Genomic DNA, 60,948 nt, shown 5'->3' with positions numbered 1-60,948 from the left:
CTCCGCCATTGTGGCCTCCCTCCTCCTGATCTATTTGAGATGCTGCAGTTGAGATAAAGAAGTTGAATAAAGCAGTATAGTTAGCAACACGTCGTGTGTGAAATTGGCTGACCTTAGCAACACAAAACAAGACAGTGCCCAGCTCTGCTAACTACTACTTCATGCGCACAAACTACTTATTCGTGCACACCAATAACTACTTTGTGCGCACGATCTTAATTTGATTACTTTTGTTAACTTCGTGCGCACGAAATAGTTACAGCGTGCGTATGAAGTTAACAACATTAATTAATTAAATTAACAGTTCGTGTGCGCAAAGTAGTTATTGGTGTGCACATGGAGTACTCTGACTCCTTATTGGACAAGAAGGTAAACAAATTTTGTCCAATTTACAGACTCGTTTCGCATCGAACTACAGCCCAAACAAGACACCTGGCATAGCATCAGGACAAGTTTATTTCCTAATCATGTTCTTGTCAATAAATTTTTAACCTGCATTCAGGCTGTAGTTCGAGGCTAGTCTGTAAAAGTGCGCTTGATTTTCCTGTCCAGTGAAAGATTTTGTGCGCACAAAGTAGTTATCAGTGTGCACAATTAAGTAGTTCGTGCGCACTAAGTAGTAATTAGCATGGACAAATAAGTAGTTTGTGCACAGGAATTAGTAGTTCGTGAGCACAAATTAGCAGTTTGTGCGCACAAAGTATTTTTTCTTCAAATATCATGTCTGGGGCTCCCTAAAACGAGATATGTTTAGAGAGGGAAAAATTATACTAACAGTGCGATCAAATCGTGTTTCCTAATAAAATGCACCATCGCGTGGTTCAATTCTCTCTCTCAATTTGCAGCACAAATCTATCCTAGACTTATCCACCTCCGCTTCGCCGCCTCCGCCCAATTTCCAGCAACCAATCATATCACAAAGGGGCGTGTCCTGCCCGCCTGCGGCTGCAGGTCACCTCTGTGTGTGCACGGTTTTTCATTATGTAAGAAAACACCCTACGCTTAGTCATTCTTTCGGATTTTGAGCTGAACGGATCACAGCCTCCACACAGGACGAACATCACTACTTTAAAGGACCACAACATCATTTATTAAGTCATTGTGTCCGGATTAACTCGTCTTGGCTCGCGTTGATGCTTCTCGGCCTAGTTAGCTTATTTTGGCTTATCTTGGTTTAGCTCGCTAGCCGCGAACAAAGAGAAGCACACAACTAATCGTCGAACAGCGATCAAGTAGTGCGAATTTGTTGGGATTGCTTTGTGAAAATGTGTTCAATGACGATAACAAAGTACGAGGAGGAACATTGTGGAATAAAAGAAGAGAGCGAGCAACATCTGGGCGAAGTTTGCAAGCAGCCTCGTGTTGTGCTACACGGAGCAGGTTTGTACACTTCCTACTCTCATTTGCTTTGTGAACGACTTTCTATCGTAAAATATGCATGTCACACTTGTTTGTATTTCAATGTAATCTTCTTTACTAGCGTATGACAATGATGGCCAGGTGAAGTTGTTCGAAGTTAGGGGAAAATGGGTTGAAGGATTTTGAGTCTTTATTTTCATTCATTGCCTTTTACATGCAGGTCTGCTGAACATTTGTTCATGCCAAATGAAACCAGTCCAGAAAATGTGTGCCAAAGAATAACTGTTAGTGGGGAGAATAGTAAATGGGCTGACACTTGTATAGCGCTTCTCTACTCAAAGCACTTAACCCTGTGACCTCATTTACCAACTGATGACAGAGCATCAGGAGCAACTGGGGGTTCTGTATCTTAAGGCATAGATAGACCAAACCGACGTCGGAGGTCGTGAAGCATCGTGAATGTGCCGTCTAATTGGTGTAGTGACCACCGTCGTAGTGTCGTAACCCGTCAGGAAGCGTCTGGTGGGCATTTACACATGTTGGAACGGCGTTGCCAGTTGTGACATTTGGTCTATTTGATTGGCTGTTAAGGCCCTGATACACCAAAACGACGTTCACCAACAGTGACAGATGCTTACCCCCTGTGGCGTCCGGCCGGCTGTCGACACGTCACGCTGGGAAAACACACCGCAACGACAGACAGCGACGCTGACCATTAAAGTACCTTCTGTGCATGCATAAGATGTAATACCCTTTCATACCATCGGCGGCTGTAGTCACCATTTCTCATGGTTTGAAAATTCCAACCGGAAAGATGTTGGCCGGGGGCTGATTATAACAACGTAAACAATGCATTCGGCTCTATTCTTCGCTCACGATGAACTCCCATGCGAAGTAAACCATCACGTTCTTGACACGGTATTGTGAAATACTTACATTGTCAACCCTCGCTCTTGTACTTCTAAGAAGATTAAGGCAGCGGAGGCGTGCTCACTGTTTTTCTGCCTTTGTCACTTCACGTTGGTGCTCCGCACGCTGATTTGGTAGCTAACAGACAATCAGAGTGACCAAATGTCACGACGCCGATTCAACATGCGTAAACGCCCCCAAGACGCTTAAAGACGGGTTGCGACTCTAAGACGGTGGCCACTACACCAATCAGACGGCGCTTAAAGACGCAACGACGCTTAACAACCTACGACATCGGTTTGGTGTATCAGGGATTTTAGCTAGCAAATCAGCGCTCAGAGCACCAATGGGAAGTGACAAAAGCGGATAAACAGTGAGCACCCCTTCGCTGCCTTAATCTTCTTACAAGCACAAGAGCGAGGGTTGACAATTTAATTATTTCACAATACTGTGTCAAGAACGTGAGGGTTTACTTCGTGTGGTAGTTCTTCGTGAGCGAAGAATATAGCTGAATGTAGGTGTGGGCGATATGGCAAAAATATTATATCACGATTTTTAAAAAAATAAAATCACGATCATGATTTTATCGTTTTTTTCAGACTAATTTGCACATTTCTGACCATTTACCTCATGTTGAATATATAAAGCATTTAAAATGTGTATAAAACTCTAAATGAAAAAAAAATACTTTAAGTCTGTTAAACATGTTTTAACATAGCTTCAACATGTTTTAATTTGAATAGTGACAATTTTTATCAAAATGTGTAGTGAATGTAAACATAAAAGGTAACATAATGTCAACATAAAAACATAGCTCGTAACACAGGTCTAGTACTTGGAAGAGTATTTTAAAGCCCTCGTTTTCCACTGTTTTAATGGGAATCATGTCTTCAGCAAGGTAATAAGTCACTGCCTCAGTTACTTCTTTACACTGCTTGCTTGTTTTTTCATATGCAGTGCTCTTGTTAAATGACTGTGTTACCGTGGGTTGCGTTAGCTTGGAGCTAGCGGCTCCCTCTGGCTGCCATGTGTCTGATCTCCGTTTGCTTTGGCTGTCGGCGCTGACGTCCGAACTTAGTCTCTGGAAACTTTGCAAATAACTGATTTGCGCTCTCTCCTCCGAGGAAAAGCAAATCGACACTGTGGATGTGGAGTTTCTTTGCGGGACCAACTCTGCTTCGTGGTGACTTTCCGCTATAGCTTCCCGCTATACAAACGAACAGGGAGGCGGGGAGTGTCACGTACCGTGCACTGTGCGCGCTGTGATTGGTTGGTCGGGTATACGCGTCAGCGGCTTTGCGGTGCCATAGAGCCAAACTGGTTGGAATGTGCCATGTAGACGATCAAACGATCTTTCGCCTTTGTGAGATCGTGAACACGTTAAACCGCTTAACGATCTAATATCGTCATATCGCCCACCCCTAGCTGAATGCATTGTTTACGTTTCTATAATCCGCCCCTGCCAATAGCTTTCCGGTTGGATTTTTCTAACAATGAGAAACAGTGTCTACCGCCGCCGATGGTGTGGAAGGATATAACATCTCTCACATGCACAGAAGGTACTTTAAAGGCGTAAATAGTAGGGGTGTAACGGTACACGTGGGTGTATTAATACGTTTCGAGGTTAGGGTTAGTGTAGGACCTGGTTCAAGAAAGAACCAGGGCACACTTGCGTTATGACAATCAATAGGCTAGTCAACAGAGGATTGATTACTAGGTTTTGCTCAAGGAGAGAGTGGACAGGAGACTGAGATTTTGTTTCAGATATGTATTACCAAAAACCACATAAGTGACAATTCACCAATTATTGGACATAAATACTAGCTGTTATGAAATGCGCTATATAAATAATATTGTATTGTATTGTATATACATTGTATAGAATATACACTAGATAATATAAATATCATCATCGCAAAATCCTGGCTCGTCGACGATAGTTCAATCTACTCAAGGAAAAAAGTGGACGAGAAGTCCAACTTGCATTCCCCGCTGACCCCACAAATCCTTCTGTGGCTTCCTCACAGTTCTATGACCCACGTCTGGGTCTGCGATGAGTCCAGGCAGAAAATGCAGAGGAAAATGGGTGGGCAGTGGCCAGGGTGTATGATTCAGGAGTGAGGTCGTGGGCTACAAGGAGCCCCCTACCAGTTTGGCAGGAGGAGTGCGTCCCTTGAGAAGGCTTCTGTAGGTTTACGGTCCTACTCCGTCTAGCTCGCCATCAATTCCGGGAACTTGGCCGCATAAATAATGCCATAGTTCACAAATTCATCTCATAATACAATCAAATTGTATATTTGTAGTGTACACAAGTCATCCAATAAAATACATTAACTGTATTTAAATGCAAGCCAACAAATATATTCTAAATATGACATCTATAACTATAATAAATTGAATCCACAAATGCCTATAATATATACAGTGATCCCTCATTCATCGCGGTTAATGGGGGAGCAGAACCCACCGCGATAAGTAAAAATCGCGAAGTAGAGTCGGACTTATGATTATGATTATTTTATATGATATTTATTGTACAGTTTTATTTTGGGGGGATTTGCGCCTCTGTTACGCTGTTGCGAACCCCCGACATCGTTCCCACACTTCTAAATACTTGTTACACAATCAATTTAGCTTTAAAAATGCAAAATGAAGAATAAATACTAAGCTGCAGGCTGTGAGAAGAATTTTAGCTTCAATCGCAGCAGCGGGCGATTACGACGGAACGTTTGCTAAAAACTACATTAAAGTTTTAATTTTTATCAGAAAATTGACTTACCTTAACTAGAATGCTGTAGTGTATTTTTTCCAAAGGTATAATCCTGCACTTTAAAACGCTTGTCGTCGTTGTAAAAGTGAAAGTAAAAACGGCTTCTTCTTTGCCTGCTTTTTCTTCTTCTTCCTTTTGTTACCTCCTACTTCATTTAAAAACGAAGAAGAAGCAGAAGAGTGAATTATGCCTTAACTTTCACTCAATAGTATCAAACATCCTTTGGATAAAATGCAACGTGGGATTGTAGTCAAGGTAAACTGTTTTAAGACAACCTAAGACAAAACTAACAAAAACTTTCACACTTTATTCGGCGATGTCTAAGTCGTCAGTGCCGCTGGCCGACTATAAACACAGCTGTTGTACTGTACTATCCGATTTTAGCAAAACTTTAAACGCATCATTACAAATACGGATGAGAAAGTATCCAACTTGACTCTGACTAAATCAACGGCACATTTGAATAGTGGGCGAGACTAGCGAGAGGCTGCGATGATGCGCACCCTGTCAGCTCACGTGCAGTACAGTGTGTGGAAAAAGTAAATCCAGTTGTGCTCTTGTTGGTCGAGCTTGCGCTGGGAACCTGTCACCGCCTTTTATGAGTGCCCAGCGGGTATGTACAAAGCCTTCGAGTCAACTCATATCTTTGAAACAATGCGCCTTTCTGCAATAAAGCTGCCGATATGGCTGTGTTGTTTGATTATTAATTTGTTGTGAATGCTTCTGAAAAATCCGCGATGCACAGAGGGTGCGAAAGTTGAAAGTTGAAGCGCGAAGTAACTAGGGACCACTGTATAGCAAATGTTTTAATATTTGAAGAACAGGCAGAATTTCAATCGTTGTTCACTGTCACTAATACTGAGTGAATCCAGCTGGCTCGGTAAAGAACAAACAATTCACTCACCCGTTGACACGTGGCACTTCACACACACACACACACACACACACACACACACACAACACGTTGTGGTTTAAACGTGGCTCGAGTTGGCAATAAAAAAGGTCGCGGTTATGGTAAAAATGTTATTTCATTTCCTGTAGCTCGATCCCGTGGCGACACCCTCCCACTCCTACTAGCAAAATGAAATTACTTCCGCATTAAATACGCGATGACCGGCCGCGTCGCATCATGACGTCACACGACGCATCGCCGTAATTGGACAATCGAACCAGGAATCAACCAACCACAAATTAATTTACTGCATGCGTCGCCGAATGACTTTATTGCTTGCGGTGCCTGGGTTACACCCTCCCCCCTTAGACCCATGCAACTCCGGTGCATGCTAAACTACCTGGACACGCAAACTTGTGTCGCGGGCTGCAGGAAGAGCAAAAGCATTACCAAAAGCATCGGCCAAAGTATGAACAAGTGTTTGCACAACAGAAAGCAATGGATTACCCAACTGCCGGCAAGTTCCTTAGATGCGATGCCACTGGACCCACCACTGCTGTCTCAGAAACTAGAAATGGCACAGGTAAAGATTTATCCTCACTGAATTTGACAGGGGCCGAGATTGGAACAGGGACTTCCCAATCCTCCTCTTGGTCACTCGAAGGTCCCTCCGTGCGCACAGATTCAACAATTTGGACATCAGGTATTTTACTTTCTGGTAGAAAACCACGGGGAAGTAGAAGGTCCCAGTGCAACGTTCGCGTCTTCTCAGATGAGTCTGTTTCGGATCGTACAACGTAAACAGGGAGTTCGCCAACACACTTGACAACAACGAAGATGTCTCTTTCCCATTTGTCTGCCAGCTTGTGCTTACCCCAAAGTCTTACATTGCGGACAAGCACTCGATCACCTTCTACAAGGACAGATGGCTTATTCCTCTGATCAAAAAGAGTCTTGTTTTTTTCTGCTGATTTAGCTGCAGTTTTGACAGCAAGTTGGTAGCTCTCTTCCAACCGAGCACGAAGTTTCTGCACATAATCTGAGTGAGACGTCAAAGGCGTTTCCTTGACCGGCAAACCAAAGGCAAGATCTATGGGCAACCTTGGAGAATGACCAAACATGAGTTCATAAGGATTAAAGCCTGTGACTTCATTTCTGGTACAGTTGTAAGCATGCATGAGCGGCTTCACATACTTTTTCCATATTTGCTTCTGTTCCGGCTTCAGGGTTCCCAGCATACTCTGCAGAGTTCGGTTGAATCTTTCGACTGAATTTCCCAGAGGATGATTGAGTGTAGTTCGGGTCTTTTCAATGCCGGAAATTTCACAAAGTTCTTTGATTAGGTGGGATTCAAAATCAGGACCCTGATCTGTGTGTAGACGCTCTGGGATGCCGTAATGCACAATGAAATTGTCCCACAGACATTTAGCAACAGTCTTGGCCTTTTGGTTGGCTGTTGGAATTGCCACTGCATACTTTGTGAAGTGATCTGTGAGGACCAGGATGTCTTTAGTGTTGCTTTTGTCAGGTTACAATGTCAAATAATCCATACATAACAGCTCCAGCGGCCTACTGGTTCTGATGTTTATCAGTGGTGCAGCTCGTTCGAGAGGGGTTTTCCATCGTACACAACGATTACAGGTCTTTATCTTTGTGTCTATATCCGCAGCCATACGTGGCCAGAGGAAGCGTGATCTTACAAGGTCAAGGGTCCTCTCAATCCCCATATGGCCCATGTCGTCATGGAGACTGGTCAGAACCACTTGTCGTAACTCTTCTGGTAACACGAGCTGTAATACTAGTTGTCCTCAGTCCTGCGTTCTCCTGTACAAGATGCCATCTCTGAGTTCCAGGCGGTTCTGCTTCCTCAACAGGAGATTCAAAGCGGGAAGTTCTGCACGCAGCATCTGAGGAACAATCTCACCAGTTTCAAGTTGATGAATTACCTCTCTGAGACAGGGATCAGTTCTTTGTTTCTCCCGAAGATCTTGGAGAGACAACGAGGGTACAACGGGCAATCCCTGGTGAGACTTATTAGCATAGGGGTCAGGAATGACAGAAACAGACAAGCTTAGGGTCTCAACCAATGTAATACAGTTCTTAGAGGGATCGTCAACATTTGAAGTTCTTACCAGACAGCTGTGACATATGGCAGCCACCACGTCCGGGTTCAGTTCCATGACACTGCCAGGGGTATGTACTTGGGTAAAGTGTTCGACCACATCTTCTAAATCCTCTACCCTATGACAGTTTACATCTCAGGGTTGGTGATGAGGCCTTCGGGAAAGCGCATCTGCATCTTTATTTTGGCTGCAAGCACGTTATTGAAGTTTAAAATCGTAAGTGGAAAGGGCAGCAAGCCATCTGTGGCTGGCAGCATCCAGCTTGGCAGTTGTCAAGATGTATGTCAAAGGGTTGTTATCTGTCACAACAACAAACTTTGCTCCATACATGAAATCATGGAATTTCTCTGTCACACTCCACTTCAGGGCCATAAATTCTAGTTCGTGTGCTGGATACCGGGACTCACTAGAGGACAATCCTCGACTGACGTAGGCTATGACACGTAATTGCCCCTCTTGTTCTTGGTAAAGCGCTGCTCCAGTGGTGCTTGCATCTGTGTGCAAGATGTAAGGCTTGTTTGGATTTGCAAATCCAAGCACTGGAGCGGTCGTCAGTTTGTCAATGAGAGTATTGAAGGCAAGTTGACAATTTGGGATCCATCTCTCATTGAAAGGTTGTTTAACATCATGCGTCGCAGCAGACGTTCTTCTGGGACTTTTACGATGGGCAGGAGGGTGATAACCCTTAGTCAGATCATTTAAGGGCTTTGCAATTGTGGCATACTTCTGAATAAACCTGCGGTAGTACCCTGCAAATCCTAAGAAGGACCGGAGTGCCTTCAGCTTTTTTGGCACTGGCCATGACTTTAGAGCACTTATTTTATCAGGATCAGTTTCCACACCATCGCCATACATTTCTCCATGAGACGCTGAAAATGCCCAAGGGAGTTACAAAGGCAGTTTTGGGTTTATCATCCTTTGCCATTTCGACCTGGTAATACCTGGCCGGACTTGAGGTCAAGAACGCTGAACCAGCATGAACCAGTTAGCGTAGCGACAGACTCCTCCAAATTTGGGAACGTATAATTATCTTTAATGGTATGGAGGCTTAGTTTGCGGTAATCTATGCACAGCCGTATGTGGCCATTCCTTTTGCGAAAAACCACGATGGATGAAGAGAAAGGAGACTCTGACTCTCTTATTACTCCTGCTTCCAACAAGTCTCGTAAATGGTCACGAACGGCTTCAATGTCATTAGGATGTATAGGCCGTGCTCTGTTTGAATGGAGTCTCATTATGGAGGCGGATATGATGCGTCACCTGATCGGTACGCCCAAAGTCAAGATCATGGTGCGAGAAGACTTCATGGATCTGCTTGAGTTTAGCAACAATTTGGAGGAATTGGCAAGTCTCCAAAATCAAATTGGAGATCAACTTCTGTGCTGTTGTTAGTGCATACATTGTGTCAAAACTTGAGGTGACATGGAAACCTCAGCGATAATTTTGAAGGGTTGGAGTATGATGTTCTGATCACATTCATTAGTGATCAAAATGGGAATAACGTAGGGCGCATGACTTGGCAAAGTGACAAGACCCCTCCCCACACACAATCCGCCAGGCAGCGGGGAGGATGGTTGCTCAATAAGAACACACTTGCCATCTGGTGAAGGATTTGCAGGCACAGAACCCTTAACGACCATGGTGCAGCCGGCTGGAACCTCAACTGGCGATTTAGTGGCCAATCTTACTGCACCGCTAGCAAGCCCTTGCTCCTGTTGATATCGCAGCTGGAGCAAATGCAGAACAGCTCTATAGCCATGTTGAACTGGTTTGTATGCAGCATGCTCACTCTGCAAATGCTGTTCATAAAGTAAGTCAAATGTGTTCATCCCAATCAGGATTTGAGACTGGAATGTTGACTTTACATCTGTGACCACCAATGCCAGTGTGCATACATCTATATCAGCTCCAATAAACTCTTCTGGGAAAGAGTGGCCCAAATTTGGGATTTCTTGGCCAGCAGCACCCTCTACCTGTAGAAAATCACATAACGGCTTCACAGGCTGGTTTGAAAAGTATTGATTATCAATTGAAAGAGGTATTGTTGATACTTGTGATCCTGTATCCAGCAAGCATGATAATTCTTTCCCATCGATTTTTACTTGGCCGGTACATTTTGAACCGATTAAACCTCTTGGCAGATGAACAAGCTGGTCGGATGTGGACCGAATATAATTGAAAGACTTCACCTCTATTGGAGTCTGTGCGGTGGGACTATGTTGGTCCTCTGCTGTTCCTGTTCATCCCTCACCAGGAACATCATCTAGTTTAAAGAAGAGTCACAGTGAGGGGTTAATCTTTGCCATCTTTTATATCTTTCTGTGAACTGTATCTTCTTATTTGCTGCAAGGTCAGGATTTGGATCATTACTGCACTTTTGCTTTATGTGTCCATCTTCTCCACAGTTATAGCAATAACCTGGCTTGGGACCAGATTGAGTCTGCTGACGGGGTCATGACATAGCTTTTCCAAGTTTCACACCGTCACTTGGTTTACTGGCGTGTGTTGGTGTGGATGGCATGGGTTGCTTTCTTTTGGACTGAGCGTTAGAGCTGCCAGCTGCTTCTGAATGCCAGCAAGTTGATGGGTAAGTTGCTGAGTGATGGTGGTCAGCGAATCAATCTTTGCTTCTTCTGGGGTTACAGAAGTGAATTGAACATGGGCCCCGGCCCTAGCTTTTGGACCGAGGTGCTGCTTCATACGCTGAGCCTTAGCTGACTCTCTATCTTTCTCTGTCCTAAGTAACAGCAACAACTCTGCGAAAGGGTGAGGATGGAACTTGTGCTGCTTGAGCTGAAGTTTTGATATAAGAGTATAGTCCCAGCATCCTCGACAAAATTGGTTTAACAAATGTCGACCCAGTTCAGTAGCTGGAACGCCTCAGCTTTTCACCGCCAGGTTTAACGCAACTTGCAGTCGTAAGTATTCAGAGGGTTTCTCACCAGAATCTTGGTACATCTCCATAAACTTCGCGTACAGCTCATCGCCATCTTGGACAGTCCCATATGCAGGATGGAGAATTTGGAGATAAACCATTGGGGGTGTTTCAGGCATCAGATGTCTCACCATATCTGCCGCTGGCGGAAGTAAGCTTTCAAATATTTTCCCGGAGCGCTGCAGGTCTGAAATTGCAGGGTCTCTTAAAAGCAACTCAACACCAACTTGCCAAGCTTCATAATCTGATTCATGCTGAAATCTTGAGATACGCCCTGAAAATGATCTGATTCTTTGCACTGATCGATGGACTGCATTGTCCTCATTTTTCACAATGTGCTCCACAACATAACGTTGTACTCCTGGTGGATTTAAATCAGGAAAAGTCACAGCAGGAAATGACGGCCTTATTGAATCATGGCTACCGGACGTTGAAGGGATTTGAGGCAATTTACTAAGATTCTGTGTCATCCTTGCAGTACCAGGCAGTGGAGTAAGGGTGGCAGTTGTGGGTAATGGCGCCAAAGTGACAGCTTGGGGAACAGATGACAGCACTTCATCCTTGGAATCGGCCAGACCCTCCATCTTCTGTGTGGGTCTCTGCTCAGTGACACATTGACCCAGTAGAGACATCGCACCTTTTTAGAAACTCCATAGTCCTGCCCTGTGCGATTGGCCAACTCTTTCAATTCAGCCAGATATTTTTTCGTTTTTTAACTCTCTATAATAGTCAGAACAAATCGCTGAACGCTCAAAGATTTCATAAGTCACATTTTCAGCCTGGCAATTATAAGTGTAGGGCAGTAAATTTTGCAATTCAACCAAAGCATTGCATGAATTAAATTCAACGACAATTGTGTCCTGGAAAAACACCAGTGATAACTTTCATGTTAGATATATCACCATACTGGCCCAAAAACGCAATTACTTCCTCATCTGTGTCATGTGTTGCATATTTGACCAAAACAGCGTTTGAAAACATTATGCCTTATTCCTCAAAAATGTCCATATTGCCTCTTAATGTTTTGTCTCTCAGACCTGTCCGTACTCTCCTAGCTAGCTCGCCAAAAATGTATGTAGCACCTGGTTCAAGAAAGAACCAAGGCACACTTGTGATGTGACAATCAATAGACTAGTCAACAGAAGATTACTAGGTTTTGCTCAAGGAGAGAATGGACAGGAGACTGATATTTTGCTTTAGATATGTATTACCAAAAACCACAAGTGACAATACACCAATTGTTGGACATAGACACAGTGCATAGAATAGAATATACACTAGATAATATAAATTTCATCAGCGCGTAATCCTGGTTCTTCGACAGTAGTTCAATCTACTCAAGGAAAAAAGTGGATGAGAAGTCCAACTTCCCTGCTGACCCCACGAATCCTTACGTGGCTTCCCCACAGTTCTATGACCCTCGTCTGGGTTAGCGATGCTGAGTCCAGGCAGAAAAATGCAGAGGGAAATGTGTGAGTTATGGTAAGGGATCCAAAAATGGGTGGGCAGTGGCCAGGGCGTATGATTCAGGAGTGAGGTTGTGGGCTACAAGGAGCCCGCTACCAGCTTGGCAGGAGGAGTGCGTCCCTTGAGAAGGATTCTGTAGGTTTCCGGTCCTACTCCGTCTAGCTCGCCATCAATTCTGGGAACTTGGCCTAATAAATAGTGCCATAGTTCACAAATTCATCTCATAATACAATCAAATTGTATAATTCTAGGCGGCACGGTGGTTGACTGGTTAGCACGTCCGCCTCACAGTTCAGAGGTCGTGGGTTCGATCCCGGCTCCAGCCTCCCTGTGTGGAGACTCTCTAAATTGCCCCTAGGTGTGATTGTGAGTGTGAATGTTTATAAAACGGGGAGACAAATTACGATGTGAAAGTACTTCGGGTTCAAACCGAATGACAAAGGCGAGTCACTGAACACAGAAGCAACGTGGTGCAAGCGGCCGCTCGCACTGCGGTGCTTCTGTGCTACAAAGTGCTCCAAAGTCTGCCTCGCGAAGGAAGGCAACGTGTCAAATTTGTCCAAACATTTGAAGGACAACCATGCAAATTAGTTCCGCGACTTCTGACAAGAACGACAGGTGATAATGTTGTTCACCAGTTCACCACACTATAATGGCAATGAAATTAGTATATAAAGCTCCTCCCAGCCCAGTCGTAAACTTTCAGTAGCCGACATACAAAGAGCTAAAACATGTCCAGGGGGTCAAACTAAGTTGTTTTAGCCGCCAAATGTGAGTGATTTTTGTATTTGTTTAGTAATTTATGAAGACCAATGTTCTAAAAAAAAAAAAAAAAAAAAAAAAAAAAAAGTTAAGTCCATCATATCTTTCTCGTGTAGAAGCTTTTAATAAAATAATGTGAAGAGACACAATGTGATTGCTTTGAATGAAAATCAATTTAGACGGACCAACATACGAAAAAGTAATTCTCACAAATAATTATTTTATATTACTGTATTGTCGAGTAAAAAAAAAAAAAAAAAATCAGTTTGTCTAGTCTACTCGCCGGTTATTGGGTATGGCAAAAAGACACTTTCAATCCCTGAATATGTCCAATATATCGGCACGACTAATAGCAACTACTAGCTTCAGGCCCTTAAAACAAAAGGCATTTGCACAACAACATTAGCTCCTTATTGTCTGTCCAGCCTGCGTCGATCTGCATGTCGCGGGCTTGCCTCCCAAGCAGTCGCGTGCGTTGTCCCCACACTGCACAGCTTCGGCGTGAGAGTGAGCTAAGACTTCATCGAACACCAAGGCTGTCTTGAACGTGCGCATCATCGCGGAGCGGCATGTGCTTTCATCAGAGTGTGGCCGCATTAGAACGCACCAATTCGGCTGTTACGTTCCAAATTGGACGGCGTGTTGAGGGTCGAAAAACTGGAGCTATTCCTCATTCAATCCAAATAAATGTGCACGTCTACTCATTCCCACTTCAGTGTCTGTAAATATCCTGACTGGTGTTTAATGTCCTAACCGTGATCAGCAAAGAAGCATTTGTTTGTTTGTCAGTTTTTTTTTTAGCAAAGAAGCAGTGTGCACTCGTCCCAGCATAAATCTATGTAGCTCTGCTCACCTCCACATTTCCTCATTCTCATATAAATCAGCCACGGAAATGTTAATCATTTTGATATGTTGAAGAAGGCATTAGTAGGGATGTCCACATAAATTTTGGTGCCCATTGATCACGTTTTTTTGGACGCAATACGCAATGTTAGTACAATGATTTCCAAATGAGCGTGTGTAATCGGTCCCTCTAGTGACTCCGACCGAACAAGGATAGAACGGTAAGGGGCGCGGCCATTTGCCACATTAACAAGAGGCGTTATTCATGGAGTCACTTATTTCCCAATTTCTCCCAAATTCATTGATAAAATAGAAAATCACAACTGTTTTAATTTTCCCGATCAAAAAATACATAAAATGAACATGAAAACATGTCCATCCCGGCCCAACCATCCCATTAACCGAACATTCACGCTGTCCTGTCACGTTTGACTTGCTTGCTTAAGTACTCTGTGTATGTGTGTGCGTGCGCTCAACTCGGCGACTGTTTTCTGAGTGTGTGTGTGTTTACTAAGCTTTTGTTTAGCGTACTTGGGCGGTCGCCAAATTTTCCTTGTAATCCTCGTGGTGAAACAGAATTGCTCTTCACGGTGACCGTTTTGGTACATCAAACAATGTTATTCCCACCGACGTCAGTCTTGTCAACCCCAAACCATTTACAGATTATGGGCGATGTGGACTCGCGCCTTGCTATAATTCCCCGCTTGACACTCCTCCATATTTGAAACACGGCTCAGCTGCAGTGCGAACAGTCACGTGACTGGGCCCTGCCCACTGATTCCAATATGGTCCAGCTGCAGCCACAAATGGGCGTTCCCGTTTTTGACGGAAACGCCCCGTTCTGAGAACGGGAGCGCCCCCTCACCTCAAGGGCAACGTTACTCTAGCAGGAAAACGCCTGTTCTCCAGTATTAAGTTTCCAAGACGCCTACATTTTTTAGATACCGTTCACGTGTTGAGTGTTAGTAATAGAATGAACTTATATAGCGTTTTAGCTTCACCATATGATGCCCAAAGCGTTTCAGAAGAGCAACTTTAAAAAACGTTTAGTGTGTATGCACAGAAGGCATGTTGTCATTTGGGCCCAGGCTTAATAATGCACACCCATGTCCTCAAAACATTTAATTTGGAACGTGGGTTACAGTCAACTAGGTGTGAATTGGATAACATTGCATTGCTGAGCAAGAGAATGTCTTTTTTTTTTAATGTTTGATTTAAATAATGACTAGGACGTTGTGCAGTTACAATCCAGTTACTGGACACTATGACGGTCAGCTGTAATGTCAAAAATAGTCGATTGCATAAATGGGGGGAAAAATGGGCTTCCGTCTATGCTTCGTCCAAGCAGTAGACTATTTCTTTAAGTTTCCAGTCTATCATTTATCACCTGTAAAATGGGCGTCCATCATGGGCAGATAGGCGGAACGGTCCGTCACATAGGCAGTATGCCCAGCCCTGGTTTGTAGTGTGGCATCGATATGGGTCAGGTGGTCCATTATGGCTTGAGGTGTAAAAGGGGGGCCTTCTGCTGGGTGAGGGTGGATGGGGCCTCACTGCAAAAATCAGCTACCTAACCTAGACTTAGAATCTAATATCAAGCCAAAGTCTTTTTGTTCTTGTTTTGAGAATAATATGCTATGCAAGAGCAGAATTTGTAAGATTATAAATATTGTTTTAAGATTGTCTTTTATTTCTTTCTTGTTTTGTAGAGCCTAAAATTATTTCATGTACATGCAAAATAAGCTAAATTACTGTCAGTCTCAGTTTGATGCTATGGCTAATGTTTTCAGAGAACATTGAGCTGTAAAAACCTGTTTCAAGAACCTCCTAGTAATTGGTTGTAACTTGTACCAATAACACACTTCACTATCAGCACACTTAACACTTTGTTGTGATGTGCTCCACGGGTGGCATGGTAAGTGGTTAGCACGTCTACCTCACAGTGCAGAGGTTGTGGGTTCGAATCCAGCCCAGCCCTTCCTGTGTGGAGTTTGCATGTTCTCCCTGTGCCTGCGTGGGTTTTTCTCTGGGTACTCTGCTCCCCCCGATTCCAAAAACATGCATGTTACATTAGAGAGATAGTAAAATACTACTCTCGTCAAACTTTTTTGACAGGTTTGTAGTCCGGAAGTAAAATATATGACGTCAGTTTGTAGTAAATAAGCCCCGCCCCTTTATGGTGTCATATCAGGTTTTAATCCCGCCCTGTTGTAGTCCCAAACTAACCACGGAGTGACATCATTTTGTAGTCCATAAGTCCCACCCCTTACCACGCCCCTTCCGCGACCTCATTGCCGGTCGGCCATTTTACGTTGCCATACGTCACGTCCTGTCCGCCATTTTACGTTGCCAAGCATCATTTTTTTTCCCCCCGGTCAGCCATTTTACGTTGCCATACGTCATGTCCTGTCAGCCATTTTGCGTTGCCATACGTCACGGCTGCCGCCATGTTTGTAGGCATGACCAAATATGGGTATGGATGACATCATGCTTCCACTTCAGCGGAGATCACGAAGAACGGGCATGTTTTGAACAGTGATGTCACCCCAGGAATTTGTCCAGACATGTCCTGGATGCTGCCATGTTTGTAGGCCTTTACCGGGCCTGTTCAGACATGTTTGGATGGCCGCCATGTTTGAAGGCCCTTCCGGCATGCCCAAATAAGGATATGGATGAGATCATGCTTCCGTCTCGTTCAAAGTAACGGAGGAACAAGTACAGACATGTCTTTTAGGCCCTGTAACATGAACCTCATTGTATCACCACGGGTATTTGTCCGGGCATGTTTTTTAAGACCCCCTCCCCTCATCTAAGGTGCCCTTAGCCTTTAGCGTGCCGCTAAAAGGCGCTCGGGTCTAAACAGAAAATAAAACAGATCTTCATGACTGCATCATGATTGAAGGAACGTGTATTTCTATTCATAAAGGCTCGTGGATCAAACACTCATAAAAAATCAAGGATTTATTTGGAAAGAAGACAATACCCGCCCACTGAATCATTGACTCAAACCTGGTCTTTATCCACCTGTGCCACTGGAATATGGGGTTACACATCTGCCTATGAAACAGCAGAACTACACCTGTACACCATTGTGTATGCTTGGCTCTGTTTTTTTATTCAATTGTTTGTTTCATTGACTGAGAATAGTGCCTCCTTTTTTTTTAATGTACCTTGCATTCCATACAATCATCAAGTTAGTTTACAATTAAGGTAACACAGGTTTGGAAAGTTAAGCAGCCCTCAGAAAAAGGTATTTTTCCTCATTCTTTGTTTCATCAGAACAACGTAGCCCCCTCCTTTTCCAGGTCTCTCCCTAACCACTAAATAAAGGGCAGGCAAGCAGGCAGGCATCGATCCAGAGGTTCAGACCGTTTTGTGTGCATGAGCGTTCGCGGGGATGTGTATGTGCGTGTGTGTATGTGTTTGCGTGCGTGCTACACCACAATATGCATCAAAAATGTGTTATAGTTGAAGCATACCCCTCTGCTTCCTGATCATTCCAATACGGAGCCAACCTCCCAATCATGCGGCATTCCAAATAACCCCATGACCTTTCAAGTCATAAAAAATGAAGGTGTCAACGGATGACTCTGAACTAAAGTTCCTTTTCTAATACGTGTAAGAACGTTTCCCATACATTCACCAAGTCAATGGACAATTTAGCCATCACAGGTTGGGAAAAGTTTTAGATGGTTTCAGAAAAGGCCTCTATTTTAATTTTCATACCAAGTTTCAAACACAAACGGTTCCCCCCACACCACCCCACCCATCCCTCCTTTGCCCTGAGGTAGGATGCAAAGTGTCTCCTTAAAATATAGCCAGACAGGGCCTCACTCATTTTGTATGTACGAAGGTAAATCATGTGTGAATCGTACACAGAGGTTCATTGTCCACCAGTGGGTATACTTTCACATCCAGGTTGTTAATTATGAAGTTAGCCTTGAAAGAACTGTGGGGTATAGGCCTATACATATGTTTTTTAACTCATCGCGATAGGTGAGAAAACTCAGTCATTCAGTCATCCAAAAAGACCCTGACCTTTCAAATCGTAAAAAAATTAAGAAGTCGGATGCACTGGGGTCCATCACGACGATATGTACAAAGTGGCGGGAGAAGACTTTCCACAGAAGAAAAAAGCGCCAACATAAAGACGACAAGAATTTAGAGACAAACAGACCGCTGAAAAAAAAAGGACAGTAAGTACATACTTTAAAATACTTCTATCCCTAACTAGTTTCATGAATAACACGAGTTTATGTCATCAATACATGTTTCTCTTGACTCATCGTGCCTGAATAACACTAGTATATGTTGCCATTATCTATTGTTTTGGATTTTAGCTATCCAAGTCTTCATGAATAACATTAATTAATGTCGCCATTATCTATTTGTTTTAGGATTTTAGCTGTCCATGCATTCCTGAATAACAATCTACGAAATCAATATATCTTGTTTCAGATGTAACTATGTCTTCATGAATATCATTATGTCATTTGTATATCTATACAATTTTTATATACAATACTTTGGTATGATGTTTTTATGAACATCCAAGTTCTCCAAGTTAGATGATCTGCACAGCATGTATTGTATCTAGATGACGTGTAAATGTTTGACCAGGGTTCTTCAATGGTAGTGATTTCAATCCATGTAGAGTTAGTAATTACAGTACAGCTCAACCTCTGGTTAACAGCACAATTAGCAACAAGCTATTGAGGGCATGTGTGTGTGTGGGGGGGGGGTGTGTGCGTGTGCGTGTGGGTGTGTGGGTGTGGGTGTGTGTGTGCGTGTGGGTGTGTGTGTGTGTGTGTGTACACAGCCCTCCCTTCGGGGATGTATGTGTATGTGCTCCGCAGAAATGCGTGTGCACGTGTGTGAGAATGGCAGACGGGGGAGTCAAAACAGAGGAATGTAGCAACACTGTTGCTTACAGGCTATTTCTTGAGAGGCTTTGTGTATCAAAATGCGTGTCCATTTAAGATGGTGAGGTGCAACTAGTCTAGAAAAATAAACTCACTTTTGAAAAAATCTGAATGATTACTATGTATTCTGAATCTTTTTTTTTTTTTCAGAACAATACTGAGATGTAACATGTTCCCAACATATCCCAACCGTCAGCAGCCATAAATGCAGATGTGTGAGGGTGAGTTTAAACCATTATTGTGGAAACAAACTCATATTTAATCACCTACATGAAGTTTTTTTTTCAAATTGTTCAGTCTCAACATTTACATTCTTTCACATTTACTTAATAATGCAATTAATGTGTAGAGTAATTATACTGTGTATTTGATCATCTGCTATTGTTCACCATGTTTTCTTACATCTCCAGTGTTTAAACATCGACCTGTTACCTATTCAGTGGATACTTTTACTCGCATAAATGTTTGTTTAGAATCCTGGTATTTTTTAAAAATCATGTAATCTCATTTAACAGAGCAGGAGGTAAAACCTATACAATATACTGTTTTCTTGTTTCAGCCTAAAGCTCTGTCGTATTTGTACATTCATGAAATAAAAGTTCCTCACCAGTGAATCAGTACGTGAGTAGACCTCCACATACTGGAGTGTTCAAGCTGGAGTATATTTTTTATGACCTCCTGACATCCACCTAAGCAGAAACGATGAGAAAATAAACTACAAGGAGAAAGTTAAATGCAAAAACCAGATACACCCTGAGCTATCCATCCTCGCACCAATCTGCTCCAACCAGGTGCCTGAGCAATGAATATCAAGTCCAACAGGGGCTGACTGTCATTTTGTTGAGCTATTTACGATTGGGGTGTTAATGTAAGGTGTACATTGTGATGCGGTAAAAGATGATCTGAAATGTCAGGAAGAGTATCTTTAGGTGTAATGCATTTGAACCTAACGTGTTTAACATGACAGTAACTGTATTTCAAATGTATACAGTTCTTAGACACACACACACACACACACACACACACACAGATTTGAAAGTTTTATTTATTTGTTGGCTTGTTTTTAAATCATGCCCTGTCTCACTCAATTGTTTGGGCAAAGGTATTATGAGCTGGGCCCTTAAAAAGACAACCGCATGTTGAGAAAAATGAAGGTATCAATCTAAGTTTATGAAGTAATGTCAACGTGAATGTTGTAAGATAAGATAAGATAAGAATGCCTTTATTGATCCCACAGTGGGGAAATTTTCAGTGTTACAGCAGCAAAGATATAGGTCACACAGGGACGGCGGCATAATGTAGCCATTAATGTATAACATTGATGGCAAACATTCAGGATCAAACTTACTGTATTTAAACTTACTAACAATACAATGTGAGTATACAGGCTAAATGAAGTGAATGTTATTATCAACATTATTTTAACTCAAATCATAAAAGTTGAAAGCTTTGAAAGCTGATCTCCATGATTTATGTTTAACATGCATTGATGAATAAAAGCAAGTATTTTTAATTTAGTTACTTTTGAGAGTGTAGAACCGTTCCTCTCAGGGTCTCAGGTTTTTCACATGCTTTCTATGACAATCACAATTTTTAAGCAGACTTCCTCACGCATACTTTTACGAGCACAACTGTTTGAATACAGAATCCTGGTATTTTCAAAATTGTTATGAGAGGTCACAGAATTTATCAGAGCAGGTAGTAAAACCCACACAATATGTTGTTTCAGTAAAAGGGGCACAGTTCTGTCATATTGGGTAATTTCTGAACTTTTCCCCCCTCGAGCCGCATACAAATTCATACGGTGGATACATCAATGTCCTTCAATTAACCACGCCCATGTCCATATCTCGCTTGCTCTCTCTACAGAGAGGATGACACCTATGGCGAGGAGGCATGTCATCCACACCCCCTTTCGGTAGGTATAAGACAGCAGTTCTCTAAACCAAGCCATAACAACCTGTGGCTCGAGGAAAAAAAAAAAAAACAATATCCACAATGCCAGTAACCCAACAGACATCCAGACGCATAGAAACGGTATGGGCACCATTAAGACCCCAAAGGGGTCAGCCAATGGAGTGTGGACCCGGGGTTAAAAGGTCAAGACAAATGCCCACCACCTACAAACCTCTGATACAGATAACCGCCAACCAAGACAATAATGATTGTGAAGAAACGGAAGTGAATGTGGCTGACGTAAACCTTATGGTGGAACCAACGGTGACCGCTGACCACGTTTTTACAACGGAGTGCCCTCAACAGAAGCTGTCGGGGTTCGAGGAGGCTGAGAAGGAGAACATACCCCCAATGGACATCCCTCAAACATCCTTGACCGGAGCTGTCAAGACTTTACCAAAAGAGACGTTGACTGAGGAAGGAGCAAAAGGGGGAGGAGAAGGAGTTGAAGGAAGAGGAGGATGAAACAGACGCAGAGGAAGAGGAGGAGCTTGAGTCAGAAAAGGATGAGGAGTCAGAAAAGGAGGAAGAAGAGTCTGAGAAGAAAGAGGAGGCTGACTCAGAGGAGGATTTCACGTGGATGAGCCCTACATATGGCTGTATGACTGCTTCGAGATACAACTGTATCAAACAATCAATCATTCACTTGTTGCAGGATGTGCTAGTGAAATATAGTCAAGAAGAATGTGGAGGTTGTAAAATTGAGCACCCTAGTCAGTCATCACACGTGTTGGTATGCAGGGAAGGAAGATTATTATTTCAACATAACATTTTTATCCTGTGACAAGGTTACTCTGTAACAAGAAATGTATTCCTAGTCTTCATTACATCTTTAACCTGTATCAAAAACTTGTTGCCGAGTTTGCTATAAGCATCGTTAATGTTCATGGCATCATCAGTCAGGTTTCCCAGAGAATTGTCTGGTTTCCAAGTAGGGTCTATGGACTGTTGTATATTTTGCATTCGTCCCAAGTGCCTTGATTTGTCATTTTTAGATGTTCTCCTTGTAGTTTATTTTCTCATCGTTTCTGCTTAGGTGGATGTCAGGAGGTCATAAAAAATATACTCCAGCTTGAACACTCCAGTATGTGGAGGTCTACTCACGTACTGATTCACTGGTGAGGAACTTTCATTTCATGAATGTACAAATACGACAGAGCTTTAGGCTGAAACAAGAAAACAGTATATTGTATAGGTTTTACCTCCTGCTCTGTTAAATGAGATTACATGATTTTTAAAAAATACCAGGATTCTAAACAAAATTAATGCGAGTAAAAGTATCCACTGAATAGGTAACAGGTCGATGTTTAAACACTGGAGATGTAAGAAAACATGGTGAACAATAGCAGATGATCAAATACACAGTATAATTACTCTACACATTAATTGCATTATTAAGTAAATGTGAAAGAATGTAAATGTTGAGACTGAACAATTTGAAAAAAAAACTTCATGTAGGTGATTAAATATGAGTTTGTTTCCACAATAATGGTTTAAACTCACCCTCACACATCTGCATTTATGGCTGCTGACGGTTGGGATATGTTGGGAACTTGTTACATCTCAGTATTTTTCTGAAAAAAAAAAAAAAGATTCAGAATACATAGTAATCATTCAGATTTTTTCAAAAGTGAGTTTATTTTTCTAGACTAGTTGCCCCTCACCATCTTAAATGGACACGCATTTTGATACACTCTCAAGAAATAGCCTGTAAGCAAACGTGCTGCTACATTCGTCTGTTTGACTCCCCCATCTGCCATTCTCACACACGTGCACACGCATTTCTGCGGAGCACATACACATACATCCCCGAAGGGAGGGCTGCGCACCCCCCCACACACACACGCCCTCAAACGCTTGTTGCTAATTGTGTTGTTAACCAGAGGTTGAGCTGTACTGTATTTACTAACTCTACATGGATTGACATCATTCCCATTGAAGAACCTTGGTCAAACATTTACACGTCATCTAGTTACAATACGTGCTATGTGCAGATGATCTAACTTGGAGAACTTAGATGTTTATAAAAACATCATACCAAAGTATTATATATAAAAATTATATAGATATACAGATGACATAATGTTATTCTTTAAGTCTTAGTTACATCTGAAATAGATATATTGATTTCATAGATTGTTATTCAGGAATGCATGGACAGCTAAGATCCTTAAACAAATAGATAATGACGACATAAATGTTATTCTTGCATGTTAAGTCAAGAGAAACATGTTTTGATGACATAAACTTGTGTTATTCATGAAGCTAGGCAGGGATAGAAGTATTTTAAAGTATGTACTTACTGTCTTTTTTTTTTTAGTTATTGTCGTGTTTCTGTTCGCGCTTTTTTCTTCTGTGGAAAGTCTTCTCCCACCACTTTGTACATATAGTCGTGATGGACCCCAGTGCATCTGACTTCTTCATTTTTTTACGATTTGAAAGGTCAGGGTCATTTAGGATGACTGAATGACTGAGTTTTCTCACCTATCGCGATGAGTTAAACATATGTATAGGCCAATACCCCACATTTATTTCAAGGCTAACTTCATAATTAACTACCTGGATGTACATACAAATATGAGTGAGGCCCTGTCTGGCTATATTTTCAGGAGACACTTTGCATCCTACATCAGGGCAAAGGAGGGATGAGTGGGGTGGTGTGGGGGGAACCGTTTGTGTTTGAAACTTGGTATGAGAATTAAAATAGAGGACTTTTGTGAAACCATCTAAAACTTTTCCCAAACTGTGATGGCTAAATTGTCCATTGACCTGGTGAATATATGGGAAACGTTCTTACACGTATTAGAAAAGGAACTTTAATTCAGAGTCATCCGTTGACACCTTCATTTTTTATGACTTGAAAGGTCATGGGGTTATTTGGAATGGCGCATGGTTGGGAGGTCGGCTCTATTGGAATGATCAGGAAGCAGAGGGGTATGCTTCAACTATAACACATTTTTGATGCATATTGCGGTGTAGCACGCACGCAAACACATACACACACGTACATACACATCCCCGCGCACGCTCATGCACACAAGACGGTCTGAACCTCTGGTTCGATGCCTGCCTGCTTGCCTGCCCTTTTTTTAGGGGTTAGGGAGAGACTTGGAAAAGGAGGGGGCTACGTTGTTCTGATGAAACCAAGAATGAGAAAAAATAAGTTTTTCTGAGGGCTGCTTAACTTTCCAAACCTGTGTTACCTTAATTGTAAACTAACTTGATGATTGTATGGAATGCAAGGTACATTAAAAAAAAAGGAGGCACTATTCTCAGTCAATGAAACAAACAATTGAATAAAAAAACAGAGCCAAGCATACACAATGGTGTACAGGTGTAGTTCTGCTGTTTCATAGGCAGATGTGTAACCCCATATTCCAGTGGCACGGGTGGATAAAGACCAGGTTTGAGTCAATGATTCAGTGGGCGGGTATTGTCTTCTTTCCAAATAAATCCTTGATTTTTTTATGAGTGTTTGATCCACGAGCCTTTATGAATAGAAATACACGTTCCTTCAATCATGATGCAGTCATGAAGATCTGTTTTATTTTCTGTTTAGACCCGAGCGCATTTTAGCGGCACGCTAAGGTTACCTTAGATGAGGGGAGGGGGTCTTAAAAAACATGCCCAGACAAATACCCGTGGTGATACAATGATGTTCATATTACAGGGCCTAAAAAACATGTCTGTACTTGTTCCTCCGTTACTTTGAACGAGGCGGAAGCATGATCTCATCCATATCCTTATTTGGGCATACCGGAAGGGCCTTCAAACATGGCCGCCATCCAAACATGTCTGAACAGGCCCGGTAAAGGCCTACAAACATGGCGGCATCCAGGACATGTCTGGACAAATTCCCGGGGTGACATCCCCGTTCAAAACATGCCCGTGCATGTTCTCCGTGATCTCCGCTGAAGCGGAAGCATGATGTCATCCATACCCATATTTGGTCATGCCTACAAACATGGCGGCAGCCATGACGTATGGCAACGCAAAATGGCTGACAGGACGTGACGTATGGCAACGTAAAATGGCCGACCGGAAAAACAACGCTTGGCAACGTAAAATGGCGGAAAGAACGTGATGTATGGCAACGTAAAATGGCGGACAGGACGTGAAGTATGTCCACGTAAAATGGCCGACCGGAAACGACGCATGGCCACGTAAAATGGCCGACCGGCAATGAGGTCGCGGAAGGGGCGTGGTTAGGGTTGAGACTTATGCACTACAAAATCATGTCACTCCCTGGTTAGTTTGGGACTACAACGGGGCGGGATTTAAACTCGATATGATGTCATAAAGGGGCGGGGCTTGTGGGCTACAAAATGACATCATATCTTTTACTTCCGGACTACAAACCTGTCAAAAAAGTTCGACGAGAGTAGTATTTTACTATTTCTTACATAATAGGGATGTGCATGACTAGTCGTTTAACCGTCTACGATTTATTAAACGTTTTGTATTTTACTAGTCGGATAAACGCTGCATTAAGTATCACGCATCTTGTTCGACACGCCTCTGCCTCGGCCTCTGTATTAAACAAGCTGAGCACCAAGATAGAGAATTGCTCCCTCCCCGCTAACCGCCCCACCCCCGCACCTCACACACATATACACTCACACACGCACACGCACCCCCCCCCACACACACACACACACATAGTAGGGGGCGGGGGCACTAAGATTGTGGAAGAATATTTAGAAATGTAAATTCTGAAGATGTCGAAGCTACCACGAAAAAAAACGCAGCACTGTTTGGCAGTATTTTGATGCAGCATATGACAGTGGGCATGGCAGCGGGACCAGGCAGACGAGCATGAGAGCGTTTGTTCCAGCCAGCCGCCGTGATGCTCGCCGCACAGCAAAGATTACCCAACTCATTTGTGAAATGACTGCCCGCTTTCTTTTGTTCAGGTCAAAGGGTTCGAAAAATTAATGCTGTATATCGAGCCTGAGTACACGGTGCCAAGTCGCAAAACAATCACGTCCCAACTCGAGAGTAGCCATAACCAAATGAAAGAGGAGATGCTACGAGCGTTTGAGCGGGTCAACTATGTGGCCATAACTACAGACGGTTGGACATCCATAGCCATCGAATCTTACATGACTATAACGTGTCATTATGTGGACGAAGGACAGCTGTGTGCTTCAGACATGTGCCTTAGAGGAAAGACACACAGCTGAAAACTTGGCTGCTCACCTGCGGAGTGTGATGAGTACGTGGGCACTAGAAAATAAAGTTGTCGCCTGTATGCATGATAATGCCGCAAACATGGTGCTGGCGAATGAGACTCTGCTTGACAGGGAGTTGGTACCATTATTCATTACATTATTCATAATAAATGCCATGCATTGCATTGGCAAATGTATCAGAAATGTATTTCTCTCTCAATTGTTTACCTTTATTCAGTCAGTTGTTGTTACATCAATATAATTTAAATGAACAAACTGTCCTGAATGTTTGGGCTAAAATAGCCCCTAAGTACACACATTTGCATTTTAAACTTTGAATTCAATATGTATTAAATTTCAAGTTTTCTTGCTTATAGACTAGTCACAAATTTTATTTGCGACTAGTCGGCGGGCAAATTAGTCGAAATTCCCATCCCTAGTACATTATAGTTTCAACTTTATTTTACCTAATATAGTGCTTGAAATTAGTGTTTCACCACTTATATTAAGGCATTTCTCTCTTTTCAAAAGACAAGATAATTTTTCTTATTTCAAGAAATCTTACTAAGTGTAATTATTTTACTGCACTGGCAGAGAATTTAAAGTTTTTTTAGTCTGAATGTTGTCAAAAAAAGTCAAGGTGAACTTTATTATCCCCAAGGGGCAATTTCTTTTACAGCCAACAGTCAACATAAAGAAACATCAATAATCCACTCACACACAAACCATATGCAAAGTATACAGTGTTATGCCACACTATTTAAAAGGGCAAATACTTATTTCTTGAATTTAGACAGTATTTCTTGCAGTGTATCTGAGCGTAGCAGTAGCAGGCGCTGAGGTGTGAAAGCAAACCAACTGTGCTTTTCTTCATGCACAGCAATGGTAGTGGCAGTGCTTTCTGCACCCATGTTGTATGTCAAGTATACATCACAAATCCTGAAAGTAGAAAATAAAATGAATAAATACAGGCTTTAACAAATGGTCTAAACACATACCCTGACTGGCATACGTTATGGGCCTCGTCTTCTTCATATCCTCATAACAAACGTTCTAAATCTACACCACCACTTTTTCTTCCGACTCTCAATGTGTCGCCACTTTCGAATAATCACCTTCATAAGTAGGACAAATGGGGCAGTAGAGAAACTGGCATCCCTTACCTGCACACCATGTGGCCTTTGGCTTGTGGCCGCTTGGCAAAATTGACAGATGAAGCTGCAGAATGGAGACCAGGAGAACATTAACCAATATGTACTCACTTTTCCTCACCCTCCAAACCCGAACGTTGACGCTATCTCATGCTTCTTAAAATGCATCAAACACATTTACTAGAGATGGGCGAGCCGAGAAGAGGTAGCATATTATTGCTAAGTTACCCATATGTACAGTATAAAATATGTATACAACAGCGAGTTATACTTTGTCTACATTGGAAACTGTGCAGCCTGTTAGCCATTTCATGCATATTGCAATACTAGCCAAAACGTTAGCGTCACTACCAGAAACAGTCCAAAATGCGGCTTTCTTTTGGCTTATTTACATCGTATTCAAATACATTTAAGATGACAAGACAGACCTATTATGTGAATACAATACTTTACAGTCATTGTCGAACTGAACACTTATTTACTTACTGACATGATGCTTTGTCGATTCACCACATTTTTAGTAACTGTTGATATATGGCGTTAGATCGATGCCACAATTACGTAAGCTTAATGTCAAATACCCCGTACAAAAATGTGTTTTGTGTGTATGTAATGTGAAATACCGCGTACAAAAAGCATGTTTTGTATGTTCCAAAATGTGTTTCGCGTGTACAAAACCGTCCACACACAGGCACAAGATTATTTTTTATGCTTGCCTCTTCTCTATACTACGCGTACAATACGCTGATTCACGCTTGTGATTCAGGCGTTATAATAGTGCCGCAATTCTTAACCAATCTGGAGTTGGACAGTAAGGCTATTTCTGATTGGCTGTTTACTGTCCAATCGCATCTTACAGCAGTAAGTACAATTCTGGGAAGCCTCAAACTCAAAACAGACTGTGTTCTTCTGTTTCTAACACACTTTGCTGTTATTGTTGTGGTAATAATTCAACAATAATATGCTTCTATAAAACGAATTGTTTGTTTTATTTGTTTTTATAATCAAAACTCACCCGTCGCTGTTGTGCATTTGCGTCTTCATAATTAGCCGCCATGGTAGTTGATCGCCGCACCATAACATTCTGTTGGGTACTCGGTTTCTCCCCACCCTCTTAATTATGATTGGTCAGTAAACATCCAATCAGAAATAGCCCTACTGTCCGACTTTTGATTGGTCAAGGATTGTGGCACTATTATAACGCCTGAATCGCAAGCGTGAATCAGCGTATCTACGCGTAGTAGAGAGAAGCAAGCGTAAAAAACAATCTTGTGCGTGCGTGTGGGCGGTTTTATACACGCGAAACACATTTTGGAATGTACAAAACATGCTTTTTGTACGTGGTATTTCACTTTACATACATGCGAAATACTTTTGTACATGGTATTTCACATTACATACACACAAAACACAGTTTTGTCTATTTGACATTACGCTCACGTAATTGTAATCGATCTAAAGCCATATTGATATACTGTAGAAGTTTGAAGTCGCGAGGACCCACTGCGAGTGCATGACCCTTACCCTGTGTCGTGTTGTTGGGAACACCCCGGCTGTCGCTGGATCCTTCTCATTGGTCGACAAAATGCGTACAGGAACGCCCAGTGAGTGTTCTTGTATCCTTACAGGAACGCCCCGGCCGCAGCCGGAACCTTCTCGCTGATTCGGCGAATGATTATCGCTTCCTCGTGCTCTGCCGTCAATGTACACTGATTTGCAGAATGAGGATTTCAGAATTTCCTCATACTTTGCGGCCATTGACTAACACATTATCCTTTTTTTCGAGGCAGTATTAATACTGGATAATGTAAAATTGCACATTGTGAAAGCAAGATTGACGATGATATCGATGATGAATTATCTCCCACCCCTAGGACATGGGCAAATTTAACTGAAAACCCTGTTTCTGGCAGTCAATCCAAAGGAGGAAATACTCCTGAAAGCATGGTGTAATCCCCTGGATCGATGGTGCCACCCGATTTGGGGTTCCCCATACCATTCTTCCTTGCAGATCCTTTCCAGTTCTGTCAGCTTGCATGGTGAGCGCTGGTGGAAAGCCATTTTCTGGTCCTTCCAGAGATGCTCAATCGGGTTGAGGTCAGGGCTCTGGCTGGGCCAGTCCAGAACGGTGACACTTTATTTTAGCTGTGTGCTTCGGGTCCTTTTGAAAGGTGAACCTTCGGCCTAGTCTGAGGTGAGCCTGAGCACTCTGGAAGAGGTTTTCCTCCAGGATATCTCTGTTCTTGGCCGCATTAATCTTTTCTTCAATTGCAACCAGTCATCCTGTCCCTGCAGCTGAACCCCCCCCCCCACACACACACAACATGATGCTACCACGTTTCACTGTCAGGATTGTATTGGGCAGGTGATGAGCAGTGCCTGGGTTTCTCCACACATACCGCTTAGAATTAACATAAAAAATTCCAATCTTGGTCTCATTAAACCAGAGAATCTTATTTCCCATAGTCCAGGAGTCCTTCATGTGTTTTTTTGGCAAACTCTATGCCAGGGGTGGGCAATTCCGGCCCTCGAGGGTGTCCTGCCTGTTTTCCATCTGTCCCTTTTACAACACATCTGATTCAAATTATCATATAATCAGCGAGGTCTGCAGAAGCTGGATAACGATTCTGATCATTTGAATCAGGTGGATTGCACCAGTGACATAGAAAACATGCAGGATACCGGCCCTCGAGGGCCGGGATTGCCCACCCCTGCTCTATGCGGACGAAGCTTCTGTTGGGCCACTCTGCCATAAACCTCGACCGGTGGAGGGCTACAGTGATATTTGACTTTGTGTAACTTTCTCCCATCTCCCTACAGCATCTCTGGAGATCAGCCACAGTGATCTTTGGGCTCTTCTTTACCTCTCTCACAAAGGCTCTTCTCCCACAATTGCTCAGTTTGACTGGATGGACAGGTCGAGAAAAAGTTGTATTCCCAAACTTATTCCGTTTGAGGATTATGGAGGCCACTGTGCTCTTAGGAACCTTGAATGCTGTCGAAATTCTTTTTTAACCTTGGCCAGATCTGTGCCTTGCCACAATATCTATCTCTGATCGCCTTTGAGCAGTTCTTTCGACCTCATGATTCTCATTTGCTCTGACATTCACTGTGAGCTGTAAGGTCTTGTATAGACAGGTGTGTGACTTTCCTAATCAAGTCCAATCAGTTTAATTAAAAACAGCTGGACTCCAATAAAGGATTGGCACCATCTCAAGGACGATCAGAAGAAATGGACAGCATGTGATTTAAATATAAATATGATGAATAAAAGATGTTTGCAAAGGTTATGAATACTTATGACCATATAATTTTTCAGTTTTTCTTTTTTAATAAATTTGCAAAAATTTCTACACTTCAGATTTTTTTTTCTGTCAAGATGGAGTGCTGAGTTTACATTAACGAGAAATAAAATGAACTTTTTTGATTTTGGCAAATGGCTACAATGACACAGGAAGTTAAACATTTCAATGGTTTTGAATACTTTCCGCACCCACTGTATATCCATTTTTCGATCGACAGCCGTTGTTCCTCCCCGTGGATAGTTACGCTAGTTCCTTCTTCCTGTTGCTTTTTCTAATCTCAAAACAGTACTGGCTGTGATCTGATAAACGACACTGATGACATCTGCTGGTGATTGCGCATCATTGCAATGCTTCCCAAGCCTGGAACTTTGTGATTAATTGCAGCAGAGCCTTGAGCATCAAATGCACACAAAAAATGCATTTTCAAGTTAACCCGTGGATGGCGCTTTACTATTGAATTATAAAAAAACGAGTTAACATGAGGTAGGCATCAAATGAGTTAATAGGGCTACCCCAGCCCTTAACTTATGTAACAAAGACAAAAATATCCATCTTTTTGCATAAAACACACACCTCTATTTCTTTCTTGATTTGTTTCTTTATATTGATTCATCCATTGATGACAAAAAAAACATTGTTTAGCAGCAGAAATTTTAATGTCTTTTTTTTATAATATATTTTATTGAAATTTTACTTCATATATAACAAAAAAACACAAAAACAAACAAAAAGAAAAACAACAAAAACTAAATAGACAACAACTTATACTGAGCAACCCGAGTTACATAGAAAATAATGATAGCATAGTAAGGAGAGACAATTCCTCTTATAAACTCCAAATATTCAAACAGTTATCCCCATGGACCTCCACTTTAGTGAGCTGGTACCTCTTTGCAGAATAGCACTAAGATCACCTGGCAAGTATTCTAATAAGGGTCTCCATAAATCCAAAAATAAATTCTCATTCCCATTTAATTTTGCGCTAAGCATTTCTATTGGCAGTACTTTAAATATTTCTGTATACCACTGAGTAATAGTTGGTGGCTTTTCCTTAATACAATTAAATACAATACATCTTCGTGCCAGAAACAGAAGCTTACAAAATAGCTTCAGTTTGTTCTTGTCTGTAAATTTGTTGTGAGATGGCAGCCCCAGTAGATATTGACCGGGATCTTTACAATTTTTCATCTTCAATATTGCACTAGTTTCCTTAGTTTTACATGACCAATATTTAGACATCTTTGGACAGTTCCATAAACAATGCAAATAAGTCCCATTTGTAGTTTTACATTTCAAACATACAGGTGATCTTTGAGGGTCGATCTTATTCAAGAAGACCGGTGTCCTGTGTTGCCTATGTAATATTTCAAACTGAGCTTCTTTGTACTTGATACTGAGAAGCAATGAGTTGGTATAATGGATACAGTCATTCCAGTCCTTTTCCTCATAGTGACATTGAAATTCTTCCTCCCATCGTTCAATCACCGACCTAATATTATGTTCATTATAATCCTGCAGATTGATATAAAACTGATTAATAATAGAGTTCTTTACGTTGAGATTCATTACAAATGTCTTTATGGATGTTGGTAGCATTATGTCCCCTAAGATATTAATATTAGCCTGTATAAAGTGCCTAGCTTGTAAGTAAGCAAAAAAGTCATTTTGTGGGATTCCATACTTGTCCTGAATTCGTGCAAAGCACATAATAATATTACCTTCAAATAAATCACCAATTACTCTTAACCCCAGAATTATACCATCTTTGAAATATAGCACTATTAACCCCTGGAGTAAACTCTGGATTATCCACTAGAGGTGTTAGATAGTAAAACTTGGGAGTTCCTAAAGTATATTTATTCATGTCTCACCAAACTTTTATAGTGTTGTCAATAAGAAGATTATGTACAGTCAAGTTGATTTATCAAGGAATAAGGAGTACATGCCCAGGATTCAAGCGGATTATCATTTCCTTTCAAATATGCATTTACCCAGTCATAAATAATTCTACTATGGCATGCCCAATTGTAATGCAGGATATTAGGAAGAGCCAGTCCTCCTTTATTTTTGGGTAACTGTAAAGTTTTAAAACTCAGTCTGGGGTTCTTCCCTCTCCAAATAAATTTAGAAATATCTCTTTCAACCTCCCTCACCGGTTTCGTCGTTAATAGAATAGGGAGCGTTTGAAATGGGTAAAACATTTGTGGCAACACATTCATTTTAATTAAATTTACTCTTCCCATCCAAGACACCGGAAGATCCATCCATCCGGTGAGATCATGCTTAACATTTTTAAAGACAACATCAAAAATTTTCTTCAGCATGCTCCTTACGTTTGGCGAGGTATGAATGCCTAAATATGTAAATCCAGTATCGGACCAAGTAAATGGTAAATTATCCATCCTCCTATAATTTCCTAATGGCATGATGATTGTTTTATCAGGATTATTAACCTTGTAGCCTGATAGAAAGCCAAAGGTTTCTAAACCGATATTACTGCCGAAATTGACCTCTCGGGATTAGTAACAAATAGCTGTACATCATCTGCATATAGCACAAATCTATATTCAGATCCCCTTATTTTATATCCAGAGATAGAACTGTCACTTCTAATAGTCTCAGCCAGTGGCTGTATGGCCAGTGCAAAACGTTGTGGTGAAATTGGATCACCCTGACGTGTTGATCTACTCAAAGCAAACTCTGTCGATTTAGTACCATTCACAATAACACTTGCTTTAGGAGAGACATATAGCAATTTAACATGATTAATAAATCTTTTTCCGAGACCGAACTTTTCCATAACCGTAAACAGGTATGTCCACTCCACTCGGTCAAATGCTTTTTCAGCGTCAAGCGAAATAACTAGTCCCTGTGATTTTGTGACATTGGAGTGTTCAATAACATTAAGTAGCTTCCGCATATTGTTCTGAAAGATCCTATTCTTAATAAAACCGGTCTAATCTGTTTTAATAAGAATTGGTAAGTAGTTTTCTAGTCTGGTTGATAATATTTTAGAAAAAAAATTACTATCTACATTTATTAAACTAATTGGGCAATAAGAACTGCACTGATCCATTGGTTTGCATTTTTTTTTAATATTAAGGAGATGTTTGCTGAGTATAAAGTATTTGGGAGAGTGCCCATTTTGACAGAGTGCCGGTACATATTGAAAAGTGGCCCAACTAACTGGTCTTGAAATATTTTATTAAATTCTGGGCCATAGCCATCAGGTCCACCTACTTTTCCACTTTGAAGTGATTTGATTGCTCATACCACTTCTTCTCTTGTTATTGGTTCCCCAAGAATAGCCTGATCATTTTCTGATAAAGATAGTAAATTCAGTTTTTCCAAAAAATCTGATACAGCACTTAGTGGTGCAGAAATTTCTGATGAATATATTTTTTTGTAAAAGTCTTCCATTATATTTACCAACTTCCTGCTTTCATAATGGGTTTGGCCCTTTTCATCCTTCAGTGTGGATATTGCATGAGTGTCTTGTCTGCCAGCTGCTAAACAAGCTAACAGCCGTCCAGATTTATCTCCCATATCAAAGAGCCTGTGTCTCGCATAAAACATACTAGCTTCAGCTCTTTGAGTTAATAGCTGATTTAAGGCTGCATGGGTAGCTTCTGTCTTTTTGCACAAAGCTAATGTAAAGCCATTCTTGAGTTGTGCCTCCAAATTGTTTAATTCCAGCTCAATAGCTAATTGTTGTTCCATGGCTTCCTTTTTTCTGGCTGTGCTATAAAAAATTATAGCCCCCGCAAAAAGGCCTTTAAAGCCTCCCAAAGAATTGATGGTTTTCTATTTTCATTATCATTTGTTGACATAGAGTTCTATCTGATCATTAATAAAAGTAACAAATAATTGACTTTTCAGAAGTGATGGATTAAATCTCCAACTGTGTGGTATTTGTTGTTTTCGGAGTGGCAATACCGACAGAAACATCAGCATGATCAGATAGAACCCGTGTACCAATAGAACACTCCTGAACTCTATCCAAAATCTGCCTTGAGGCAAAAAAAATTATCAGTACGGGAGAAAATATGACGGGAATAAAACGTATAATCTTTTTCAAGCGGAAGAGTAGTTCTCCATACATCATACAGTTGCAAATCACCACACAATTTCTTTGTTGCCTCTCTCATTTTAAATGCTGTATTTCTGGCTGGAGGATGGTGATCTTCCTCAGAGTCCATAGTACAATTGAAATCACCAGCGAAAATATAATATGCTGTCATATTAGAAGAGCTTTCAGCCAAAAGTTTTGAATAAAAATCCTTTGAATATATATATATATATGGGGCATAAACACAACCAATTGAAAAATGTTCCCCATATAAATAGCCCTTGATAATAACATATCGCCCGTGATCGTCCGTTATACTTTTTTCCAAGTTATATTGGTTTTTTTTATGGATTAATATTGCAACACCCCTTTAATTAGATGAAAAAGATGAAAAGTACACTTGGCCAACCCATTCTCTCTGAAGCTTTTTATGCTCCGCATCAGTGAGATGGGTTTCTTGTAAGAGAGCTATATCGGCCTTCTGCTTTTTTAGCCAAGTTAATATTTTTTTGCGTTTGACCACATTATTTACCCCTTTAACATTCAGAGATATGTACTTAGTTGTGTTCATCACAAGGTTAATATTATATAGCTACTATTTGTGCAATACTATGTACAATACAATTTCCAAGAGGGAGCCTTCATCACGAAACTATAATCCTCAGACTTGATCCAACTAAAACAAACACAATAACTTAAATAATAACAACATATTGACACAAACACAGAAAGGTAGAAAAATCCTCAAGAAAAACAATGCGGTCCTTCCAGGCCTGAGGGAGAACCACACCTGTTGTGAGTGTGTGGGCAAGCCCCAATTTCTTTCCCACATAATTGCACTCGCACATTCCCAACAAAACCTTCATCTCAAAATAATGTTCCTGTATTTTTTTAAACATGAAAATATAAACCATATAAAGTCACTGGTGCATTTTCTTGCTATATAATTGAGTATGAATATAACAAAACGTCATACTGACTTTATATTCACATTACTCGCCTTATCCGTCCATTGCTCCAACAACACTTGCCGCATCCTCCGCGGAGTCAAAAGAAATGTTAATTTCATATCACGTCGCAGGGCGTCCATAGATGAAATCACTCCAATGTACGGGTTATAGGTGCCAGCCTATTCTTTCGTTGTTTGTAATGGTCCGGTCCAAGTTGGGATCGGACGCATAGCTCTGTGTGCGACGGTGGTGGTACCACTGTAGAAACAACAATACACAAAATAAAAGTCACCGCCTGAGTTTTGACCAAACCAAATATGTGTTTGTCTTTTTGTGTCCTGCAGACGCCAGTGAAAAATATCTTCATCCTGAGCAAAAGGATGACTCCACTTACATCAAAAAGGAGGAGGAGGAAAAACCCCTTTGTGTGAAAAAGGAGGAGAAGGAGATCACATCACCACTGACCTTTATCCCTTTAAAGAGTAAAGATGAAGACAAGGGTGAGAGTGAGGAGGACGGAGGGGCAGAGCGTTCAAGCAGTAGCTCAAGTCAACACATGACAACCGAAGGTGATGCAGACCACTGGGGACCATCACAAGCACATAGTGCTGACACGTCATCACACTCTTCTGACAATGGTGATGATGATGAACAAGCTAAAGGTGACAGGGGATGTCACACTGACAACAAATGCGGTGAATGTTCTCAGTGTGGGAAAACATTAATTTCAAAGTTGCCTTTAAAAGTGAACACCAGAACACACAGTGGAGAAAAACCTCTTTCCTGCTCAGTTTGTGGCAAAATCTTCTCTCGAAAGTCAAATTTAACAAGACACACAAGAACACACAGTGGAGAAAAACATTTTTCTTGCTCAGTGTGTGGAAAATGTTTCTCTGTAAAGTCAAGTTTAACAGAACACACAAGAACCCACGGTGGAGAAAAGCATTTTTCCTGCTCAGTTTGTGGCAAAAGCTTCTCCAATAAAACAGGTTCAATTGAGCACATGAGAACACACAGTGGAGAAAACCCTTTTTCCTGCTCAGTTTGTGGTAAAAGCTTCTCTCGAAAGTCACGTTTAATCACACACACAAGAACACACAGTGGAGGAAAACCTTTTTCCTGCTCAGTTTGTGGCAAAAGCTTCTCTCAAAAGTCACATTTAACGACACACACAAGGACACACAGTGGAGAAAAACCTTATTCCTGCTCAGTTTGTGGCAAATGCTTCACTGTAAAGTCCAGTTTAACAGAACACACAAGAACACACAGTGGAGAAAAACCTTTTTGCTGCTCATTTTGTGGTAAATGCTTCACTGTAAAGTCAAGTTTAACAGAACATACAAGAACACACAGTGGAGAAAAACCTTTTCCCTGCTCAATTTGTGGCAAACGCATGGCTCATAAATCAGATTTAATGAAGCACACAAGAACTCACAGTGGAGAAAAACCTTTTTCCTGCTCAGTTTGTGGCAAAAGCTTCTCTCAAAAGTCAAGTTTAACAGAACATATAAGAACACACCGTGGAGAAAAACCTTTTTTCTGCTCAGTGTGTGGCAATAGCTTTGCTCATAAATCAAATTTAAAAAAACACACAAGAACACACAGTGGAGAAAAACCTTTTTCCTGCTCATTTTGTGGCAAAAGCTTCACTCATAAATCAAATTTAACAAAACACACAAGAACACACAGTGGAGAAAAACCTTTTTCCTGCTCAGTTTGTGACAAAAGCTTCTCTCAGAAGTCAAATTTAACACAACACACAAGAACTCACAGTGGAGAAAAACACTTTACCTGCACAGTTTGTGGCAAAAGCTTTGCTCATAAATCAGATTTAATAAAGCACACAATAACGCACATTAGAGAAAAACCTTTTTCCTGCTCCGTTTAAGGCAAATGTTTCACTGTCAAAGTCAAGTAAAACAGAACACACAAGAACTCATGCTGGAGAGAAACCTTTTTCCTGCTCAGATTGTGGCAAAAGCTTCTCTCGGACATCAGTTTTAATAAAGCATATGAGAACACACACTGGAAAGAAACCATTCAGTTGCAGTGTTTGTGCTATAAGATTCTCCACTATACAGTGTGTTGAGATACACAAGTGAGAATAGCAGTGATCCTTGCAGCTTCAAAAAAAAAAAAAAAAACTGAAGGAACTGACTGTTTGTGGTAATTTGTAAAAGTGTCAATGTTTTTTGAAAAAAAAGTGATATATTGAATACTGAATTTTTCAAAGATCTTTTAAAGACCCAAAGCCAATTTTAACAGTGACAGAAGAACCATTGTGTCTTAGTGAAGTGTTTATCTCGAACATGTACAGTACATGAAATCGAATGTCATTTTTCTTAGCCTTTAACATTTGTGAACATTATGCTTTTTGGTTGTGCTTTTAATTGTACATATTGAAAAAGCAGTGAGAAGAAACTCTTTTCCACAAACATCAATAAAGTCACTTGTTCAACTGGCCTTCATTGCACTGTGTGAAAATGTGAAAGAACAACAGAACTAGAAGGTGAATTATGCGAAGAACAAGAAAGAGAAAAGCAAGGTTGTTGGACGTCAGGGCGATCTGGCTGCCCTCGAGATAAGATGGCGACTGGAGTCTGCTCTGGTTGTTTCCTGGATGTATGTAATCACCACAGTCTCATTTAAGATTTTTTTTTCTGATTTTTAAGGGTCTTGAGCGGACGATTGTTTATTTTGATTAAAGAAAAAAGATATTTGTTTTTGCTCATTGTTGATATACGTATTAGTATTTTGTACATTTATTATTTTGTGTTGGCTTTTTAGTTTATATACACTATACCGGCAGTCCTCGTATTACGACGTTTCGACTTTACGACGCCTGTGCCTCCTCCTCCAGTTTGTCCCCAGCACCATAGTGACTACGTTTACATGCAGTCAATAGTCGGGTTAAAGTCAAAATTCCAATTTCTGAAACATTCTGAATATCCCATTTACATGATTGAGCGGACAGAGTTGCTCCGGCATTTGAACAAACCATTATGTACGGCGACACACGGCGTCGTGACTGAAATGGACGTAATTTCCGCTTGTTACTTTCAACTGTCAATAAAACACAATATTCATGTCACTCACCACATTTAATGAGGCAGCCGGTTTCCTCCTCGCTACAAAAATGTGCTTTTGTGCTGCGTCTCTGAGCTTGTTTACCTCTGCTTATGTATTTGCGATGGTTTGCGCGTAGAGTGACCAGATCCAAACTCACCAGATGTGGGGCAGGGAGTATGCTTGTGGGGGAGAATGTGTGCGACGCAGCTGACGCTCGCAACGGACACCAAAAATGCATATGACACAGCTTGTCAACTGTTCAGTAACATATAATATGATAAACTGTCACAAAATAACAATTATAGATCTACAAATAAAAACACAGAATTGCAGTTGAATTATCTGCAGTTCCAAAAATACAACACAAACTGCCAGTAAAAAGGTAAACCTCTGAGACAATATCAATAGGATAGGGGCGGAGCCAGAACGTGGTGAATGGGTGGGCCTGGAAAAATCAGGGTGGGCCTGAATATTTCTTACTGAGCACAATCCTCCTATCCCGACACATCGTATATTCAAATAAAATGACAAACTGAATAATATGAAGTTCAGATCCTCCTTAGACAACCACAATTACGCCATTCTTAACATTCAATACAATAAAAAAAAAAAAAAAATTCAAAAATAATTTCATAATTTACAAAAAAATTAAATGTATATAATTTTTTCATGAATCTCTCTGGATGGGCAGTCTGTCAATCTGGGTCCACCCATAGCTCTGCCCCGCAATAGGAGCTCACAATAATGGCTGAAATTAGTCACTCTCATCATATCTTGAGGTAGATTTAACAATAGTCACACTCACACAATAGAACCTTGTCAAAGCTCAAGTCAACATGTAGAGTATGAAGTGCAGTAACAATTTAGTACAGTAACAAAGTCAATCCAAACAAAGACAGGCTATTACATCTACTGCAATTCAAATTACTTTGAAATTAAACAGCCACGGCATAAAAACGAAAATAAAACAAGAAGTATATCAAAAATAGTCAGGAGATACTACTGTAACTACAATAAATTCAGTTGTAAACAAATGTGTCCACCATAGCAACACTATGCACTTCCAGAACCAAGGAAAGCACTGATGAAACACTTTAGGTTATGTCCATCACAACTCAAGTCTTTCAATTTTCTCCATAACAGCAACAGCAGCCACAAAGTTCACAGAAAGCTTTATCTGACTCGTTTTGACTGGCTTCACCCACGGACAATGAGCTCCCAGACCTTGTTGTAACTGCATTTCATTTTCTTTGCAGTCTTCTTACTTTCCTTAGAGTCCTCCATTTTCATTAATTCAACACAAATTACTGCAACGCGTCGTTAAAATGCTTGTTTTTGGTAGGCGTAGCTTTAAAAACAACTACAGTATTGCCTGCATGTACGCCCGGCTGTTTGATTGACAGCATACCCCTGCCTCTCAGAGTCTCCCACGCAGACAGTCACACCCGCCCGAACACCATAGCGCCCCCCCCCCCCCCCCCACACACACACACACAGCCCGAGACCCGCCCCCACAATAGCCTCCACTGTGTGTTGTCTGCTCTCCTCACACAGGCGTTTTAATAAAAAACAAGATTTTAGACGCACGTTTGAAAATTGGTGCCTGCCGATCAGCGGGAAAAAGTTGGCTTGACGTTCGACGTTCGATATTCACGAGTTAGGGACCGTCCACAAATTTCATGTTCTATGGTGTCATAAATAGACAAAAATATTCACCAAAAGTCAGTTAATTAACATTTTGGCATTCTGATTGCTGTAGTAGGTGGCAAAGGGAAGCTTCTAACTACTACACCTCAAATGTTTGCCATATAGGTCATTTTGGAGACGTTGGAGACAATTCAAGGATGAGTATAGTGCTAAATTGACACAAATATAAATAAAAATCAAGTGAAACACTTTTTTTCATTCTGATTGCTGTAGTAGATGTCAAAGCAAGGCCTCTAACTACTACACCTCAAGTTTTTTGTCATATAGGTCACTTTGGAGAAGTTGGAGCCAATCCAAGGACCAATATCAAACTGGATAGGCAATATATTTATTAAAAAATCAGGTGAAACACTTTTTCTCATTCTGAGTGAGGGTAAGATGGAACGGGAGATCGACAGGCGGATCGGTGCAGCGTCTGCTGTGATGCGGACCCTGTATCGGTCTGTCGTGGTGAAGAAGGAGCTTAGCCGAAAGGCGAAGCTCTCAATTTATCGGTCGATCTACGTTCCTACTCTCACCTATGGTCATGAGCTGTGGGTCATGACCGAAAGAACAAGATCTCGGATACAAGCGGCCGAAATGGGTTTCCTTCGCAGGGTGTCCGGGCTCTCCCTTAGAGATAGGGTGAGAAGTTCGGCCATCCGGGAGGGACTCAGAGTCGAGCCGCTGCTCCTCCACGTCGAGAGGAGCCAGTTGAGGTGGCTCGGGCATCTGATTAGGATGCCTCCTGGACGCCTCCCTGGTGAGGTGTTCCGGGCATGTCCCAGCGGCAGGAGACCCCGAGGACGACCCAGAACACGCTGGAGAGACTATGTCTCCCGGCTTGCCTGGGAACGCCTTGGGATCCTTCCGGAAGAGCTGGAGGATGTTGCTGGGGAGAGGGAAGTCTGGGCTTCCCTGCTGAAGCTGCTGCCTCCGCGACCCGACTTCGGATAAGCGGGAGATAATGGATGGATGGATGTTATTTTGAAGAAGTTGGAGCCAATTCAAGGATGAATATAGTGCTAAATTGACACAAATATTCATAAAAACTCAAGTGAAACACCTTTTTTCATTCTGATTGGTGTAGTAGGTGGCAAAGGGAGGCCTCTAACTACTACACCTCAAATTTTTGTCATATAGGTCATTTTGGAGAAGTTGGAGCCAATTCACGGACCAATATCAAACTATTGGCCAAAATATTAATAAAAAAACAGGTGAAACACTTTCTCATTCTGATTGCTGTAGTAGGTGGCAAAGCGAGGCCTCTAATTACTACACCTCAAATTTTTGTCATATAGGTCATTTTGGAGAAGTTGGAGCCAATTGAAGGATGAGTATAGTGCTAAATTGACACCAATATTCACCAAAAATCAAGTAAAACACCTTTTCTCATAGTGTAGTGGTACACACGCCTGAGTTGTGTGCGGGCAGCGTGGGATCGATTCCCGCTCAGTGACAGTGTCTATGTGTGCCCTGCGACTGGCTGGCGACCAGTTCGGGGTGTAGTCTGCCTTCGCCCATTGACGGTTGGGATAGGCTCCAGCAACTCCCCACGACCCTGTATAGGATAAGCGGTTTGGAAGATGACATGACCTTTTCTCATTTTGATTGCTGTAGTAGATGTCAAAGCAAGGCGAGAGAGAGAGAGAGAGAAAGAGAGAGAGAGAGCTATGCAGCCCAAAATCTAAGGCAATTCCACTTAAACTTAAAAAAAACCCGTAAAAGTCGAAATTAAGTAAAGCAAAACATTCATCGTAATTGATCATGTAAAAACGACCCCCCGCCCCCAAACAAACGCAATAACTTTAAGGCGATTTTTACGCGGGTGTGGGCTCGTGTGCTCGTACGTGTATTTGTTGCGTGACGGGTTTGGGTTGCATTAAGTTTGTCCTAAAGGGGTTGCTGTACATTGCCCGTTGTAACTGTATCTTCGCAGACCGAACTGCTACACGCGCTTCACAAAAAAACAAACAAAAAACAATGATAATAATTCTAATAACTTGAAACCTTTACATCATAACTATTCGTCTTGAATTACAACTGAACGGAGTGAAACCTCGACATAGTACGTCCGTTGATTCTCTAGTGTACTGTAACATCATTCGCTCAAGCTTCTGGGCCTAGCTGCTTGTTAGCCGCTAACAAAGAGACGTATTTCGCTAACGTGTTATGAAAATGTTTGCAAGAAGGACAGCAGAGTACGAGGGGGAACGTTGTGGTACAAAAGAGGACAACGACGCTATTTTCAAGAAGATTCAAGTTGTCTCATGCAAAGCAGGTTTGGTCACTTCTAGATCGTTTTGCAGGGCTCACTAACCTTTTTCCAAGTGAGAGCTACTATCAATACGACGGGCTACCATTTTGATAAACACTTATGAAATGACAAATTTGCTCAGATTTTGTTTAATAATGTTACAATCATACATTATTAAAATGTTATTTATTTTAAGACACAGATCATATGACTGATTTTTTACAACTATTAGGTAACATAAATATCAATATTTAATCATCCATCCATCCATTATCTGTACCGCTTCTCCTCACAAGGGTCGCGGGGCGTGCTGGAGCCTATCCCAGCTGTCTTTGGGCAGTAGGCGGGGGACACCCTGAACTGGTTGCCAGCCAATCGCAGGGCACACAGAGACAAACATCCGCACTCACAATCACACCTAGGGGCAATTTAGAGTATCCAATCAACTTACCATGCATGTTTTTGGAATGTGGGAGGAAACCGGAGTGCCCAGAGAAAACCCACGCAGGCACGGGGAGAACATGCAAACTCCACACAGGGAGGCCGGAGCCGGGATCAAACCCACGACCTCTGAACTGTGAGGCGGACGTGCTAACCAGTCGATCACCGTGCCGCCAATATTTAATCAATATGACTTTATTTATGTCGGTCAGTGTTTACATTTTCAAATGAATTCTCTACATTAGTCCTACAAAATCACAATGTCAATGTCAAAAACATTTTTTTTTAGAATTGATTATTATTATTAATTGTTCAAATGATTCACTAGGCTTGTTGTATTGCCTTGTTTTTGACAACATACTTTGCACAAGGTCTTCCTACTTCATGTCGCTCTGGAGATACTGCCACAAAAGCGACAGGGAAAATGCCCAAATTGCTTCATCTTATGAAGTGTTGGCTGCCTTTTGCTGCAAGTTCGGTCGTTTTGTTACTTTCTGATTACTGCTCCTAAAATTTATTGACTTCTCTAAAACTAAAGTTAAGAAGGAAAACATACTGTAATTGGCTCCAGTTGTGCACATTTCCACCGCGTCTAATGGACTTAATAGAGGGTTTTGACTTTTTAGGATTACCCAGAATGCACTGCCCTGCATCCATTTTTGATGGGTTGCTCCGCTACCGCTTCATTTGTTACAATTCAGCGAAGCACGAAATACGTTTTTCAATGCCTACTACGTGTGTTGTTGTTGGCTGAGGGGGAAAGGCAGAAAAGGATTCTTCAGACCCCCGAAAGTTATCACCAATCAGGTATTTCACTCCTAGAAAAAAGTGAAGGCGGTAAATGGAGCCAACCGACTATGTTCAAATTTGAATGGATCACTTTTTACAGGTCAAATATTCTCTGCTGAAATACGATCGCTCGTTGTGCTATTCTTCAATGGTAGTATTTTTGTGTCATTAGTTAGACTACCCAGCTGGAAAAAACTGACTGTCCTGTAGTGTGTTTATGGAGGTCTTACTCATTACCCTGCTAGTAGCCGATGAGACCAGGATGGAAAGACAACACAACCATACCTGTCTATGCTGTTTTTTTAAGATGGGTAGGCCGTTTTCAAAATGATTCAACCAGGAAAGGGATTTAATGTCGAGCATGTATCGTGTGTGCTCGTGTTGGTAGTTGCCCCGCTCCAAGAGTCTCTGTGAATGAAGCACTTTTGCTCTCACAACCTTCTGGTCACCATGGTGGAAATTGTAAACACTCACCACATGGACAAACCTGTCATATGCCTTCATACTTTTATAATTCTGGAAGTCCTTCAATTAACAGAATAGGCTTGGGTGGAAAATAAGGTAGTGGACAAGATCTAGATCAATGATCGGCTGTGTCAGTAATCCAGTCACTTTGTTGAAGTTTATATAGGTCCAAATCGCCGATCAAACATAACTTGTCAGCATACCATACACTCGCCCGCCCCCTCAAACTTTCTGTGTATTTCAAAGCAACAGACGGTTTAAATGCACTAAAAACACATGGTTGCGTAAAAGAGTCCAAGTTACCAGCATACGTGTTCCCAAGGAAAAGGAGACGTGGCCATCCAAAATACACGAGCGCATGCGATTGTGGGACATACCTAAAAACACTATATGCTCACAGCTATCAGATTGTCATATGATAACACGGTTCTCCTGAGCCTACTTCCCACGAAATAGATATTGTGATTCGAAATAATATTTAGGGCTGGGTGATCCTGGCTAAAAATTATATCACGATATAAGTATTTCATATCAGTCAATATCAAAGTACGTGTGTGCGTGCACACACTTCTTAGATTTGACATCTTCAGCTCAGCAGGCAAGCAATTAGTGAACAAGACTCTCAAGAGCAGTTCTTGTGCCCTCAAAACACACATTCACAAAACTTCCCATGCTTGTAGATGTTGCACAAATCTAACGCCATACTGTATCCTCTGCGTACAACACGCAGAATGCCGGGTTCGGGGTTTGCTTCCTTATTTTTTTTCCATCCAACGGATTTTCTATTGATATTGATCACGTGTCTATCGTGATACATATTGATATTATTATTAATGAAATTCATAATTATTTATGTAGGCTTAACGGTGGATGAAATAGTGATGCATGCAGACTTAGTGGCAAAAATGCATTCAAATTTACGGTAGTGTCAGTGGGCGAGACAAGGCAGCCCCTTTAAAAAAAAAACAATTCTCCATTCACCAATATATGGAAATTGTGATATAAAATAACACAAAACAAAATTCATAATTTTATATGTTGGCATAGCGTTGGATGAAGTAGAGATGTGTCTACAGGATCTTTTCTACATTCAAAATTGAGAGGCGGACGCCTTCAGCTAATTGTGTGCTCGCCTCTAGCCAGAGCGATTGATATTGCTCAACACAGTGCGACTGAGGTGCCTCTGTGGCAACTACGTATTCTAAGTTCAGTTGCAGCGTTCGCCACTATGGAGGCGCTATATCAGGCCTGGCCAACCCACATCTCAAGCCGCAAACGGCTCTTTACCCGGTTTCATGCAGCTCTTAAAGCTCACAAGCACATAACTGGTACGCAGGTACGCATGCACAACAGAAATCACTTGATACGTAACGTCATGTAAGTCACGACGCGCCTTTGCGTACATGTACACAGTGGTGCATCAGATCATCTTTGATCCGTGAGCGGTACAGATCAAGCATCACGGTTCAGGCCAGGCGCGACCCGCAGAATGGTTGGTGAATAAAAACTGTGTGCGTTCACATTAAGTCAACGTAATTAGTCCGCATTCACTGTAATAGCAGCAGAGAAAGTTGAAAACCCTCAGGCAACTCGCATATGGTAGCGCTTTGCAAACATACTCAATGAACACACCATCTCTACAAAGGCTAACTTCTAAATAAAGCTTACCAAATAATACATTGCGTCATTGATGCCAATGTAATAGCCTTAGTGGACTTTTACTTTGAAGTTGACCTCCGTGGTGGCGTAACAGCTAACTTGACTTCCGTTTTTGACTTCTCATCTTGCCACCTACATCAACACAACGCCATCCGGAAGTCATATTCAGTCGCTAATTTCCGACATGAACAAACCGCTGGTTAATTACGCTGTCATTGTATGATACGGCACAAGTCTCCGGCGTTAGTGGCTAGCAGCTGTTATCATTAGCTGGTAGTTCAACAGCTGCTTGCTTTTTTTTTTTTCTACTTTTTCTATATTGTGACCCTAAATTACTTTGTAATATGCTGTCCATGTTTTAAGAAAGGTGCCTTAAATTGCACTTCAGGTCTTTTTCATTATGAAAAAAATAAATAAAAAAAACTTTGCCTTTATTTAATTTATAACAACATGTTTGCCTAATAATTGTAAGAAAACATTCAGCTCAAATGTCTGGCAGAATACCTTGAAATGTATACACTGTACCACTTACAAAATTGCTTTAAATAGTATTCTTAACGGCCATATTATATACATTAGGAGTTTTTTTTCATTTATTTTAATTTTTTTAGTTTTTTATGGGCAAAAGCATTTTATAAAATAAATGAAGACAAGATAAGAAGGCCTTTATTGATCCCACAGTGGGGAAATTTTCAGTGTTACAGCAGCAAAGATATAGGTCACACAGAGACGGCGGTATAATGTAGCCATTAATGTATAACATTAACGGCAAACATTCAGAATCAAACCTATGTAAATATACGCAGTAACTATGTGTATATATACACATGTATATACACACCAACGTACATCTACAAATAAAGTATGAAGAAACACACATTTTAGCCTATACATAGTACAGAGGAAAAATACTCTAAGTAAGTGACAGTGCTGCAGTGAAATATAAGGAACAGCATTGGATAAAAATAAAACTAGACTAACAGTAGTGGGGAATGTTGAGTATTGCACGATATAAGCTCAGGTGCAGGACTGCACAATTGCACTAATGTCCGCCAGTTTGTAGAGACTACACAATGTTCTTGTTATAGAGTCTGACAGCAGCAGGCAAGAAGGACCGGCGGAATCTCTCCTTCTCTCCTTTGCACAGCGAGGGTGTAACAGTCTGTCACTGAAGGAGCTGTGGAGTGCTGTTAGGGTGCCCTGGAGGGGGTGGGCCGGGTTGTCCAGCATTGATGAGAGCTTGGCCATCATGCTCCTGTCCCGCCTTTTCCACAGAGTCCAGGGAGCAACCCAGGACAGAGCCCCTCCTGACCAGTTTGTCCAACCGCTTCTTGTCCCGGGCCGAGACGCCGCCTGCCCAGGTGATCACTCCCTGGAAAATGACCGATGCAACCACTGAGTCATAAAAGTTCCTTAGGAGTGGCCCCTGAACCCCAAAAGACCTCAGTCTCCTGAGTAGGATGAGTCTGCTCTGACTCTTCCTATAGGGCGTCTATGTTGTCGCTCCAGTCCAGTTTATTGTTCAGATGAACAACCAGGTACTTGTAAGTTGAGACTCTCTCAACATCTGTTCCCCGGATGTTCACTGGTGCATGTGCAGAGTGATGGCGCCTACAGAAATCCACCACCATTTCTTTGGATTTCCCCGCCTTGATCAGGAGGCTGTTCTGCTGGCACGAATCCACAAAACCCTGAGTAAGTTCTCTGTACTCCCGATCATCTCCGCCTGTGATGAGGCCGGCAATCGCAGAGTCGTCAGAGAACTTCTACAGGTGACAGGTAGGGGTGCTGTAGTTGAAGTCCGAGGTGTAGAGGGTGAACAGGAAGGGAGCCAAGACAGTTCCCTGCGGGGCCCCCGTGCTGCAGACGAGCACGTCAGACACTGTGTCCTCACATACTGTGGCTAGTTTGTGAGGTAGTCCTGGATTCATGTGGTGAGGTGGTGGGCCACTCCCGCCCGCTCAAGCTTGTCTCCAAATAGGGTGGGCTGGATGGTGTTGAAAGCACTGAAGAAATCAAAGAACATGATCCTCACAGTGTCCCCCGCCTTCTCCAGGTGGGAGAGTGAAGTGTGGAGGAGGTAGATGATGGCATCATCCACACTGATGCCAGGCTGGTATGCGAACTGGAGTGGGTCCATTGAGGAGCGCACCAGGGGGCGCAGGTGGACAAGGACCAGTCTCTCCAGGGTCTTCATCAGGTGAGACGTCAGCGCCACTGGTCTGAAGCGGTTGAGCTCCTTCAGGTGGGGGGTCTTTGGCACCGGGACCAGGCAGGATGTTTTCCACAGCTGGGGGACTCTGCCCAGCTTCAGGCTCAGGTTGAACATGTGCAATTCCACACAGCTGGTCTGCGCAGGATTTGAGGAGCTGGGGCCTGATGCCATCCCGACCCGCTGCCTTCCTCGCCTTCATCTTCTTCAGCTGGTTCTTCACCTGAGATGTTGTGAAGGCCAAGGCTGGGCAGGAGGGAGTGGTGGCTGTCTGGTGTAGCTAGGAGCTGGAGACTGTGGATAAAAGACGGGAGGGGGTGACACGCCCAGCAGGAGGAGTAGGTGGAAGCTGCAGCAGGAGAGACAGAGTGGGGGCCGGCATCTGATTGAACCTATTGAAAAAGAGGTTCAGCTCATTTGCCCACTGCAGGTCCTTCCCCAGTCTTGGGTTGTCAGTGGCCTGAGATGGTCTTCAGGCCCCTCCAGACTCCCCTGGCATTATTCTGCAGCAGCTGCTCCTTCATCCTCTTCCTGTAGGACCTTTTCCCCTCTCTGACCCTCCTCCTCAGCTGGCGCTGCACAATATTCCGCTCCTCTTTGTTGCCTGACGCAAAAAAAAGCCCTCTTCTTCTCCTTCAGGAGAGCTTTTAGGTCTGGTGTGATCCAGGGTTTGTTGTTGGAGAAACACCTTACTGTCCTAGTGGGTATGGTGTTCTCCATGCAGAAATATATATAGTCTGTAACAGTGTTCGTCAGATTGTTAATGTCTTCCCCGTGAGCATCACTGAATACTTCCCACACAGTTGTGCTGAAGCATTCCTTTAAGGCCTCCTCAGCCTCTCCAGACCATCTCTGAACCGTGCGGGTCACAGCTGGCTGCCTGCGGACCAGAGGTTTGTACACAGGCTGGAGAGCCACCAGGTTGTGATCAGCTTTGCCCAGCGGTGGGAGGGGCAGTGATGTGTATGCCTCCTTGGTGTTGGCATAGAAAAGGTCCAGTGTTTTATTGTCTCTGGTGTGGCAGGTGACATACTGTGTGAATGAAGGCAGAGAGGAGGAAGGGGAGGCACGATGGAAGACACCAGAGATGAGTAGCAGGGCATTTGGGTGCTGTGTTTGTAGCCTGCTCACGGCTGCAGTCAAGACATCGCAGGCTGTGTTGCCGTTGGCAGCGGGGGGGACGTAGACGGTCACCGCGATCACACGATTAAACTCTCGCGGGATGTAGAATGGCCTCATGCCAACAGCTAACAGCTCAATATCCCTGCTACAAAGCTGCTCCTTGATTGTGATGTACCCAGGATTACACCATCTATCATTCACAAACACAGCCAACCCTCCTCCTTTCCTCTTACCACTCTCCAGCGTCCTTTCAGCGCGTATGATTTGGAAGCCGTCCAATTCAACGACTGCATCCGGCCTTAGCGCTGTTAGCCGCGATTCCGTGAATAGCATCAGGCTAGCCTCCCGGAAGTCCCTCTCATGCCGGGTAAGCGCTGCTAGCTCGTCCATCTTGTTGGGGAGAGATCTAACATTCCCCATGATAACAAACGGGAAGACGGGATGGTATCGTCTCCTCCTTTCCCGGCGTTTAACCCCCTCGTGAGATCCCCGTCTCTTCCTCCTCAGCTCACAGGGGATATCGGGTGTCACCCCGGGAGCCGGCACGGGATTAGCGCGGAATGCCAACAGCTGATTCCGGCTGTAAACAATGGGGGTGCAGTTCCGAGCCAAGTCTCTGGACACGATCGCGCAAAAAATAGCCACCAGCAGCAGCAAGAATACCGCAATTTGGGTGTCCATTGCTACGCAAGTTTACGACCATCAACTATGTGAAAAAGGTATGAGGTAGAATAATAATAAGGTACAAAAACGCACGAAAAGGCTCAACGGTGAGCCGGAGCTGCTGTTGCGGGCAGCCACTTGCGCGGCGCCGGAAATGACGACGGAAATGACAAAGTTCTATTGAGCTTTTTTTTTCTTTTTTCTCATACCAAAAAAACAATCCGATCCGTGGCTCAAAATCCATGACCGATCTGAACTGTGATTTATGTGATCCGTTGGCCCACTAGTGAGTACCAAAGACAATCTCCTGGTACTCATGCGAGTACCGCATGAAAAAAATGATGTGCACCCCTGTATATAAGACCTTACAGCTCACAATGCATGTCAGCGAAAATGAGAATAATGAGGTCGAAGGAACTGCCCAAGGAGATCAGAGACATTTTTGTGGCAAGGCACAGATCTGGCTATGGTTACAAATGAATTTCTGCAGCACTCAACTTCCTAAAAGCACAGTGGCCTCCATAATCCTCAAATGGAAGAAGTTAGTGACGACCACAACTCTTCCTAGACCTGGCTGTCCAACTAAACTCAACAATTGTGGTAGAAGAGCCTTGGTGAGAAGGTAAAGAAGAACCCAAAGATCACTGTGGCTGAGCTCCAGAGATGCAGTAGGGAGATGGGAGAAAGTTCATGTGCAAGACACATGAAAGTGTGCATAGAGTTTGACAAAAACACATGAAGAACTCCCAGACTATGAGAAATATGATTCTCTGGTCTAATGAGATCAAGATTGAACCTTTTGGTATTAATTATAAGCACTATGTCAGGAGAGAACCAGGCACTGCTCATCACCGGCCCAATACAATCCCTACAGTGAAACATAGTGGTGGGAGCATCCTGTTGTGGGGGTGTTTTTTAGCTGCAGGGATAGGACGACTGGTTGCAATTAAAGGAAAGATGAATGCGGCCAAGTACAGAGATATCCTGGAGGAAAACCTCCAGAGTGCTCAGGACCTCAGACTGGGCCGAAGGTTCAACTTTCAATAAGACAATGACCCGAAAGCACACAGCTAAAATAACAAGAGTGGCTTCAGAACAACTCTGTGACCGTTCTTGACTGGCCCAGCCAGAGCCCTAAACCTGATTGAGCATCTCTCGAGAGACCTGAAAATGGCTGTCCACCACCGTTCAAAGTACAACCTGACAGAACTGAAGAGTATCTGCAAGGAGGAATGGCAGGGGATCCCCAAATCCAGGTGTGAAAAACTTGTTTCATCATTCCCAAGAAGACTCATGGCTGTACTAGCTCAAAAGGGTGGTTCCACTCAATACTGAGCACATAGTCTGAATACTTATGACCATATGATATTTCAGTTTTTCCTTTTTAATGAATATGAAAACAATTCTACATTTCTGTTTTTTTCTGTCAAGATGGGGTGCTGAGTGCACATTCATGAGAAATGAAATGAACTTTTTTGGTTTTGGTAAATGGCTGCAATGACACAGAAAGTGAAAAATTTCAAGGAGTCTGAATACTTTCCGTACCCACTGTACAGTAGATAATGTGATTTAAAAGAGCAAAGCTGATTGAATTTAAGTGGGTAAAACTAAAAACAGTTACCGGTGATATCAGTTATTAAAAGAGCAAGAACATCTTGATTTCACTACATTTACTGGCGCAGACGGGCCAGCTTCAGTGAACTGCTGTTTTTTTAACAGACTCCACGATTTAAAAAATCACATTTGTCACTGGATTTTGGGGAATCCATTCCACCTTTTGTCTTATCTGTTCATTAATCGCGCCAACACAAGAACAACTTGTCAAAACAGTGAGGCTTCATACCATCACCCTCTTAAAATGATGGCCTTAGTCATATTTTGACAAAAATATATATTTATTGGCTAAGCATTTCCCTCAGGGTGCTGGTCACCTTTGCTAAAATCAGCGACAAACAGATCCTTCAATACTACCCCTAAATTGAAATTGTTAATAAACATAATACAGTATAATCAGTATGTGGTTCAGTTTTTCGTGTTTTCTGAAAAAAGATGAAAGGATGATTCGGGCTAATGTTTTAGGAAGGTGGCGATTTGCCATCAATTATGTCATTTGCACAAAATGAATCAAGCTTTGATTCGCGCTTCATAAATTTGTTCCTGGATTTCTGAACACACTTCGAAGCCTTGACACAATTTGTCCCATCACTAGTACTCACAGTTTAGATTTGATGCTTCAGTTTGGCCCCTGTAACCTGCTCCAATAGGTTATGTGTAATAATACGATATGCATGCAAAATCAAGTTTGGATGTTCCAAAAAATGTAATGATATACAAGACAAAGCACATATTGTCGAAACGTTAACTCCAGAAATTGTCACAAGCCTGCGGTCAAAAGTCGTCCTGTAAGCCACACACCTGAATCAGTTATGACCACACTGTTAACATAGGGCCATACAGAGTGAAAAACATTTAAAAAACACACACACAAAAAAACAAGTTTAAGTCTGATACTCAGTCAAATTTTCAATATACACGTTTGTCAAGTTTTGTCAATGGTCTTGTAATTGTTTTAATTTGTTTTTGTCTAAATACGGACAGATTAAACCACCCCAACCTCATTAAAGTTGAAACCAACCCAAACATTTTTTTCAAGAATATGTTCCCAGCAGGCCCACTAGTTGAAACACGGCATTCTGATTAATATTGTGTTTGTGGAATACGAGTTAAGCAACAAAATCCACCTGTTTTTAGCCATGTCAGGGTGACCATTTTGTCACTTCTGTCAACTAAAAATGGCATCACAACTGCTCAGGGCTCAGGTAACAAACAATCGTGGCTCAACATCAGAAAACAGGTCAACTATCAGGCGGAATTTTGTTTTTTTAAAATGTATTTATTTTTACAAATAATACTTAAACTTTAAGAGGTCAACGCAACTATGGAAGTCAAACAAACTGGCCAATATAAAGATTAAAAATGCCTTTTTAATCATAATATCATTAGTTGGGCAGGGTGATATGGGTGAAAAATGTTTAAGTATTTCATATCAGTCAATATTGATAGTTGTTTTTTTTTTCTTTTTTTAACAACGAACAGTTTTTGTACTCCTTATTTGCTTTAAACACTACCCCAAAGCAGTAAATAGTTACGTGCATTAACCTTTGTTGAATGTTTCACCATTGACCAACCGTCTTAGGCAGGGGTGGCCAACCACTCAAAGGCAAAGAGTCACAATTTTGACTGTGTTACCCCAAAGAGCCACAGCATACACTTGGTACCTTGATGTCAAATCTAATCCATCACCACGTTCAAACGAGCCCTCCACACACACTGTATTCGTGATTCGCTGATGGTTTGGTTTTATCACAGTATTGTCACAGTATGATATGTATTGCAATACAGTATTGTGTGAAAGCTCACACATTCTAAAAACAGTTGGGTTAAAAGTAACACATTTTTGGTTCTAAAGGGGACCGATACACTAATTGGGTCAACTTGACCCACCTTGCATTGTTCTGTACAAAACAGCCCAATTTTGGGGGTTATGCACAAAACTAGCCATTTTTTGGTTAAAAAAAAAGTTGGGTCAAAGTTGGGTCGAATTGACTCTAGTGGATCGGTCGATTTATGTCCCAAAATTGTGTTATTTTTAACCCAACTGTTTTTAGAGTGCAACACTGCAGTAAGCCTCACTGTATTGCTGGAAATTTCACAGTACACGGTCTGCACACGAATTTGACAGGATCATATTTCTTATTTTTAGCATTTGAAATGAGGTACTCATACCCGTCAACCTTAGCCAATTGCTCTCCTTATTAATGATTTTTTGGGGGGGGGGCGGAATGGGGCGGGGCCCGACAATGTTTATGAATATGGCCGGAGGGTCGCGACCGGAAGGGTACCCAGATCAAGGGTGGAGGGTGGAGGGCCGCGGCCGGACCGGCAAAAAATGGTCAAGTGCCCAGCTCTGCATATAGGCATACATTTTTTAACTGATTCATCAAAAAATGTAAGTACTTTGGCGGCTAACCGCTTGCTAAAGCTAAAAAGTAATTCAATATTGGTGAAGTAAAAAAACCTGTGGATTCGCATTTATCATTGTACAGACACACACACATACACACGCACACCCACGCCCACACACACACACACACACACACACACACCAACGCGGACCAACCGGTCCGTGGTAGAAAAATGGTTGAGGACCACTACCTTAATCTACATTTAATATTTGACTTTACACACAACAAGTGAATGAATTGACGTTAGCCTTGACATTAGCTCAACCAAAATAACTTATGCCTTAACTCGGCCCATATGCGCCACGAGTTACGTGGAAAACTTTAAGCACAATGAAATTGATTACAAGCCAATTGTTGACTAACAGAGTGCAAGTAAATGTATACAGTATATGTTAACAGGACGAGTTGGGACAAAATATCAGCCTGGTGAGCCCTCAAATGTCGCATGAGAGTTGTTATTCTTTCCACCTTTGTGGCCACATTCACCGTTACCGCTGTCTACAATGCATCGTGTTGTTCTTTCTGCAGGGTTGTACAGAAAGTATGTCCATATATTTCCTTCATTCCGGCCACCAAGCTCATTTGGTGTCACTGTCGCCACGGTCCGTCAAAGGAAAGCGTGTCAGTGTGCGTGAGCCGAGACCAGCACAGACCTGTTCGTGTTTTGTTTGATTAATTGCACCAGCATAGCAATTTTTTGAGACAGATTACGTGTACATAGGAAGGGATGTCATAAATTTTGAACGTCTGACGGACCACACGCTAACAATTTTGGCCAGTTTCGTCACCAAAAATTCATGTACATCACGTCATGTTTTCGTCATCAAAGAGCCACGTTTAGCTCGTTATCGTCTCGTTATCGTCATGAAAAAAAGGGGCGTTAACGAAATATTTTCGTCATCGTCATCGTTGACGAAAACAACACTGGTGCATTCATATTTTACTTGTCTAGGGGGAGCGTTTGGAAATTCACTCTAAAGCCCGCGCACTACTCTGCGGGTGTGTTCGATTAATTTCCAGACACATCCAGCACACCATGGTCTTAGCGCCTAGTGTGGGCAACAGCACTCTGTTTTTGATCACATGTCTATTTCGATACATATTGATATTGATTTACCGCCCAGCCCTATTACCAAACCGTTTCTCTCTATCTTCTTGGCGTCTTGAAGATGCCACTGGAGATGTTGGTCCTGGGCAGCGAGAGCCAGAGTGCCCCCACATTAAGGAAGAAATGGAGGATGAAGAGCTCTCCCATATTAAAGAAAAGCAGGAGCCAGGAGGCTTCCTTTCATTAAAGAAGAGGACAAGCACCCTGACATCAAAGGGGAGGAGGAAATGCATCTCCACGCCAAGGAGGACGAAGAAGAAGCTCCCTCCATCAAAGAGGAGGAGGAGTTTATCTGCAAGTTGCCAATAACTAGTGTCCCTTTGAAAAGTGAAGATGAAGGTCAAAGTGAGGTGAGCACAGGGGCGGAGCTTCCAAGCAGCAGCTCTTGTCAACACATGACAACAGAAGGTGATGGAGATCACTGTGAAGGATCACAAGCAGACGGCCTCCTACCTCCACTATCAGATAGTGAAGACATAACGCCACTCTCTCCTGACACTGATGATGAACTGTCTGAAAGTGATATGACATGTGAAACTGACAAACACTGGAAATGTTCCCAGTGCAGTAAATCGTATGCTTTTAAGTGGAATTTGAAGAGGCATATGATTTGCCACAGTGATGAGAAACGTTTTTCCTGCTCAGGTTGTGGCCAAAGATTCTCTTACAAGGTAACTTTACAAAATCACAAAATGACACACACTAGTGAGAAATCGTTTCCCTGCTCAGTTTGTGATCAAAGATTCCCTCGGAAGGAAAACTTAAAACGCCACACGGTAATCCAAACTGGTGAGAAACCTTTTTCCTGCTCAGTCTGTGGTAAAAGATTCTCCGTGAAGGGATCATTGAAAGATCACACAAAAACACACACTGGTGAGAAACCTTTTGTCTGCTCAGTCTGTGGTAAAAGATTCTCTCTGAAGGGATACTTGAGAGATCACACAAAAACACACACTGGTGAGAAACCTTTTGCCTGCTCAGTCTGTCGCATAAGATTTTTTAAGAAGGCATAATTGACAGAACACACAAGAACACAAACTGGAGAGAAGCCTTTTTCTTGCTCAGTTTGTGGCCAAAGATTCAAAGGGGATACTTCAAAATGCACACAAGAATCCACACTGGTGAGAAACCCTTTTCCTGCTCAATTTGTGAAAAGATTCTCTTGGAAATATCAGGTTAAAAATCACAAATGTGTTGGTGAGATGAGCAATGATCATGAGAAGCTTTCGCCTCTCAGCTGAACAGGCTTCATCACTTCATGCTCCAAGGTGGATTGAATTTGATGCACCTTCTTGACAGGGTTGCTGCAATTTTGTGTTTCTTTACCGGAGTGAAAGGTTTATATTTTTTTGTTGAAATGAATTTGAAAATAGTTGTGAGTTGTCATTACAGTTGGAATCGTTTTATTTTCGTTATGAGATTGTTTTTTTTTTTTTTTAATCAGTAGTAGTAGTAGTAGTAGTAGTAGTTGTAGTAGTAGTAGTAGTTTTGTGAGTATTGCAACATTTTTATTTTTTAGAAAATGTTTTGTTTAAATGCTATTAAAAAAAGGTCACATTGTGGATGAAATGATGATAGATGGATGGACAGAGAGATTAATTGCCAAGGAACCATAATAAAGTACCGCTTTTTTATTGGCTGTAAGGCAGATGACATACTAGTTTCTAGGTGATACGGTGTAAAAAAAAAAAAAAGAACCCAGACGACAGATTGACCTTCCGTGTTTTGGCCAACGGCCTTACAGTATACCAAAGCACAACCCTCTGAGTCAACTAAAATAATTAGTGGGCCAGCTATATGACACACTTGTAACGTCACGTCTGTGCTTAGTAGCCAAGATGGATGCACCCGTTCCATCAAAAATGTTGCCCTAAATTGCAATAAATCAATAGAGTATTTGGACAATTTTAGGTGCTTTTCCCAGCTAAACTGATTCATCATTACTACCAATCTACCAAGGTGCACGTTAATTCAGCCAGAATTCTTTTCAAGGACTCCTGAGGACAAGTGTTGAGAATTAGCACTTGTGCTAAAAATTGTTGTAATACATCTGCTTTGTCCGATGTTTGTCAAATAAGCAAATGATTGATTAAACTAGGCGGCACGGTGGTCGACTGGTTAGCACATCCACCTCACAGTTCAGAGGTCGTGGGTTCGATCCCGGTTCCGGCCTCCCTGTGTGGAGTTTGCATGTTCTCCCCGTGCCTGCGTGGGTTTCCTCCGGGTACTCCGGTTTCCTCCCACATTCCAAAAACATGCATGGTAAGTTGATTGGACTGTCTAAATTGCCCCTAGGTGTGATTGTGAGTGCGGATGTTTGTCTCTGTGTGCCCTGCGATTGGCTGGCAACCAATTCAGGGTGTCCCCTGCCAACTGCTCGAAGACAGCTGGGATAGGCTCCAGCACGCCCGCGACCCTTGTGAGGATAAGCGGTAGGGATAATGAATGAATGAATGATTAAACTAGACCACGTAGAAACGAAGTTAGATGGAAAACTGCATTTGTGATCCTGAATAAAAAGCACATTTTTCATTTTGTAATGAAATGTATTATGTGCTTTGTATTTCTATTTGCCTTTACATTGCTTTGTTTTATTCTTGTGTATGCTGCCAGATCGGCACTCTGAATTAAATATGTTCTCAATGGACTTACCTGCATAAATAAAAGTTAAATAAAAACGAAAGTGACTAAACTACTGTACAACTTTTCAAAATAACTTGTAGATCAATGAAAGCACAATAAAGTTGATGACCAAATAAGGAGTCAGGAAGTTATGCAACAAGCTGATGGTGTCCCCAGCCACCTTCAAAATAAAAGCGCAACAAATAAAGCATGGACATCAGTGCTTTGGATAATAATGTTATAAAATAACCTCTCTGTGGTCAGGCAACTAGTTCACCTCGGAAAAATGCAAACTGTCTCAGGACTGCACCTAGAAAAGTTATGAAGTGGAGTTAGAAAGATAAGTTAATGTTCAATCTGCATCAATGACTGCAATTACATTTCATAAAATTATGAAAAAAATCATATTTTGTTATCCTGCAACCAGACCACTTTTTCAGCGAAGTATCCCACTGCCCCCTCCGGAAATATGCTGTTGGAAAATTTCATCAGGTCACTTACTTGGGATGGAAGCTCAATTGTTAGTTCACAAACCACAACCATTTTCCAATGCGTGTTCGTTTAATCTGTCAAGAAAGCATCCAATGTAAATCAAGACTCACACAAATTGATTGAATTTGCTCGTCCATTTCTTACAATCTCTGAAGTATAGGAATCAAACAAAGTCAGATCTTTTCTCACCTCGCGAACACTCACACCCATGGGGGCGAAGTGAGAAAAGGGCGCTGTCTAAGACGCAACCCCCACATATATAGTGTTTGTGCTTGTCTGATAAGTCTAATCAAAAACGTAGGTTCTGATCTTCTACATCTAGATAATCACTTCAAGGATCAGGACGTCTGGCCTGGAGACCTCTTTGGTCACAAGGACCTCTAGCTCCGTCAGATATCTCTCAAAGCCTCATTCCATTACATTAGACAAAACTGTATGCGTGCAGCGATGTGAAGGCCTGTTGGTTTGTGTGGGTGTTGTACAAGACACAAATTGTTTTATGTCTTCCCTTTCTATTGATTATGACTGCTTATGTGTAAGGACATTTAGAGGTTTTTGTGTGATGACCCAAAATGTGTAATGCAATTACCGTCTGATCAACATATGGCTAATATCAGCCATCCATCTAGAATCAGTAATTACCAGCCTGATGCTAATATTGAACAAATCCTTCAATGCTTGGGTCCCCAGGTGCCAGACCACACAATTGACTTCAGTGTTTCTGAACATTTTGGGGGGTTTGTAAAAACATTTTATTGTTGTGCGAACCCCCAAGGATATCCTTACATACTATACATATATCATATATGTGTGTGTGTGTGTGTGTGTGTAATATATATATATATATATATATATATATATATATATATATATATGAGCCATTCTACCGAATTGGTTGAAATTGCTGTCCCACAATGAAAATGATTCAAAAGCAATGAAGTGTTCAGACCTTGCATATTTAATCATATCTGTTATGATCTATTTTACCACAAGGCATTAATTGAGATACTATTAAACTGAATGTATAAAAAGTAATCTTTTCTATGTCACTTCCTATTGGAAGGTGGCTGTCCCAATCTCTAACTCCTGAATTTCAATTCATGAAAAAAAAAGATTCTTGCCAATTTACAAAATAATTTACTTTAATATATAATGTTTTGGTTGCTTTTAAATGTATTGTGAAAGATTTACATTGATTTTGTAGATTTTTTTCAAATTAGAAGTTTTTTGGGAAAAAAAACCTCTCCCAACTTTTCATGTCACAACCGAAACGCAAAGAGTATTTGTCTGTAGGCAGGGCTTGGTTTTAGCCACATGCCCAGAAATTTCACCAGTAAGAGACATTACCTTCATGTTCATCACTGGCTACATGGCGAGTAATTAGTTGACAGCATTATTAAGTTATGTGCCCTCCAAAGTCTGAAAATCAACATGTGGTTTTTAGGACCGTCACTATCGAACACCTCATTTCGGCTATAAATTGAGCACTTTTGATTTTACTGCTAAATGTACTGTTTTCTATCTCTGTACACATGCTCAAAACTGTCTGTGGTAGCCACATTGGCCTAGCATTATTGAGTATTGTCAACAACTATCATAAAACATCACTACCGAAACGGTCACTACCGAAACGTTTCGGTAGTGACATAATGGTTTTGGTAGTTACATATGATGTTTCTTTTTGAATAAAGTACGTTTTAAATAATATAATACATAGATACATATGTCTTGCATAGATCTTTCTGACTTTAACAATATTCTATTCCATATTTTATCTTAATTTGAAGGGAAAAATAACACAGAAACAGTCACTACCGAAACATACATAAAGGTTTCGGTTGTGACATAATGGTTTCTTGAATTACAATATGATGTTTATTTTTTAATAAAGTAAGTTTTACATAATATAATACATAAATACATATGTCATACATAGATCTTTCTGATTTTAACAAAATTCTTTTTCATGTTTTATCTTAATTTGAAGGGAAAAACACCAAAAGGCCAAAAAGCCAAGCAGAGAAGGGTTAGAATGACCCAGTGAAATCCAAAGAATATTTAATAAAGTAAAGAGAAAGTAATAAGATATGGAAGGAAGACAGAAAACTTAAGTCTACCAATGAAGTATCCAGCAGAGAGTAAAGGAAAGTCAGACAAGCATGGAGCAAAAGACAAGACCACCAGATGTCTCTCAAAAAAACAGAGAGAGAGGGAACATACATACATACGTATGTTACAAAAATGTTTGTCATTCCAATTAAATTTTCATTTGGAAGGGTAAACCACAGTTTTTCAATGATGAACAGCCCTGTGATGGTGACCGGTCGAGAGTGTACCGTGCTTTTGCCCTAAAACAGCTGCGATCAACTCCAACCCCCCGCAACCCTGAGTACAGCACAAAGCACTAGAAGATGGTAAAAATTAATGTTTCATTGTGTGAAGGCGAAGGCCTTTACACATATGTTAGTCCTACAGTTTATTATTGTGTGAAGGCGTTCGCCTTCACACATATGTTATTCCTATAGTTTATTATTGTGTGAAGGCGAAAGCCTTCACACATATTTTATTCCTATAGTTTATTATTATTAGTGTGAAAGCGAAAGGCCTTCACACATGTTATTCCTATAGTTTATTATTATTATTATTAATATTATTATTATTCCACTTTTTAACACTTTTTTTTGGTGTGCGACTCCTTCCACATTTTTCACCCGATTCACGTCATTCAAGGTTCAAAACATTCAGAAAATTCAT

At 41.7% G+C, this 60,948-nt stretch overlaps 1 protein-coding gene and 1 pseudogene across 1 annotated transcript; both read left to right on the top strand.

Moving 5' to 3' along the window:
* The first annotated feature begins 893 nt into the window (after positions 1-893).
* LOC147135062 (uncharacterized) lies at positions 894-38,047 on the top strand. Its single transcript, XM_086055162.1, has 2 exons — positions 894-1,380; positions 35,929-38,047. The coding sequence occupies exons 1-2, from the start codon at positions 1,266-1,268 to the stop codon at positions 37,470-37,472; spliced, it is 1,659 nt and encodes a 552-aa protein (XP_085911288.1). The 5' UTR covers positions 894-1,265; the 3' UTR covers positions 37,473-38,047.
* A 17,097-nt stretch (positions 38,048-55,144) lies between these two features.
* On the top strand, positions 55,145-56,321 carry LOC147135061 (uncharacterized; annotated as a pseudogene).
* Positions 56,322-60,948: the final 4,627 nt, after the last annotated feature.

Source organism: Filicampus tigris, chromosome 16 (assembly GCF_054856515.1).
Source record: "Filicampus tigris isolate MCC_2025a chromosome 16, RoL_Ftig_1.0, whole genome shotgun sequence".
NCBI lineage: Eukaryota > Metazoa > Chordata > Actinopteri > Syngnathiformes > Syngnathidae > Filicampus > Filicampus tigris.
This window is presented reverse-complemented; position numbering and strand designations above follow the sequence as displayed.

Bases quoted from the DNA above. Each gene is read 5' to 3' on its own strand.
- LOC147135062 (XM_086055162.1), top strand. From the start codon at position 1,266: ATGTGTTCAATGACGATAACAAAGTACGAGGAGGAACATTGTGGAATA. The intron at 1,381-35,928 runs GTTTGTACACTT...TGTGTCCTGCAG, and splicing joins TGTTGTGCTACACGGAGCAG to ACGCCAGTGAAAAATATCTT.